Genomic DNA, 72,089 nt, shown 5'->3' on the forward strand with positions numbered 1-72,089 from the left:
TATCGACGACGACACCCAGATCCCTTTCTTGGTCCGTAACTCCTAACGTGGAACCTTGCATGACGTAGCTATAATTCGGGTTCTTTTTTCCCACATGCATCACCTTGCACTTGCTCACATTAAACATCATCTGCCATTTAGCCGCCCAGTCTCCCAGTCTCGTAAGGTCCTCTTGTAATTTTTCACAATCCTGTCGAGATTTAACGACTTTGAATAACTTTGTGTCATCAGCAAATTTAATTACCTCGCTAGTTACTCCCATCTCTAAATCATTTATAAATATATTAAAAAGCAGCGGTCCTAGCACGGACCCCTGAGGAACCCCACTAACTACCCTTCTCCATTGTGAATACTGCCCATTTAACCCCACTCTCTGTTTCCTATCCTTCAACCAGTTTTTAATCCACAATAGGACATTTCCTCCTATCCCATGACCCTCCAATTTCCTCTGTAGCCTTTCATGAGGTACCTTGTCAAACGCCTTTTGAAAATCCAGATACACAATATCAACCGACTCCCCTTTGTCCACGTGTTTGTTCACTCCTTCAAAGAATTGAAGTAAATTGGTCAGGCAAGATTTCCTCACACAAAAGCCATGCTGACTTGGTCCCCAGTTAATCCATGTCCTCGGATGTGCTCTGTAATTTTGTTTTTAATAATAGCCTCTACCATTTTCCCCGGCACCGACGTCAGACTCACCGGTCTATAATTTCCCGGATCTCCCCTGGAGCCTTTTTTAAAAATGGGTGTTACATTGGCCACCTTCCAATCTTCCGGTACCACGCTCGATTTTAAGGATAAGTTGTATATCACTAGCAGTAGCTCCGCAAGCTCGTTTTTTCAGTTCTATCAGTACTCTAGGATGAATACCATCCGGTCCAGGAGATTTGCTACTCTTCAGTTTGCCGAACTGCCCCATTACGTCCTCCAGTGAAGTCAGTAAGTTTCTCCGACTCGTCCGCTTGAAATACCATTTCCGACACCGGTATCCCACCCAAATCTTCCTCGGTGAAGACCGAAGCAAAGAATTCATTCAGTCTCTCCGCTACGTCTTTGTCTTCCTTGATCGCCCCTTTTACCCCTCGTTCATCCAGCGGCCCAACCGATTCTTTTGCTGGCTTCCTGCTTTTAATATACCGAAAAAAATTTTTACTATGTTTTTTTGCCTCTAATGCTATCTTTTTTTCATACTTCCTCTTGGCCTTCTTAATCTGCGCCTTGCATTTGCTTTGACACTCCTTATGCTGTTTCTTGTTATTTTCAGACGGTTCCTTCTTCCATTTTCTGAAGGCGTTTCTTTTAGCCCTAATAGCTTCCTTCACCTCACTTTTCAACCAGGCCGGGTGTCTTTTGGACTTCCGTCTTTCTTTTCTAATTCGCGGAATATGTATGGCCTGGGCCTCCAGGATGGTATTTTTGAACAGCGTCCACGCCTGTTGTACAGTTTTTACTCTCTCAGTTGCCCCCCTAAGTTTTTTTTTTACCGTTCTTCTCATTTTATCATAGTCTCCTTTTTTAAAATTAAACGCTAACGTATTTGAACCTAGCAAGATCCCAAAAGAGTAAAATAGATTATATGATGCCTATCCCAAGAATTAGCAGTGGATTTTCCTAAGTCCATTTTAATAACGGTTTATGGAATTTTCTTTCAGGAACTTGCCCAAACCTTTTATAAACCCTGCTAAGCTAACTGCTTTTACCACATTCTCTGCCAACGAAATCTAGAGTTTAACTACATATTGAGTGAAGAAATATTTTCTCTGATTTTATTTTAAAATTTACTACTTAGTAGCTTCATTGTGTGCCCCCTTGTCCTTGTATTTTTGGAAGGAGTAAACAAATGATTCACATATACCCATTCCACTCCACTCAGGATTTTATAGACCTCTATCATATCTCCCCTCAGCTGTCTTTTCTCCAAGCTGAAGAGCCCCATCCTCTTTTGCCTTTCCTGATAGGGAAGTCATCCTGTCCCATTTATTATTTTGGTTGCCTTTCTCTGTACCTTTTCTAATTCTGCTATATCTTTTTGAGATGTGGTGACCAAAATTGTATACAACATTTTAGGTGCGGTCATGGAGCGATACAAAGGCATCATAACATTCTCATTTTTGCTTTACATTCCTTTCCTAATAATTCATCTTCAAAAAGAATTGAACCTCATGGAAGAATGGACAACAACTTTTAAAATCAAACTGAACAGAGACAAAACCAAATTCCTAGAACTATCCAGCCCACACAACCCCACATCCTACCAAAAATTCACAATCAACCAACAAACATACCCCATCGAAACACAACTTAAAATACTACGAATCAATCTTGACAAACATCTAACACTGGACAATCAAAATAACAGCAGTAACATCAAAATGATTCAGAACACTATGGAAACTGAGAAGAATAAAAGACTATTTCTCTAGACTATCTTTCCGAATAATAGTCCAATCAATGATACTATCACAACTAGACTACTGCAATGCAGCATACGTAGGGTGCAAGAAAAACAAACTAAAATAGCTGTAAACAGTCCAAAACATGACAACAAGACTGATTTTCAAGAAATCGAAATACAAAAGATCAACACCATTGCCTGAAACACTACATTGGCTACCAGTCAAGGCAAGAATATTTTTCAAAGTGAGCACCCTAATTGTCAAGATAGTATTTGGAATGGCACCCGAATATATGCTTAACATGATTGAACTATCCTCAAGAAATTCCATCCCAGTAAACAGAAACCACCTACTCTTATATCTACCCAAATGCAAAAACACCGTCTGCAAAACTATCTACACAGCAGGATTTAGCTACCAGGGTTCCAAATGGTGGAACTCAATACCAAATACCATAAGAAGCATCACAAATCTTCTCCAATTCAGAAAAGAAATGAAAACCTATCTCTTAAAAAATTCTACAGCTAATCACAAAGATATCGTCACCTTCCTTTCAAATCTACCTCTTCAAAAAATATATAAATAATCAACACCAAAACTCTACAACTGAATACAAAAGCTACCACTACCTTTTCTTCTTCAAATCTATCTCTTCAAAAACTCTATGAATGACCACATGAACTGTAGATGCCCTCTCCACATTGCACAACACTATTGTAACTCCACCAAAATGTAAATTGTAAGCCACTTTGAACTGAAATTTGTTTTTGGATAATAGTGGGATACAAGAATGAATGAATGAATAAATAAATAAATAAATAAATCTTAACATTCTGTTTGCTTTCTTAGCTGCTGCTTTACACTGAGCAGAGGGTTTCAATGTATCATCAATGATGACACCAAAACCATTTTCCTGAGTGGTGATTCCTAATGTGGAGCCTTCATTGTGTAATTATAGTTTGAGTTCCTCTTCCCTACTTGCATCACTTTGCACTTGCTCACATTACATGTCAACTGGATAAAAAGAACCAGGCACACCCGTTTAAGGGGGGCCGCCCACAACCGGGCTGAAGGCCAACGAAGACAGAAGGGTGGGGGAGGGTACAGGGAGGGCCAGCTAGAGAGCAGAGGTAGTAGTGGGAGGCAAACAAGGAGTAGCAAGGGGAGGGGGCAGGAAAGAAGGGGAGGAGCAAGGGAGGAGGAGAGAGGAATTCGAAATGCACAAGGAGTCCTTTTGAATTTGGAGGCAGGAGAAGAGCAACGCCCACCCGCTCACCCACTGGAGAGGCAAGGTTTGTCGCAGCAAGGCGTTAGGCTACAATGTTTACGCACAGCCAGCAATGGGTACATAGCAGCTTGACACATAACAGTTACAAGTTTGGGGTAACTACTGCTGCAGAAAGAGTTGTGTGGAAAGTTATCAAGTTGATGCAAATGGTAGGCTTGCATGTGAGCAGCCTTGTTATAAGGAAATAACGTGTATACAACTTGTCTCCCGGCTTCGACGGCCAGGAGGCCTAGAACGTCATTTTGTAAATGTGGTAGGTGCCTCCTTCAACGGGAGATGCCAAGTGACATCGGGTGCTTGGAAAACAGCCCAGGGGGCCACAGGGGCTTGGTACGGTTTGGCCTGTGGCCCAGAATATGCAACTACGTGTAGAAGCTGTGTACCCAGGTAGAAATGCAAATGCTGGCATAATGATTATTAGAAGATGTAATGTAATTTATTTAAGTTGTAACAATTTTGATGTTCCTGGCTGCGGCCAAAATAAATCCAATTCTATCGAAGATACGGCTTGCAGTGTGGTATTGAAGGGGACGGGGTTGATATGTCTGTGCCGAATGCCCGAGTTGTGATATGTTTAGGGAGCCTACATAAATAGCAGACCTACCTTTAAATAGCTAAGTTACTTGTTTAATCTTAGGACTACGTAAGCAGTGATTCGAACTAAATAGGACCTGGGTATTCTTTATGTAGTGGTCACCACTTTGACTACTGGCTCCAAGGTAACCAGATGACTCGACCTCATCAGAAACAAGTAATGCCAGTTATCATTTGGCCACATTGTAATTTCTCAAAGAGAAAACTGATAGGAAGACCATAGAAGGCAATGAAGAATATACAGGACTTGCCAAGACAGAAGTGGGAGCAATCTGCTCATGGTGTCATAACTCAGAAAATCACATTGGGGGTAATTCTCTGCAAGTCACCTAAAGTTAGGCACCAGGATGAGGGGCTCTAAGCATGAATTCTATATCAGCAATCGTGCACATAATTCCCATTATAAAATACCAGCATAAGCCCATAGTTACACACCTAAATTTAGCCATGAGCAGTGTAACTGGTGTAAACGCTTGCACGCTTGCACCTTAGTTAGGAATGTAACATGTAGTATTCTATAACTGATGTACATAAGTGCTAGACAGATCCCAGATCCACCCATGCCCCTCCCAGAACCACACCCCATTTACAGTTGCCCACTATGGATTTTGTGTGCTCAATTTTTGGAATACCAACTAAAAGGGCAGTTATGCATACAGCTGCTAATTAGCACCAATTATAGCCAACTATTGGTTGTTAATGCCAATTAGCAGCCAATTTAGCAATTAAGTAACATGTGTAACTGGCAACATTCTATAACCTGCATGCACAAATATGTGTGCTAAGCATCAAATTGTGCATGCAAGTTTACAGAATTAGGGGGATTAACCTGCTTATAATCGAACGAGAAAAACGCCCAAGTTCCGACCTAAATCGGGAGATGGACGTTTATCTCACAAAAACGAATAAAGCGGTATAATCGAAAGCCGATTTTTGGATGTTTTCAACTGCAATCCGTCGCGGATGCGGACAAAGTTGATGGGGGCGTGTCAGAGGTGTGGCGAAGGCGGAACTGGGGCGTGGTTATCTGCCGAACAGAGATGGGCGCATTTCACCGATAATGGGAAAAAAGTATGCGTTTTTAGCTAGAATTTAGGACACTTTTCCTGGACCCTGTTTTTTCACGAATAAGGCCCCAAAAAGTGCCCTAAATGACCAGATGACCACTGGAGGGAATCAGGGATGACCTCCCCTGACTCCCCTAGTGGTCACTAACCCCCTCCCACCACAAAAAATGAAGTTTCTCAACTTTTTATTTTCACCCTCAAATGTCATACCCAGCTCCCTGACAGCAGTATGCAGGTCACTGGAGGAGTTGTTAGGGGGTGCAGTGGACTTCAGGCAGGTGGACCCAGGCCCATCCCCCCTACCTGTTACAATTGTGCTGCTTAATGCTTATTAGTCGTCCAACTCCCCCAAACCCACTGTACCCACATGTAGGTGCCCCCCTTCACCCCTTAGGGCTTTAGTAATGGTGTAGACTTGTGGGCAGTGGGTTTTGAGGGGGATTTGGGGGGCTCAACACACAAGGGAAGGGTGCTATGCACCTGGGAGCTCTTTTACCTTTTTGTTTGGTTTTGTAAAAGTGCCCCCTAGGGTGCCCGGTTGGTGTCCTGGCATGTGAGGGGGACCAGTGCACTACGAATCCTGGCCCCTCCCACGAACAAATGCCTTGGATTTATTCATTTTTGAGCTGGGCGCTTTCATTTTCCATTATCGCTGAAAAACAAAAACGCCCAGCTCACACATCGTTGAATAAAACATGGGCGTCTATTTTTTCCCAAAATACGGTTCGGTCCGCCCCTTCACGGACCCGTTCTTGGAGATAAACGCCCATGGAGATAGGCGTTTTCGTTCAATTATGCCCCTCCATGTCACCCAAATTTGAGATCTCAGGGTCCGATGCTTAAAACTTATGCCAGTGCTAAAAGGGGGTTAGCGTTAAGTTTGCACATATGTTATTGTGTGCTGAATTCTGCAATGATCATTAGCACAGACCACATTAACATGCATTTAAATGCATGTTAATGTGGTCATTACCTACCCAGTAGCCATTCTCAAAAACAAAAACGTTTCCCATGCATGTTTAGCATGGGAATTTTCCCCTAGGTCCAGGGCAGCAATAGAGGGGTTGATTGAGAGGAGAGGTGTCTAACGGCTCTCTCATTCCAACCTGACTACCCTGCTTTGCTGGCCCAAAAAAAGTGGCCTCCAAAAAATACCTGATGGTCTAATGGTCCCCCTCTTGACCCAACCCAACCCATTTTGAGCAACAGCCCCCTTCCCCCATATATAAAATATGCCCTGGTGGACCAGTAGCCCCCTGGACCCCTCCTTCCCTCCAGTCATGTCCTAGTGGTTCAGTGCCCCTTCCCGTGGCTAAGTCAGGCCAGACCAGGCCTGGTCCAGCCCTCCCCCCAGTCACTTGGCCTGGTGGTCTGGTGGTCTAGTAGAAAACCACATATCCCCCAGACCCCATGCCTTGTAAGAAGCAGGAGCAATGCTTACTCACTGCTGCTTCTCTTGGTGCCATTTTCAAAATGTTGCTCTGCATGGTGCATGCTGGGACTAACTACCATATGAGAGCTACTGGGAGCCACCAGGCCTGGCCTGCCTTAGTCTAGCCATAGAAGGGGCCTCTGGACCACCAGGCTTTGACTGGAGGGAGGGGACTAGAGAGTCCACTGGAGCACTGGACCATTTTTTTAAAGGTTTTGGGGAAAGAGGGGAAGGGGTGGTCGGGTTGGGGTGGGTGCCACTAGACACCATGGATATGTTTGTGGAGGTGGTGAGAAGAGGTGTCGGGTTGGGTTGGGGGTATGGGGCTTGCCACAGCATGCCTTTTTTTTATATCAACTTTCCTGTCAGTGCCTGAGCCAATCACCATTCATGCACTGACAGGAAAGTTGACATATTTTGCACTGAGGAAGAGATGTACCATGATTTTAATACAGAATGAATTTGCATGCTCATTACTTTGAGCATGCTGTGACAATTTTTCTGCACTAGTTTCACGGTGGAGTTTCACTCTACCATGAATCTTTGAGCATTGGTCCCTCATTGCATCTCAGTTTCACCACATCTCCACAATTGGTTACACTTAATGGATCTTTCTCTTTTCATGACATTTATTTCATTTGAAAATAAAGAGGTCAATGTTCAATGGGACAGGAGCTGTCCAGCAGTTAACTCCTGCTGGACAGCTCCTGTCCAAGTATTTAGTAGCACTTAACCAGATAGTGTAGTCCAGAGACAGTCCATAGGCAGAGCAAAGGCAGAGCCAAAAGTTACCCAGGCACTGCCAGTCTTCAGCACTGGTGCCGATATCCATTTATTTATTTTATTTACTAGGATTTGTTTACTGCCTTTTTGAAGGAGTTCACTCAAGGCAGTGTACAGTAGGAATAGATCAAACATGAGCAATAGGCAATTACAGCAGTAAAAATATTCGAAAACAATACAAAGTATGGCATGGTATACTAGCAATGTCAACAGAATACTTAATAGAACATTATAATTGGTAGTGAAGGATAAGGCAAAGTTGTAACATATAGATGGGTAAGAAAGTAGGAAGAATTAGAAAGTAAAGTGACTGATTTGAAGAAAGTTGCACATGGAGGAGTGGATAAACATGTCCCACTGCAGTATGTGCAGCCCGAGTCACTCCTTGTGTGTGTGAGTGAGACTAACAAGTTAGTTACTTCTTCCATTAAAGGCTTGTTTGAAAAGCCAAGCTTTCACCTGCTTCCTGAAGTAGAGATAGTCTTGTGTTAAGCGGAGCCTTTCAGGCAAAGCATTCCAGAGTGTGGGGGCTACTCCGGAAGGCTCGCTTGCGGGTATCACATCGTGTAATGTCTTTTGGCGAGGGTGTAGTTAGTGAAAGTCCTTGGATGGACCTCAGTGTCCTTGGCGGTGTGTGGAGGATCATCCTATTCTTTAGTTACTCAGGGCCATTTCCTTTCAAGGCCTTGAAGATCAGACATAGAGTTTTAAATTTAGCCCTGTATTGTACTGGTAGCCAATGAAGTTTTTGCAAAAATGGTGTGATGTGGTCTCGTCGCTTGCAACCTTCTATGAGTCTTTTTAGACAAGTGAAGCTCGAGAAAAAACTGCCCTAACTGGCCCAGATAACTTTTCAGGTTCTGGTGGCTCCTAAATGACTTCTGGCAGATATTTAACACCAGGATCTGGCTATGGGCCAGCACTGAATATCTGGACCTAGAAACGCTTGCAGAAGTCAGCGTTTAAAAAACACTGACTGCTATGGGCTGAGTAGTAGGTGGTTAGTGTCTACATTTCCAAAATGTTGTTGGAGGCAGTGCATGCAAATCTCTTTCATAAATATTCATTGTGGTTATTCTGAAAACTTGACTGGCTAGGGTGCCTCCAGGACCAGGTTTGGGAACCACTGTGCTATAGCCCAGTGAGGTGCACTACCATATCTGTTGAGTTTGATCTGTTTATGCACAAAATTTAATTTTAGGTCCTGCATGAAAATAACCAAATTCCTGCAAAATCATTTACCAAGCAAGAAATGTACTTTCCACGGATCCTTTGTTACAAATATTCCCAGAAATTTTACTATATGATTAGGGTCCCTGTTTTATACATTTCAGTGTTTCATTTTTAGCTGTTTTCAAGTTTTATGTAGATACAATAAAATGTGGGGTTGCGGGATATTTCCCTCATCAGCCCATTCACTATTCTCTCTTAACCCTCTCTTCTCCTTTGCTTACTCTGTTCTCTAAATCCCAGCTCTGATGCTGTCAGAACATCTGTGTCACAGAGCCAGGGGGTCAAGGCCCATTTTCTGGTAAGAACTTGTGCAGCCATGGAATGATTAACATGGAAAAGGTAAAAATAAATAAATAATCAGTAGGTCCAGTGCAGGCAAGTGGATAGAGAGAGTGAGAGAGCTCCAGGAACACTCTTATTTTCTCTATAGTTATCTAATAAACAATGCAAAAGTGCCCAGTGGCATAAAACATATGCTAATTTTTAGTAAATGACATCATTTGAAAAATCTTTGCTTGTTTGTTGACCTACACAGTACAACATGGAAAGGAGAGGACATGGCTAATTTTCTGCAGGTCACCTAAAACTAGACATCATGATGATGTGCACTGACCAGCCAATATTTAAAACTATTTAACTGGCCAGGAATGGCTCCTGGCCAGTTAATTAGCCTTAAGCCAGCTAAGGTGAATATAACCACCAATATTCATTGGCTGACTGGCTACGTTTAGTGCCAGATAGACCCACATAAATAGTATAGTAAACTCAATAAATGATAATACAATTTTATAGAATCAGTGGGCTAAGGGGTAGTGCAACTGATGCTTCTTGTGACCTTGGTCCATTGACCTAGGCACCCATTTAGGGGAGAATTCCAGAATTAGCACCCAAAGTTAGGCACCGGGAAGATTCATGCTAAACTAGTATTCTGCAAAGGGCGTGGTGTGCGGAATTCCCCTTATAGAATACTAGTTTAGTATGGATCGCACATCTAAATTTGGGTGCTGCTCTTATGCCTGCTGAAACCTGGTGTAAATGCTGGTGTGCAACCAATGGCAGTTGGGCACTTAAATGACCCTATTCTGTAATATCACACCTAAATTCTATGAATGCCCCTGACCCGCCCAAGCCCCTCCCATGGCCCTGCCCCCTTTTGGGCTGCGTGCTATAATTTAGATGCATATTTTATAGAATAGGGGCAGAGCAGGTCCACATGCAAACTCAAATGAGTGGCAAATAATACCAATTACTGATTGTTAACAATTCATTAACTAGTTAGTTTGCGTGCAGCTCTGGGATCCATACCCAAATTTGGGCACTCAAATTTTGTGGACCTATATAGAATCTAGGGGGAGAGTGACAGAGAGATGGGGCAATACTGGATAAAGGCAGGGGGCGTGACAGAGGCTATGGGCTGTGGAGAGTGAAAGAAATTGGGCAAGACTGTATAGGTGGAGACAGAGTAGTCAACTTTTCAAAATGATTGGGGATGCTAAGCCAGTGGCGTAGGAAGGGGGGGCTGTGGGGTGGTCCGCCCCGGGTGCACGCCGCTGGGGGGGTGTCACCTCCGCTTGTTCACTGCTCTCTCTGCCCCGGAACAGGTTACTTCCTGTTCCGGGGCAGAGAGAGCAGGGGAACCAACGGAGCCGACACAGCTCCCAGCGACTGCACTCGGGGCGGAGCGGTCCTCCCGCCCGCCCCCTTGGTAAGACTGCGCTCCGAGGTGGAGGGGTTGCGCGCTCCGGGGGGGGTGCGCCGTGCTGCACCCGTGCATTGGAACAGCAGCGAACCGCCCCGGGTGTCAGCTGCCCTCGCTACGCTTCTGTGCTAAGCCCAATAGGAATTATCTCTCCCTGGACACACAGGGTTTCCTCAATGTTGGGGGTGCTCAAGCTCCCACAGCACCCACAGAGCTGGAACAGATCAATGTTGGAGTTGGTTATAGAGGAAGAGGTGAAGAAGGCAGAAGAAGAGAAAAAAATGATGCATGGAAAGGAAACCCTTAAAAAGAGAGTTAAAAAGAAGACAGGAAAGCAGTAACCAGAGATTGGGACCAACAAAATTAGAAAGGCAGAAAAAAAAAGAATTGTATTTTTAATTTAGGATAAAGCAATACGGTGATTGTGTTAGTCCACTTTAAAAGTTAATAAATATAAAGAAAAGAAAAAAAATGAAAAATAAGGTGACACCTTTATATTGGACTATATACATTTTTTACTAACTTTTGGAGACCAAAACCTACTTCTTCAGGTCAGAGCAGTGTATTGCAGTAATAGAATGCTTGTCCTAACTTAAGGAAGGAGATTTTCACCTCCAAAAACTAGTCAAAAATGTAATAAATTAGTCCAATAAAAATGTATCAATTATTTTCTGTTTTTGTTTCATTTGTTAATTTTTAATGTGTAGCAATTGGAATGTTTCTGTTTCTTTGGTTTTGCACTGTATGCAAAGTATGGCTTCTTGGGCGTTCAGTTTAATTTTTGTCTACATATTTCTATTTTTAGTTTGTGGTTACTTATTCTGTACTTCTTGTGTGAAAACGACCGTGTATTCTGTTAGCATCGTGTGTTTGTGTAGGACTGATCTGTACTAATCCAGCTTGTTTTGTTTTCCAATAGGTGTATTAATCTTCTTCTACCCACTGCAATGCTCGGGGTGTTGTTTTTTTTTTTCTAGGAAGGACCTTGTGTGACCCCCTGGAAGTTTGCTTGTAAACATACTACATTCAGTGGTCCAACTTGTTAAGAATGCTTTTTACTTTGTAGTAAAAAGAAAAAGTAGTTTTAGAGCTGTACTTTGTTACTTTTACTTGAGTTGTTGTTGTTTGTTTTTTTTTTTGGATAAGACTTTGTATTTTTACGTGACTACTTTTGAAGCCAGTACTTTTACTTTTTACTTAAGTACTTTTAAAAAGTAACAAACCCATCTCTGCAAGTTGCACAAGTCGAATTCTTTGCTTTAAAACTGGTCTTTCACTAACGTATTCATTCTTGGAAGCCTTAAAAGAGCCTCATTTCTCTGCCTTGAGTCACAAAAACATTTTAATCCACTTGGGTCCCAGGAATTGAAGGGATGAGAAGAGAAGGGACACTGTGTCTAACTCAAAGCCAAATCCTGTATTGTAACACTGCAGAACTATGTGAAAGAGTTGAAATAATATTTTTTTTCTTTCTACAACTCATTCTGCTACTGCTTCAGCTTCTGAGAATCACCATGCAAACTTCCTAGTCTTCATTTTGCTCTCTAGAGTAGTCAAAAAACATTATTCTGACAAGTATGATTGTTTCTACTTCATTTTATATTGAGCAAGTTCTAATTAATCCAGACCTTCAGGGAATCTTTAGTAGGATATCTTTTTTTAACAATCTGAAAAGGCTCATGTGTAATAAATGGGCAAGCATGACCTGCTCACATTTTCCTGTTCTTCTAGGTCAACCTTTTACATTCAGCAACCACTTCAGACAAAATCTTTGTGAATAAATCATGGCACCCATCAGGATAGTAAATTGAATGGAATCTTTGTGGTTTGGAGACCCCTGGTGGCAGAACTCAGAGTATATGTCAACACTCACTGAACAGTTCACTGGAAGAACAATCAAACTATGGTGAGAGAGGAGTAAAAACAGAGGAGATGTGAGAATGGGAGATTATACTATAAAAGGCAGCCAGCATGAAACATGGGGAATTCTATCAAACCCCCTGCTCCTAGAAGGTTAATGCTAAACTCCATGTTTGGAATCCACACCACTGGAGGATTTATATGAAACCTGACAGTAGAATGGGACAAAAACCAAGTCAGTAGAACTTGGCACCAATAGCCAGTGGTCCACATTGTACCAGCAAATAGGAAGTTTAGAGGTGGAGATGGAAGATAGATTGCACGTCCCCCCCCCCCCCCCCCCCCCCAGCCAAAAAATATGTTCCACTACCATAGGTGCACCAGTAGTGAAGAGAGATCTTAAAACAACTTTTAAAATCTGTTTGATCAGATCTCCCCACCCCCTAACATAGTTCCATTACTCAGCATAGAAACTGAGAATAGTTACAACTCAGTGCTTCCCATGGAAAAGCAAGCTGTCAAGTTATTGGATCATGTCAAAAAAGTCCAACCAATTTTAGAACCACCATTCCTAAGTTGTCCAAACTTATTGAAGTCAAGAAATAAAGGGCATCAGCTAGCAATGCAGCAAAAAGGCTACTTCGAGCAAAAGCCCCTCAGAGGACCCTTTCTTTCTTATGAATCCTCGTCATCTGTGTTGTCAACAGAGCAGTCAAATTTTTGAACTGTGATCCCCTAACCACTATGAATAGATATGGCAAACCAGATTTCACTGCAGCCATGGCTTCGAGCATTAATTAAGCAAAACTCAGCTCTTCCTCATTGTGTAAAGCATCCAAACCTAATGATGACAAGTTCTTCCTGCAGTCACTAATGCAGAAACTGCTTCAAGTTTAAGATCTATTAAAAGATAAGTATCTGATGAAGGAAATCATTGAAATTAAGTGAAATTTTGGCACCCCAGATTCCTTTGCACACTGTTCGTACTGGGTGTAGATACTGTAGCTAGCTACAGCCCTGGCCTTAGGTTGGGTGATGAATTTGATCAATGGAGATATTGCTTAGCATTTTGTTGCCATAACTTTACTTCCAAATACAGGGCAAATTTAGTATTTTTATATACTCTAGCAGTATTCCAGCAGTTAAATGTAACACTAGATTCAGCAGAACCTTTCTATAAACAAACTCTGACATAGCATAATCCCTGGTTTCTGTGGAGGAGTAGCCTAATGGTTAGTGTTGTGGGCTTTGATCCTGGTGACCTGGGTTCAATTCCCACTTCAGCTCTTTGTGACCTTGGGCAAGTCACTTAACCTTCCATTGCCCCAGGTACAAAAACTTAGATTGTGAGCCTTCTGGGGACAAATATCTGCATATAATGTATACAGTGCTGCGTATATCTAGTAGTGCTATAGAAATTATTAGTAGTAGTAGGTTGCCATTGGGTGGTTGGTATCAATGGCAGCAGGTGGTATATGGACTTTGGATCTTGTTGTACATAATCAAAAGTTTAAGAAATTCAGACATTTGCAGTGAGATTTTGCTCTCCCTAGTCATTAATAGTATCTATGGATACAGTTAATCCACTGTCTAAAGGTGGCTAATGTGAATCCTAACATGCTAGATCATTGGCCATTGAATCCTACTAGTCACTGGGCTCTTCACCCCACAAGCAACACCTACATTCTATAATAAATGAGTTGGCACCTAGAAAGTCTGGGAATCAGATATAAATGTTGTTTCCTCTATGGAGTGAAGTCCAAAAAATAAATGTAATTTATGGGATTTGTCATTTCATTCAGGGTTTGCTTTTTTCACTTTTCTTTTCCTTTTTTTTATTTCAGAGATATTGTCATCAATCGTGCGCACTATTACTCAAATAGGGGGTAAGTCTATAACATTTGTGCCTACATATAAGTGCATATGCTATAAAGGAAAGTCGAAGTCTACTTTGCTTTAGTGCAACTGGGTCTATTTGTACTTCTGCTCCTGTGGCTCTGCATGCCAAATAGTTCCGTTGACCCCTAGCAGTAGTTTCATGGTGCTTAATGACTTCTTAGACTGCTTGACTCTTATTGGTAGTACTGTGAGACTACAGCTAGGGTTCAAAGTTGCCACTTTGAACCTAAAGCTGCAGAAGCAGGAATGGCAGGGGATCGCTCCTGCTGTCACTACACCACCAGAGATCCTCGATTACAGCCAGGAGTCAAGGGGTTCATGTCCAGCGGGAGCCCCTATGAGGGGGTCTTCATTTATGGGGAGTTGATGTACAGGGGTCATGTCCAAGCAAGGGTTTGATGTCCAGGGTAACGTCAGTGGTGACTGTGAATTGGTTCTATTTTCCATTGCTGCTCCCATTGTACAAATGGCACATACTTTTACTGCAGGCGTGTGCATGGGCAGAGTTTGGGAAGATCATGGGTGGAACATAGGTGAAGCTTGTAGAAAGTGAGGCCGATATTCAGACCTCGGGAGTTAGCCCGGCTAACTCCTATAGCCACCGTTAAATCCAGATATTCAATGCCAGGCCATTTCCAGTGATCAGCATTGAATATCCAGTTTATTTTGGGGCGGTTAGAAAATACCTGGCTATGTTGATATTCAGACTTAGCTGGTTATTTTCTAACTGGCCAAAGACTACATATTCACGTAGTCAAATATAGCCGCTAAAGTGGGGCTGAAAAATTTGCAGATAGCTGGTTATGTCAGCCGATATAACCAGTTATCTGCTAGCCACTACCCAGTGATATTCAGTAGGAGATAGCAAGCTATCCCCTCTCCCCTCTTCTTATCTGCAGGCTGCCTGAAAGTGAAGGGCTGGAGCAGAGCACCCTGTTGCTCTGGACTCTGATAAGAAGTGGTGGAACTGCATTTCTGGCCATTCCCCAATGCATGAAGCCCTGACTAGGAGAGTTATTTGTTTTCATGGTAAAAGGCAATGTAGATTTCATTTACTAGAAAGCCACATCACGATGGCTGAAATGTTGGTTCCACTTACGCAGATGCGGCAAGTCCCGAACAACCACAACAATCATGATGCCAGCCATGAAAGCCTAAGTGAATATGGATAAATCTTATTTTAGTGCAAACATGATTGCATTTAAGGTGATAATAATTATCTTGTTAGAGATGCAACATCTCCAATAAAAATCCACAGATTTTAGATCTTTGAACTAGCCATGTGAATGTGGCTCCTTGTGAGGTTTTAGCTGCTTTATCTCTACTCTCTGGTTCTCTCGTTTCATGGATCCTCAGCTGATGAAAAGCAAAGGAAAAGTAACCATTAGGTCTTTGATTAATGAGTAAGCACAGAGACACTGCCACTGAGGGTGAAAGCAAGTAATTAATAATCACTTGCCACTGACAACAGCTTGAAAACATTGGGGAAATGCTGTTTTTCTGATACAGTGGTTCAATTACAGACCAGGGTCATGCAGCTAACGTGTTGCATAAAGAGATCTATGCATTAACACATAGAAGTTAATTCTAGAATGAGGTGCTTAGTTTTAGGTGCTAAAAATGCATAATAATGTTGATGTTTTAGGGGTTGATATTCAGGGTCATTTAAATGGGCAGGAGAGACTTCTGCCTGCTTAAACCACACTGATTGGTTACAACAGTATTCTTTAAAGGAAAGCAGGCACCTCATTTATAGACTAGGATCCAAATAGGTGCCCCTTTAGGAACTGCCCTCTATGTACCCAAAATTTGGCTGAGGAGGATGGCAAGAAATCCTTAATGCAGGACTGAAAATGGAATTCACACTGCATCTGAACCAGAAGGAAGACAAGGGCATGCTTTGAAATGTATCATCCTGTCCTTATCACCATTCAGTACTGAGGTGTGTAGAACCATTCACAGATTCAAAGGTACCTAACAGGTGCTGTCATCAGTGTCATGCGAACAGTTTTGCTATGGCCCCTGAAACTGGGCTGAGACCCAACAACTCATTTCACATAGGCTGTTTCAGCTGGATTGAACTGGCAGTGATTTAGAGGGGTGCTGCTTTGACTGACATGTTAAACATACTGAAGATTGGAGGGTGGCCCAATGCAATGTCAACGTTTTAAAAGGGTTCCATGAGTGATCCTGGAAATTACAGACTGGTAAGCCTGACTTCAGTGCTGGGGGAAATGGTGGAAACTATTATGAAGAATAAAATTACGGAACACATTGACAAACATGGTTTAATGGGGCAGAGTCAGCATGGGTTCAGCCAAGGGAAGTCGTGCCTTACTAATTTGCTTCACGTCTTTGAAGGCGTGAATAAATATGTGGATAAAGGTGAGCCAGTTGATGTAGTGTATCTAGATTCTCAGAAATCTTTTGACTAAGTTCCTCACGAGAGGACTCCTGAGAAATTAAAAAGTCATGGGATAGGAGGCAATGTCCTTCTGTTGATTAGGAATTGGTTATTGGACAAAAAAAAACAGAAGGTAGGATTAAATGGCCATTTCTCTCAATGGAGGAGGGTGAATAGTGGAGTGCCGCAGGGATCTGTACTGGGACCGGTGCTATTTAACATATTTATAAATGACCTGGACAACAGAACAATGAGTGAGGTGATTAAATTTGCAGATAGTACAAAATTATTCAAAGTTGTCAAAACACATGTGGATTGTAAATTGCAGGAAGACTTTAGGAAATTGGAAGACTGTGCATCCAAATGGCAGATTACATTTAATGTGTACAAATGATGCACATTGGGAAGAATAATCTGAATCATTGTTACCTGATGCTAGGGTCCACCTTAGGAGTCAGCACTCAAGAAAAAGATCTAAGTGTCATTGTAGACAATACGCTGAAATCTTCTGCCCAGTGTGCGGCGGTGGCCAAAAAAGCAAACTGGATGCTAGGGATTATTAGGAAAGGGTTTCAAAATAAGACAAGAAGAGTGACCAAAATGATAAAGGGATGGAACTCCTCCCATATGAGGAAAGGCTAAAGCGGTTACGGCTCTTCAGCTTGGAAAACAAACGGCTGAGGGGGTATATGATTGACGTCTATAAAATCCTGAGTGGTGTAGAATGGGTAAAAGTGAATCAATTTTTCACTCTTTCAAAAAGTACAGAGACCAGGGGACACTCAATGAAATTACATGGAAATACTACAGACTTTTCTTTTTAGGAAATTATCCAAACCTTTTCAAAATCCTGCTAAACTAACTGCATTCTCTGGAAACGAATTCCAGAGTTTAATTACACCTTGAGTGAAGAAATATTTTCTCTGGTTTGTTTTAAATTTACTACTTAGTAGCTTCATTGTGTGCCTCCTAGTCCTAGTATTTTTGGAAAGGGTAAACAAGCAATTCAAATATACCAGTTCATTTATTACTTATTTCAAAACACGCTGTATACACTGAAGGTGCCACAAAATTCTTTATTGTAGATCTCATTCAGACTTGACACGGGCTGTGTTTCGGCCTGCATCAGGAGTCTGCACTGTTTATATCGTATTAGAGGTGTGGTCTCCAAATTGTGCACAATATTCTAAATGAGGTCACAAGGGCATCATCGCCTCCTTTTCCCTACTACCATTCCTCTCCCTATGCACCCACCATCATTCTAGCTTTCGGCATCACCTTTTCTACCTGTTTGGCCCACCTTAAGATCATCACATATGATCACACCCAAGTCCCGCTCCTCTTTCATGCACAAAAGTTCTTCACCCCCTAAACTGTACCATTCCCTCAGCCTAAATGTATGACCTTGCTTTTTTTTTTTTTTTTTTGCATTAAATTTTAGCTGCCAAATTCCAGACCATTCCTCTAGCTTTGCTAAGTCCTTCCCCATGTTATCCATATCACCAGGGGTATCTACCCTACTGTAGAATTTGGTATCATCCACAAAAAGGCAAAGTCTTGCTAGACAGCCCTTCACTAATATCACTTACTGTTACGCTCTGCTACACTTCTCCGGGATGGGTCGGTTTCTGTTTCCTAACCTGGCAGCCGTCATCCGGCTTGGAGCAAGAGCAGCAGCCATCTTGGCTAGCTCAGGAGGGGGCAGCCATCTTGTCTAAACGAGAACAGGAAGGAACTCCATATCTGGTCGTGAGAGGATCTCCTATGGGGGCAGCCATGTTGGATGCACCTGAGTTTGGTTTGCTCTGATTGCTCACTATTTAAAGCACTGCCTCAATTATTCTGAGGAGTTGCTGTCGGACGTGCTGTTCACTGGCTATCTTCTGTTCCTGATTTCCTGTGTACCAGACCTTGGCTACTTCTGGATTTCGCTTGTTTGCTGCCTGCCTTGACCCTGGACTGATTTTTGACTATTCTTGCCTATCAGAGTTCTGGTGCTGGACTGTGTCTGTATTCCTGCCATCCTGGTCAGCGGCTGTGCAACCCCGCCGGTTCCAGTAGTCCTGGTGGCCACCTGCAGCTGAGGGCTCAACTCTCGGTGAACGGTGGTCGCTTCCCAGGTGAAGCTAGGGGTTGTCTGGCTGCCCTGACGAGTACGGCATCTCTCCATCTTCGCCGTGCTCAGTCGGGGCACAAGGGCTCAACATCTCCAGTCATAACACTTACAACATGTTAAAAAGAACCGGCCCAAGAACCGAACCTTGCAGTACACCACTAGTAACACCTTTTCCTCAGAATGAGCTCCATTTACCACTACCTTCTGTCCCCTTCCACTCATCAAGTTCCCAATCCAGTCAGTCACTTCAGGGCCATACCGAGGGCACCGAGTTTGTTAGTCATCTATGCGGAACCGTGTGAAAGGCTTTGCTAAAATCTAAATACACACATCTAGCGCTGTCCCTCGATCCAAATTTATTTATTTATACGTTTGTATCCCACATTTTCCCCCTATTTGCAGGCTCAATGTGGCTTACATAATTCCGCAAGTGGTGATTACCAGTTCCGGATAGGAGAAATACATAGTTGGGGCAGAGGGACAGATTAGGTTAGTCTACAAGAGGAAAGTTTGTCCTATGATAAGAGCTAAAGGTAATAGGTTAAACTTCAATCATGACAAAAAACTAGCTTGAACAATTAAGATCATTAAACTGGAAATCAAGATAATTAGCAAAACAGTTGAGATATAGAGAATACATGTTGTATAATTGCGTTTTGTTAATTTGAATTTATGAGGAGTTGTTATTGTATGCTTTCTTAAATAACATAAGTTTAGGCATGGATATTTATAGAATAGTGACTAGGGCATATGTATGTGCAAATCCAATTGTTGCCCATTATTGATTGTTGATGCCTCATTAAGGGACCCCTTTTCTAAGCCGCACTAACGGCAGAGGCCATTTTTGCCACATGATAAGGAAATTTTTCCTGCAGCAAGTAAAAAGACTGTAAAAAGAAATGGCCATGTGGTAAGATTTCTCTTTGGGCCAGCGGTAGCTCCAGATTGGCATGCGGTAAGCCCATGGTGGGCTTACCGCGCTTCGTAAAAGGGACCCTAAGTAATGAATTTGCACTTCATCTGCCCTTGCCACCCAAATTTGGGCATTGCCACGTGGCAGCCGCTAGCCTGGTTTAGTAAACATGGGGGTTAACAAGGTATAGATACACTATGCAGTAAGGAAATGAGCAATGTTAAAGGTACAGAGTACAAATAACCTTCCCCCCCCCCCTCACCCCCATGGTGGGCTCTGATTCTCAGAGGATCAGAGTGATACGCAAGATTGTGAATTATATAATCATCAATTGTGCACTCAATTTCCATTATCCTATATAATAAAACGCACCTCCAACGTTCTGAAGCCAAGAAAGTGAAGCCTTCAAGCCTTGAAGCATTCCTGCAACGTGACAGAACTACGGTTTCAGAACATTGGAAGTGCGTTTTAATATATAGGATGTGCTCGGTGCTTTTCTGTAGTACATGGGGGGAATTTAATATATGCTGATTAAAGTGGAGGAGTGGCTGGAGGGGGGGCAGGGGAGATAGGACAATCGCTGGGTGGCTGGAGGGGGGCAGAGGAGAGAGGAGAATTGCTGGTGATGAGGCGGGCAGGGAAACAGAGGAGACTCGCTGGGTGGCTGTAAGGGGGCAGGGGACAGAAGAGACTCGCTGGGTGGCTTGAGGGGGGCAGGGGATAGAAGAGAATAGGTGGGTGGCTGGAAAGGAGGCAAGGGGAAAAAGTAGAATCGCTAGGCGGCTGGAGGGGGAGCAGGGGAGAGAGGAGAATCGCTGGGTGGCTGGGGGGGGACAGAGGAGACACCTCACACCCAGCAGTCTCACTCTCTCGCTCTCTGTCACACACACACACTCGCACATTCACTCTCTCTCTCTCACACACAATCTCACACATACTCTCTCAAACATACACACTCCGAGGAAAACCTTGCTAGCGCCCGTTTCATTTGTGTCAGAAACGGGCCTGTTTTACTAGTATATATATATTGCTGTCTCAGCGTTCTTGCTCAGCACCATTGCGGTTGACTTTTCTCTCAGTTCTAATTGCCCTTTTTAAGCTATACTTGGTGCATTACCGGTCATTAGCCTTTCTAAAGGCTTGATTTGGCTGCCTTGCTTATGGTGCTCCATTCATTGGCTTACATAACAAACAGACTCCTGAAGCAGGCGTTTTTCGCCGAAAACATGGCTCCGTGCCCAGTCTTTTAGCTTTTCATTTAATAAAGCATTTTTGATTATCGCCTCCATGGTCTTGGAAGTGTCGTGTTGATCTCGCTACTTTTTTGCTGTCCACTATAGAATACTAGCATAAGCCTACATCTACGGGCCTAAACTCTAGGACGTGAGCACCTACGCCAGCTCAATGGCTGGTGCAAATGCTCTCGCACCCTAAATGTAAACAGTTAGACATTTAAATGCTAGAATTCTAGTAACATCTGCATGCATGTTAGGCACACCCCTGACCCCACCTATACCCCCCCAAGGTCCACGCCCCCTTTGAAGTTGTGTGCTATGGATTTGTATGCTAGAGGCCATTAGCATCATGCGCCAGAGATTAGCATAAATAGCATGCTAATGTAGTCAAATGCATGCTAATGAGGTCATTTCCTATTCTCTCCTAATGCTCAGAGAACACCATACAAAACAAAGCCACTTTACCGCTGTAAGAAATAACGCCTGCTCAGATCAGCGATAGGGTGTTTGAAGGGAGGATTTAGCATCATTTCTTTCTTTAAAATCTGCCAGTTTTTATATAATTGGAAGCAGAAGGAAGCCTGTGCAAACCCCTAAGTGTTTGTAGTGAGAAACAAATGTGCGAGAGGTCCAAGCAAACCCGAAAGTGAAAGCACACATCGGCACATGTTTACTGCATTTAAATATAAGCCTTTTAATTTAAAAAAAATGAGAAATGTATATCTAAAGCCACTGTAAACAGACGCCAATGTGTGCTTCATGTTCATGTTTTGCCCGGCGCATGCACACAGGAGCTAGGCTTACCACAAAATTCTTCTGCACATATGCCAAGCATTTCCCCCCTTCCTTACTTTTGCTTTAACAGTGTGCATATAATTTGCACACCATTTCCTTTGAGCATTGGTGAGCTAATTTTCTGCACTGTTCTGGCAGTATATTTTCTGCACTGTTGGCTTACCACAGCAGTTCTGAGCATCGGGGCCAGGAGAAATACTTCCAGCCCAGTGCTCCAGAAGCAGCTCATATCAACTTGAAGTCGTGCCTTCCCAGATGAGCAGTTAGACATGCAAGCCATAAGTGATGGAAAAAGTAAGCGGTGGTATTTTCTTTTCTCCACTTAAACAGATCTGCAAAAGGGACCAGGTGAAGGAATGTGCTCTGGAGACCTTTGGCAGCAATTGATGACAGGGATTAGATTACACAAAATGTGACAATGGCACCCTCTGCAGGTAATTCTCAGAACTGTTCCCAAAGACATCAGCTGCTTTATCTGTAGGAAGAAACCCTGCAACCATTTAGGGAAGGTAAATGGAAGAAAGTTAAAGCATCTAAACATTAATGTGTACTGCCATTTGAATATTTTTTGCAGTAATTGCCTATTGCCTGTGTCTGCTTATTTTTTTTTGCTGTACACCCACTTGTGTGAACAGTGGCGTTGCTACGTGGGGCCACGGGGGCCTGAGCCCCCATAGAGTTGGCCCTGGACCCCCTGCCGACGACCCTCTCGACCCCCCCTCCCACCACCAACCCGCCATTGTCATCGCCTACCTTTGCTGGCGGGGGACCCCAAACCCCGCCAGCCGAGGTCCTCTTCTTCTGGCGCAAGGCTTCGTTCTGTTTCTGTGAGTCTGACATCCTGCATGACAACGTGCAGGACGTCAGACTCACAGAAACAGAATGAAGCCTTGCAGATCTATGTATTCCTTGTTTTATATACTTACTGGGATTCAGAGGCCCTTTTACAAAGCAGCAGTAAGCCCCCAGCACGCCATCATATCCAGCGCTACAAAAATATTTTTATTTTGTAGTGCCAGTGTGTACCTGGCAGTAATCAGGCAGTGCTGCGGGCTGCCTGGTTACCGCTGGGTTAGCAATGGAGCCCTTACCGCCACCTCAATGAGTGGTGATAAGGGCTTCCCCTGAAATGGCCACATAGCAAGTGCTTCACTTGCCGCACAGCCATTTCCTGAAAAAAAGAAAGACCTACCTTTTACCCACTATGGTAAAAGGGGGCCTCGGCACACATCAAAAACACACATCAATGCCAGTGCAGGCTCCCTTTTGCCACAGCTTGGTAAAAGGGGCCCTTAGTAATCAGTTTTATGAAGACATTCATCCAAATATATGGAAAAAGAAGTAACCGTGAGGCCCTTTTACTAGCTGTATTAAACGCTAGCATGCACTTAATGCAAGAATAACGGCTTTATACAGGAGGCACTAAAGCGTTCTGCATTAGTTTTGCCATCTGCTCGTGGTAAGCCCACAAAATTTACTTTTAAAATTTTTTTGGAAGGGGCGGAGAATGGGCTTACTAGTCCATAATGGGAGAGTCCTTAGTGCCTCTGAAACAGGAGACGCTATCAGGGGCATAATCGAAAGAGAAGGGCGCCCATCTTTCGACACAAATCGGGAGATGGGCGTCCTCTCAGGGTCGCCCAAATCGGCATAATCGAAAGCCAATTTTGGGCGTCCTCAACTGCTTTCCGTCGCGGGGACGACCAAAATTCACGGGGGCATGTCGGCAACGTAACAAAGGCGGGACAGGGGTGTGGTTAAGAGATGGGCATCCTCGGCCGATAATGGAAAAAAGAAGGGCGTCCCTGACGAGCATTTGGCCGACTTTACTTGGTCCCTTTTTTTACGACCAAGCCTCGAAAAGGTGCAAGAAGTGACCAGATGACCACCGGAGGGAATCAGGGAAGACCTCCCCTTACTTCCCCAGTGGTCACCAACCCCCTTCCACTCAAAAAAAAATTAAAAACATTTTTTGCCAGCCTCAAATCTCATACCCAGCTCCATCACAGCAGTATGCAGGTCCCTGGAGCAGTTTTTAGTGGGTGCAGTGCACTTCAGGCAGACGGACCCAGCCCCCCCCCCACCTGTTACACTTGTGGTGGCAAATGTAAGCCCTCCAAAACCCACCCGAAACCCACTGTACCCACATGTAGGTGCCCCCCTTCATCCCTAAGGGCTATGGTAGTGATGTACAGTTGTGGGGAGTGGGTTTTGGGGGGCTCAGCACCCAAGGTAAGGGAGCTATGCACCTGGGAGCAATTTGTGAAGTCCACTGCAGTGCCCCCTAGAGTGACCGGTTGGTGTCCTGGCATGTGAGAGGGACCAGTGCACTACCAATGCTGCCTCCTCCCACAACCAAATGCCTTGGATTTGGTCGTTTTTGAGATGGGCGTCCTCGGTTTCCATTATCGGCAAAAACCGAGGTCACCCATCTCTAAGGTCGACCATCTCAACATTTAGGTCGACCATCTCTAAGGTCGACCTAAATGTTGAGATTTGAGCGTCCCCAACCGTATTATCGAAATGAAAGATGGACGCCCACCTTGTTTCGATAATACGGGATGCCCCGCCCATTCGCGGGGACATCCTCAGCGATGGGTGTCCTTAGAGATGGTCATCCCCGTTCGATTTTGCCCCTCTAAGTGTTCCCATGTTAATTTTTTTAAATGACTGTGCTTGACCAGAAATTCAACAAATGGAAAAATGTCTATTTTATGGCTGCACAAGAAATTTATTTATTTATTTATTTGTTTGTTTGTTTGCTTGTTTATTTATTTATTATATGCATGCATTTGTACCCCGCATTTTCCAATCGGGTGGTCGGTTCAATGTGGCTTACAAGTTGCTACAGATAGACATGTTGCAATAGCCATTATAAGTTAGATCTGGCCTGGTTGCAATAGCTGTAAGAGGTTAGATCTGTCCTTGATTCATGTTCTGCTAGCACTCTGGTATGAGGGTGTGGTGGTTGGTGGTCGGTTTGATTATGTGGGGTCATCGGAGAAGAATTTTCTAATGAAGTGGGCTTTCAGATGTTTTCGGAATGTTAAGTAATTGTATATACATTTGAGGGTTTTCAGTAGTGCGTTCCATGTCTTGGCACAGATGTATGTGAAGTTGGTTGAGTATGAGGATTTGTATATCAAGCCTTGACATTTCAGAAATTGAAGGTTGAGGTAGGTTCTTGCGCCTTTGATTGTGTTGTGTGTAGGTAGTTTTATTAGGTTTGTCATATATTCCGGTGCAAGTCCAAATATGATTCTGTAGATGAGACAGCATATCTTGAAGGATACCCTGCTTTGACTGGTAGCCATTGCAGGTTTTGGAGTAGTGGTCTGGCACTGTCGAATCGTTTTTTTACATAGATAAGAAATGGGCTTAGAGCATGGTGGAGACCTGCGTTAGGATGAGCTAAACCCATTTACTAGTGCACTTGGGAAGGGTCAGAGGCATTTGGGGAGGGGGAAGGGCATGGACTCAATTTATCTGTATTGTGATGATGTTCAACCTCTATTTTTCACCTGTAGAAATAGCAGGACTGAAGTTATTCTTATACGTTTCTGTGTTTTTTTTCGGAGGGGACAAGGTTTATGGATCTCTTTAAAAATCTGCTCAAGGACATGTGGATAAATTATTCATATATCTTTCCATGCACAAGCTGGTGCTGAAACATCACCTGTTTCCCTGTCTCTCACCAACCTCACCATGTGTTCCAGTGGGCAAACCATGGGATCGAGGTACTGTATAGCTGCAGCTTGGTTTTACACTCATTGCATGTGCCTACAGCTACTGTTTCTTAAAACAAATTGAAACGACATGAATTCATGGCCATAAGAGCAGCTTAGATATTGATCTGTTTGTAGGTCACAGGGCAGATTGTCATGGTGTAGGACTGGAGGGGTCTTGTTTTGCCTCATAGCACCATAGTAAAATTGATTCTTACTGTAGAAGTTTTTTGCTAAGGTCTGTATACACATTTTTTTTTACTTCTTTTGTTCCCCTGCAGCGCCACTGTGGAGTCCGAACTTGCATCTATGAGACTGGTATCCTGCGTCCCCTGAAGAAGCCTTTCGGTGAAACGGGTCCGTCGGGTGTGGATGCCATTCGTGACTACCAGATGCAATCAAGCACAGTCAGTTAAGTTAAATTTGGATTTGAGTATACTAACTACCGTTGGACAGTGAGAGCGCTAGTTAATTTACCATAACCTTTTGATTTGTTTCTTTGGACATTTGTGTATTGCATAAAGAAAAAAATATTTGCATAAAGTAAAAAATATAAAAAGATAATTTATTTTTTTCACAACCTTTTTGGTTGGTTGGGATGGTTTTGACCGATGATTATACAGTAACGCACTGTGACCAGGACGTAGTATTGAGTCTTGGAGTGGCAGATCATTATCTTCTGAGGTCTTTTCCCCCTGTTTTGATTTTTTACTTTTCAATGGTATGGTGTTTTTGTAACTATTTATCCATCTGCCAATTCAGGCCAAAATTAAAACAGAACAGAAAGAACTAAACCTCCAAATATATCTAGAAAATTATGTTCACCTTGCACCTATACATAGCAGTTGTCTGGGACTTCAAATCCCTCTGGTTTTTGCTGAAGGCGTGGAGGGGCATAATCGAACGAAAACGCCTATCTCCATGGGCGTTTATCTCCGAGAACGGGTCCGTGAAGGGGCGGAGCCAACCGTATTTTCGAAAAAAATAGACGCCCATATGTTATTCGCTACTTTGTGAGCTGGGCGTTTTTGTTATTCAGTGATAATGGAAAATGAAAGCGCCCAGCTCAAAAACGAATACATCCAAGGCATTTGTTCGTGGGAGGGGCCATGATTCGTAGTGCACTAGTCCCCCTCACATGCCAGAACACCAACCGGGCACCCTAGGGGGCACTTTTACAAAACAAAAAAAAAAGGTAAAAGAGCTCCCAGGTGCATAGCACCCTTCCCTTGTGTGTTGAGCCTCCCAAATCCCCCTCAAAACCCACTGCCCACAAGTCTACACCATTACTATAGCCCTAAGGGGTGAAGGGGGGGCACCTACATGTGGGTACAGTGGGTTTGGGGGGGTTGGATGACTAACGCATTAAGCAGCACAATTGTAACAGGTAGGGGGGGGATGGGCCTGGGTCCACCTGCCTGAAGTCCACTGCACCCCCTAATAAGTGCTCCAGTAACCTGCATACTGCTGCCAGGGAGGTGGGTATGACATTTGAGGGTGAAAATAAAAAGTTGTGAAACGTCATATTTTGTGCTGGGAGGGGGTTTGTGACCACTGGGGAAGTCAGGGGAGGTCATCCCCGATTCCCTCCAGTGGTCATCTGGTCATTTAGGGCACTTTTTGGGGCCTTATTCGTGGAAAAACAGGGTCCAGGAAAAGTGCCCTAAATTCTCGCTAAAATCGCATATTTTCTTCCATTATCGGCGAAAGGGCGCCCATCTCTGTTCGCCCGATAACCACGCCCCAGTTCCACCTTCGACACGCCTTCGACACACCCCCGTCAACTTTGTCCGCATCCGCGACGGAGTGCAGTTGAAAGCGTCCCAAATTCGGCTTTTGATTATACCGCGTTATTCGTTTTTGTGAGATAAACGCCCATCTCCCGATTTAGGTCGGAACTTGGGCGTTTTTCTCGTTCGATTATAAGCTGGTTAGTCACCCAGGTGTAGGTGTATGAGAGAGGGAGAAAGGGAGTGATGGTTAATTCACAGAAACTGTAATATAGCAGTGACATAAGTAATCTGAGCATTAAAATAGCATTTTACTGCTCTAGTAGGTACACTAAAACCCTTTTAGACATTTTAATCCATTTTCTAAACCCTAGCACAAATGGAAAGAATTCATCATATTTCATCAGAGATCTAGGGAGCATCTCACCTTGAATGTCAAGTTTTCAGAAATAGGCTTGATACAAGAACTGGCTGCTTATCTCAACATAACTATACGTAAATTACTGTCTAGTTATAATATCTGATTATTTTGTATTCTGTGAACTATATAGATCACTGCTGAAATGGGAGAGAAGACAGAGACATTTTCAAACGCTTAGTCAGAATCTATGCAAGTGAAAATAGAGGTAGACTGAATTTGGCTAAGTGGATTTTCAGCTGCCTTAAATTAAATACATGTGTCCACAGCCGTACATATTTAGGGGCCTTTTTACTAAGCCGCGTAGGCGACTACAAGTGCCCAACGCGTGCCAAGGTGTGTGGCCTAGGTGGCAATTTCATTTTTTATACCCGTCCACTACACACACCGGAAAATATATTTTATTTTCTGGCACGTGGTGCTAACCGGGCGGTATTCTTCATTGTACGTGCACTGACGATTACCGCCTAGTTAACTTGTGAGACTTTACCGCTAAATGAGTGGGTGGCAGTAAGGTCTCAGGCCCAAAATGGACATGTGCCAATTTTCATTTTGCCACACGTCCATTTTCAGCCAAAAAAAAAAGACCTTTTTTTGCAGGTGTGCTGAAAAATGGACCTGCACACGTCCAATACATGTGTCTACACCAGTGCAGGCCACTTTTCGGGCCACAGATAGTATTATTTGAAAAAGGACTTCCAGTAGGGGGGACATCATTTGGTCAGATGACAAAACTACACACGAGTGTATATGAGTTTTTTTAATGTGTATGTGTTGCTAACTCATATGATCATTTGAGATAATGTGAGGTACATGTCTACTTCTCATCCACCTCACCAAATCTGATCTTCAAACACAAATTAAGAGGGGAATTTTTGTTGATGGTTTGGGTGGGCTGAAAAGTACCATTTCACTTTGTCTACTGGGCAAATTAAAACATTATCCATATTAGTGTCATTTTGTAGCAGAATAACTCGGGCCTGGCTGATCAAAACTCTGCCACTGTACAGAACAGCGCTGGAAAAACAACGCACGAACAGCGCAATGTTCATTACTAATTACATGCAAATTTAGGTGCGGTCATAGCATTGAGCATTAGGGACTTCTGTGGGAGGATTGTGTCTGGCACATTCGCTGTAGAGCTGTTTGTTAAGTACAGCTCTTGAGCATATGCTCAGAGCACCAGAGGGCGGAGGAGGAAAAAACTCCTTTAAGCTGAAGTCCTATTCTGCTGTGGTCCCAGGAGTGGGAGGTGGGAGGGGGTGCAGGGGCTTGAGTGGAAAAGTGTATGAAAGAAGCGAAGAGAAGTCAGGTGTGGTAGTCCCAATCAACACCTCCACCTGGATCTCCATGTTGCTGTGGACCATTTGATAGGGTAAACGAAAGAGAAATGACAGCCGAGAACAAAAAACAATAGTGCAAAACAGGTCTCTCTATTCCTCCCCATGGCTCAGCACAACCCTAACGCCAGCTCCGAGATGGCCTAGGGTTTGCCACAGGAAGAGCGCCCTTGTTTGGTGCGCTGCCCGCTGATCATTGGGTAGGAATGTGGGATGACCTCTTTAGCTTGCATTTGCATGGAATAAAACAAAAAAATGAACAAACACTCAACACATGGAAATAAGCACAAAGAAAGTACAAATATGCAATAAGACAAACCAAAAGACTATACTATATAACGAAAATAGGGACTGATTACAACGACACAAAGAAATTATATCAACTCGTGAACAAACTCCTGGATACCAACCTGATCACTGCACCTAACTCAGACATCCCATCTGCAGACAATCTTGCTAAATATTTCAACGAAAAAATTATAAACCTATGCAACACACTACCTAAAGACAACACTGACATCGAAAACTTTCTGAATGAGCTGGTCCCAAACAATGGAGAATAGCCTGCCGACCGCATATGGCTAAACTTCGATCCACTCACCGTCGACACAGTAGCACCTTTTTCTAGGAATATATCTGTTGATATATTTCTGGATCGGCTGTTTCTGGAATATTTTGAAATCTGATAGGTGAAAAAGACATAATTACGGAGCTGACCTGAGCTGTGTGCTCATTAAAGGAATGCACAAGCATTTCTTAACATTTCATTTTGTTTTTCATATTTTGGCTTTGTTTTATTTCTTTCAACCATTCAAAAAGAAACAAGAAAACAATCTGAAGAAAAAGAAACAATACAGAAAGGCAGCATTTCAAGGATCTAATAAACATGCAAGGGGATGGCATTGGGCCAGGCTGTACAGGGTGCCAATTGCGAAGGGGACAAAAATTGTTCCCATCCCACCATCTCTTCTCCTTAGTGGAGCATGAGGGTGAGGGTCACCAGTGGGTGAGTTGCACAGGGTGCAACCATTGCTCAGTACAGTTTTGGGGCCCGGTGCCATCTTGTACAGAAGAAATTAATAATTGCACCAGCCTCCATCTGCTGCTTCCTTTTGTAACTGTAGCATAAGCTGGGCAGAAGTAACTGAGTATCATTCCAGTGCCTTGAAGATTTTTCATTACATTAAGAAGGGCCAGGGGAAGCAAAGGAAAAGCTTGGATTTGGAGCAGGTTTGTGGTGTGATGGCAACCCTGTATTTCTTTAAAAAATGGAATCAATGGCTACAACCAGTCTAAAGCAAACTTTGCCAGCATGGCAACCTTTGTGCATTGGGCCCTTAGTACATCCAGTGAGAATTCCTGTATTTTATCACATGCAGGGCAAAAAACATTTTCTTTCTTATTTCAATTAAGTTCATGGGACCCGTAGCCATGATGTGCAGCTTATCTCCCCATTACAAAGTTAGTATCTGAAACTTGGAGCATGGAGCCCTCCCACAACAGTGTGTTCATAGTACTTACTGGAGCCCAGGTATCACCCTGCATGAGATCTGCTGTAGCACATTTGGACACTCCAAGAAGACCCTTAAAAATGCCAACATATTCAGCATGGTTAACATTTACTTATTCATAGAGCTAGTCAGTACAATGCAGTAATCCACAGTAATGATAAAACAGTTTGAACTACTTTGATCATGAGTTGCCACATGTGGATTAATAAATGAGCCCTATTAATATTAAGTGTGATAGGATTTTATATTGATTGCATATTGACCCCTTAATTCTATAACCTTGCACACCTATTTTCACATGTAAGACCAAACTCTATATATGGCACTGAAAAAATTGGCAACGGGAAAAAAACACGCTTAGAGTTATTCTATAAACCACCGTAGAACCCAGACCCGTGACTAAATTTAGTGGTGACCATTTACACCAACTAAAAACTTGTGTAAATGTCTGTGCCTAAATTAGGTGCGGATCGGGCGTATTCTATTCTAGAAATGCCCACAACCCACCCATGCCCCTCCCATGGCCACACCCCCTTTTGAGATCCACACAGTAGAATTTACACACACCACTTAGAAAGTTGGGCGTGCAAATTCAAATTAGTGCCAGTTAGTGCTAATAATTGCTTGCTATTGGCCAACTATTGGTGCCGATTGGCTTGTTAAACAATTAAATTGGGTATGAAATTTGGCCACACTGCCAACTTTGCACACGCAACTTTAGTCAACATATATAGAGCCTGGGGGTTAATGCGCAAAACTACATATGCAGGTTATAGAATATTCCAAGCCCATACCTCAACTGTTAAATGAGGTGCTAATTGGCATTACCAATCAATAATCAGCTTTAATTGGTGCTAATTGGAACTAATTGGCACTAATTTGCAGTGATGTGCATAACTGCATTTAGTTGGTATTCTATAACCTTAGTGCATAATTCCTTTAGCATGCAACTGCTAGGGGGTGTTATGATTGTGGTCGTGACCCCTCTCAAACTTACCTTATTTCTGGTGGTCAGCTTCTTAGCTGGCTTCTGTCTGTTCTTCCTGAGTTAGCTTTGTCTCTGTCTCTGGGTGCTGGCTGCTTCCAGTATGGCTCTAATTACCTCACTACATTGCACCTGTGTGTGTTAAGCCTCTCTGTGCTTCAGTATGCTTTCTGCCTGTGTCCTGTAGTTGTGACATCATCAGTCAGGGCCTTGATAACGAAGTGGTGGTCTTCCATTCAGGGCCTTTGGAAACGCAAAAGGTCCAGGTTAGGGTTGGTGCAGTTAGCACTTCTGCTTTGTCTTGCTTGCCTTGAATCCTATCCTGATTCCAGTCCTGTTGGCTCCCTTTCCCTCCTGTCTGAGAACCCTGTATTCCTGGTGCACTTCTGCCTTGCTCTTGTTGGGTGCCTGGTGGCACTTCTGAATCCTGTCTGCTTTTGGCTCCCTTTCCCTCCTGTCTGTGAACCCTGTATTCCTGGTGCAGTTAGCACTTCTGCCTTGCTCTTGTCTGGGTGCCTGGTGGCACTTCTGAATCCTGTCTGCTTTTGGCTTCCTTTCCCTCCTGTCTGAGTACCTTAAACCCCTGTCTGCCTTGCTTTTGTCTAGGTGCCTGTGGGCACTTCTGAACCCTGTCTGCCCTGCTTTTGTATAGGTGCCTGTGGGCACTTCTCAATCCTGATTCCTGGTGTTCCAGCCTGCTAGTTCCAGTACCGGTTTTCCTCCAAGTCCTGCCGGCTGCCTGCACCCAGGGGCTCAACACCTGGGGAACGGCGGCTAAGTGTAGGTGAAGCTTGGTTCTAGTCCCGTGTGTTCCTGTCCAGTGTGTTCCAGTTCAGTGCGTACCAGTCCGGTGCGTTCCAGTCCAGTGTGTTCCAGTTCAGTACGTACCAGTCTGGTGCGTTCTAGCCCAGTGTTGGTTGGTGGGTTTTGCCTGCTGCTGCCTCTCCTCGTCAGCAGCCCAAGGGATCACGATTACTCCAGAGTCCGTGCCTGAGTGTTTTGAACCTGAGAACCTAACAGGGGGTGTGCACATGGGAGGGGCATGGGCAGGTTAGGGGCACACCTAGCACTTATGTGTATAGGTTATAGCATAATGTCAGTTACATGTGTAATGTCCATTGAGGAAAATGGCTATTTAGTCCTATCCTCTGTTTTCTGTCCAATAACCAATTCCTAATCCACAGATGGACATTGCCTCCTATCCCATGACTTTTTAAGTTTCTCAAGAGTCTCTCTTGAGGAATTTTGTCAAAAGCTTTCTGGAAATCTAGATACACTACATCAACTAGCTCACCTTTATCCACAGCCACATATCCACATATTTCTGTTATATGATGTTCTGCGGTTCTGTTAAATGTTTATATTTTTGTTACTGTATCATGTTAATCGTATTACTAGGATTCAATTTGCTCTCTCCAGTTTACCTCGCTGATTGATTGCATTTATGCTTATGTTTGGTCATTTTATTCCAGAATCTTCAGAACTTTTAGTACATGAACAGTGCTGGGTAGACTTCTACAGTCTGTGCCCTGAGAATGGCAAGGACAAATCAAACTCATGTATAAAGTATTGCATACCATGTAAAATGAGTTTATCTTGTTGGGCAGACTGGATGGACTGTACAGGTCTTTATCTGTCATCATTTACTATGTATTTAGTTAGATTTTGCTCACACCTTTTTCAGTAGTAGCTCAAGGTGAGTTACATTCAGCTACTCTGGATATTTCTCTGTCCCAGGAGGGCTCACAATCTAAGTTTGTACCTGAGACAATGGAGGGTTAAGTGACTTGCCCAAGATCACAAGGAGCAGCAGTGGGATTTGAACTGGCCACCTCTGGATTGCAAGACCAGTGCTCTAACCACTAGGCCACTCCTCCACTATAGCAAACATTCCATGTAGAATCTCAAATAGTAGCAACAGAATTTCAACTAGTACCAACATTCCATGTAGAATCTCAGATAATATCAACATTCCATATACAATCTCAAATAGTAGCAACATTCCATGTAAAATCTCAGATAGTAGCAACAGAATCTCAAATAATTTATTTGGATTTTGCTCACACCTTTTTCAGTAGTAGCTCAAGGTGAGTTACATTCAGGTACTCTGGATATTTCTTGGTCCCAGGAGGGCTCACAATCTAAGTTTGTGCTGGAGGCAATGGAAGGTTAAGTGACTTGCCCAAGATCACAAGGAGCAGCAGTGGGATTTGAACTGGCCACCTCTGGCTTGCAAGACCGGTGCTCTAACCAATAGGCCACTCCTCCACTCTGGGGTAGAAAATAGAAAATATTTTCTACCGCATATTTTCAGGGGGCTCCAAATTCAAAATTACCACCCAGGGCACATGATAGCCGGGCAGTAATGCCAATTTAGCACATGCTGGATGCACGTAGACCCTTGCACACCTTCGTAAAAGAGCCCCAGAGTGTTTGACAATGTAACTCCTCCAAAGATTAGAGAACAATCCTGTCATTTATATAGACACTAGTAGAAAAGGCCCGTTTCTGTCAGAAATGAAACGGGCGCTAACAAGGTTTTCCTCGGAGTGTATGTTTGAGAGAGAGTGTGTGTGAGAGATGTAGAGTGTGATAGACAGAGAGTGTGTCAGAGACAGTGTATGTGATAAACAGAGAGTGAGTGAGAGTGAGTGTGCACCCCCTCCCTTTATGGTCTGAGGCCCCCCTTCTACCCCACCTTTCTGGTCTTAGGACCCCCCTCACCCCCACCTTTCTGGTCTTAGGACCCCCTGACCCCCCACCTTTCTGGTCTTAGGACCCCCCTCACCCCTTCCCCCCGCAGCCACCCATGTCCACCGACCCCCCTGCCCCCCCTGCAGCCACCCATGTCCATCGACCCCCCTGCCCCCCCTGCAGCCACCCATGCCCAGTGACCCTGCTCTCCCCTGCCCCCCCTCCAGCTACCCATGTCCAGCGACCCTGCTCTCTCACCTGCCCCTCCTTCAACCAACCAGGTTGTGTTTAACAAAATCTTCGGGGCAGGCAGGAAAGATCCACGTTCCTGCCTGCCCGCTGCTGACGCTCCCCCGATGCCAGATCTCTGTTGAAAATGGCCGCCGAGACTTCCAATGGCGGTCTGGAGACACTTCTGTTGAAGTCTTGGAGGCCGCCCTTGTAAGTATCGGTGGCCATTTTGAACTGCGATTCAGCGGGCAGGCAGGAACGTGGATCTTTCCTGCCTGCCCCGAAGATTTCATTAAACACAACCTGGGTGGATGAAGGAGGGCAGGTGAGAGAGCAGGGTCGCTGAACATGGGTGGCTGCAGGGGGGTAGGGGTGAGCAGGGTCGCAGCTGGACATGGGTGGCTGGAGGGGGCAGGGGGAGAGGAGGGTCTTAGGACATGGGTAGCTGCAGGAGGGACAGGGGGAGATGTGCTTCGGGTGGGGGGAGAGGGTGTTTGATGTGCTTGGGGGGTGTTTGATGTGCTGGGGGGGCTTGGGTGATGCGATGAGGCATCCCCCTCATTGCATCACCCAAGCCCCCCCCCCCCCCCCCGGCACATCAAACACCCCCTCCCCCCACCCGAAGCACATCTCCCCCTGCCCCCCCTGCAGCCACCCATGTCCTATGTAGTTTTTTGATGTGCCGCTCCCTGCCACTTGCTCCGAAGTGGCAGGGAGCGGCGCACTGACAGCTGATTCCCAGGCAGGGGAAGGAGTAGGGAAACACCCTCCGCGTGTTTCCCTACTCCTCCCCTTGCCTTGGAATCAGCTGTGAGTGACGTCATCCTGGCTACAGAGCCTTACTCAGCAACTCCAGGAGCCACGGACACAGGCAGTCCCACATTAGAACGTTGGTGGTGAGAATTATTATATAGGATAATGCTTATTTTTATGAGTTATAGACTACATATTTGCACTTGGCAGTGAGCTTTAATACTAGCAATCCAGGTATTCCTTTCATTGCATCCTAAAATGAAGAAATGTTCAATTGCCATGTCCTTTTGACATTATTGATCTTTGCTGGAGACATGACAGTGCAAAATGTAAAAAGAATTTTGGAATGAGAATTCCAGAAGTGCATTACCAGGCATATACAATTGATGTTGGGCTGTAGAATATATTTTAACAGATTTTTTTTTTTTGCCATAGAGCCCTTCAAGCAAATAATTATAGCTAAGCGTTTAACTAAAGTAAAGTTGAGGCTAGAAAAACAAAAGTTAATTTACTCCATCACTGGTATCCCTGATCAATTAAATTTTCTTTCTTGTTTTTTTTTTAGTCTATGGTATAAATAAATGGTAGGAATGTGTATTCATTTTTTGAAAAGAAATTAAAATCACAATGAAACAGTTTTATTTCATTTCACTTAAAAGCACACTGGAAAAAATGCAATGAAATTCAGAGGGATTTTTTGTCATATTTTGGTTTTTAGCATACGCTAAATATAAAAGAGAGAGAGAGAGACTCTGTCCAGCTTGAAAACTGCCAAACGCCTTCCCCCTTCCCAATACACAGCTGATGTACTGTTTTTAGTGCTGTAAATGCTTATTGCCTATGATCAATTTGTTTTTGCTGTACACCACCTTGGGTGAATCTCTTCAAAAAGGCAGTAAATAAAACAAAAAAAAAATTAAAAAAATTAAAATGTGAATTTAAACAAAAGGGAGTTCCCATGCATAGCTTGACAATGGGACACTGGTTGTACTTATTGTGCTGCAAAATTCATGACTTGGTCTTTTTGTCAAGGCTCATTCATTAAAGAACTGTGTTCCATTTTTAAAGGCCCGTGGTGCTGTTTTTTCTGTTTGCAAAATTCATGACTGTCATTTTGTGGTTCTTTTACAGTGAGCTTTTTTATTTGCCACAGCCAGGGCCCTGCTGCAGATAACACACAGTGTTAGTAAAAGACTCTTTGTTAAAGTTACATTGACCTTCACAGAACTGGAAACATCATGACAACATGAGAAGGACTGAAAGAAAAACAGCAAGTTTAAACAGATTAAAGCAGTTGCTATATCTAGAACTCCTAGGTGAAGATGCTCAAAACTCTGGTGCTACACTAAACAGCTCCAGAAAATACCACCACAACAGCACAGGGAATTCTGCGGGAGGATTGTGTCTGGGCATGCATTCAAGAGCTGTGCGTTAAGTACAACTCTTAAGCACATGCCCAGAATGCCGAGGGGAGAAGGACGAGTTGCCCTGTCGACCGTCCTTCACAGACTGGCTTCAGCACAGCAATCTGGAGTTACGCTGCATGGGGCACTTCGGGTCAGGTGATACAGCCAGCCTAGTCCTCCACTGCCTAAAATGATGTGGTTACTGAGCAGGAGGGCCAACTTGGGGTTGAAGGTCCTCACTGGGGTGTGCAGATGTGGTCAGTTTCGCTGCCACACCGCCACTATCATTCTCACAAAATGCTAAACCACACCTGCCAGCAGCAGGGTCTCCCTATTCCTCGCCATGGCTCAGCACAACCCTAACGCCAGCTCTGAGCTGGCATAGGGTTTGCCATGGAAGGAACACCCTGGTTTGGCATGCTGCCCGCTGAGCTTTGGGGAAGAATATGGAATGACCTGTTTAGCATGCATTTGCATGCTCATTGTGCTCACAGCTGGCAAGCTCGTTGTTTCATGCGCTTATCAGTTCTGAGCATTCGGCAAAAGCAAATGCAGGCACCAGTCCAGTGCTAATGGCCTCTAGGGCCTGCATTTGCTTCTGAGCATCAAGGCCCTAGTTATTCTAGGAACCTTTTGGGCGCAATCCATCAAGGTCTTTTCACAAAGACAGAAAGGGAGAAAAGTTCAACTGAATCAGCACTAAGAGGTTCTTTCACTAAGGTGCACTGAAAAGTGGCCTGTGCTGGTGTAGATGCCAATGGCGTAGCTACGTGGGGCCTGAGGGGGCCTGGGCCCCCGTAGATTTGGCCCTGGCCCCCCCGCCGACGATCCCCTTGAACCCCCCTCCTGCCACCAACCCTCCCCCGCCGTCGCCACCGCATCAGATACCTTGTTTGCTGGCGGGGGTCCCCGAACTCCGCCAGCTGAAGAGAGTCTTCTTCAGAGCTGGAGTAGCGCCTTCATTCAACGAAGTTTCTGGTGCGATCAGCTGTTTCGAGGCCTTACGTCCTGCACCTTGCATTTAGCCCCATGCAGGACGTAAGGCGTCGAAACAGCTGATCACACCAGGAACTTCGTTGAACGAAGGCGCTACTCCGGCGCTGAAGAAGACTCTCTTCGGCTGGCGGGGTTCGGGGACCCCCACCAGCAAACAAGGTATCTGATGCAGCGGCGGGGCGGGTGGCGACGGTGGGGGAGGGTTGGTGGTGGGAGGGGGGGTTCAAGGGGGTCGTCGGCAGGCTGGCAGGGGGTCCAATGTGGCGGTGGATTGGGGGGGTGGCTAAACAGTGCCCCCCACCTCGGGCTCTGGCCCCCCCTCCCGGCGAGGTCTGGCTATGCCCCTGGTAGATGCATGTATTGGATGTGCACAAGTCCATTTCTCAGTGTACCTGCAAAAAAGGCCTTTTGGGGGGGGGGGGGGCTAAAAATGGATGTGCGGCAAAATGAAAATTGGCCCGCATTCATATTGGGCCTGAGACCTTACTGCTACCCATTCATGTAGTGGTAAGGTCTCACATGTTAACGGGGCAGTAATCATCAGCACGTGTACAATGCCGATTACCACCCAGTTAGCACTGCACGCATGCCAGAAAATAAAATATATTTTCTTGCGCGTGTAGGGGGCACACGTAAAAAAATGAAATTACCGCACGGGCCACGTGGTAACTGGGTGGTAGTTCTGAATTGGAGCGCATCGGGCGTGTGTAGACGCCTAAGCAGCTTAGTAAAAGGGCCCCTAAGTTTGGAGTAATAAAAAGTGATTAAGGCAGGGGATATTTGATAACAGAAATTTTTAAAAAACAACTTTGAGGACAATATTCAGAGTCATTTAACCGGGTAAGACAGGCTCCTAACCAATGGCACTCAGCTGCCTATCTGAAGATATTCAGTGTCACTTACCCGGATAGTGCCACTGAATATCCTCTCTGACCATGAAAATGGAAGCAAGCTATTTTGTGGGTGATCTGGGGGCAGAGTCGGCACTTAAATGGATAAGTACCTATATTCAAAACCTAGGGGCCCTTATACTAAAGGGTTGCCACGCGGCAACCTGGAACTACTACTGGCCCAACGCGGGTACCGGCGGTAGGTCCACCCCCAGCATGCACCATTTCCAGCACTAGCATAAATATCGAAAAAATATTTCCACAGGGGGTTACCTGGTGGTAATTGGGCAGCATTGCATGCTGCCCAGTTACCGCCAGGTTAGCGTGGGAGCCCTTACCGCCACCTCAATGGGTGACGGTAAGTGCTCCACCCAAAATGGCTGCACAGAAATTGCAAACTTACCGCACAGCCATTTCATTTTTTGGCCATTTTACCCACTGTGGTAAAAGGGGCCCTGGCATACGGCAAACACGGCCATCGCCGTTAGCACAGGGTTCCTTTTACCGCAGCTTAGTAAAAGGGCCTCTTAACATAGTAGCAGTTCTACCTTTGGCCAGTTTAACTTAGGAGCCCTTTTACTAAGGTGTGCCAAAAAATGTCCTGCACTGGTATATGCGTGTGCATTGGATGCGCGTAGGTCCATTTTTCAGCGCCTGCAAATACAGCCTTTTTTTTTGCTAAAAAGGGATGTGCGGCAAAAATAAAAATCAGAACGCGTCCCTTTTTGGCCCTGAGAACTTACCGCCACCCATTGACTAAGCAGTAAGGTGCACGGTGGTCTCACGCGTTAACCTAGCGGTAATCATCAGCACGCATACACTGGCGATTACCGCCTGGTTAGTGCCACGTGGTAGAAAATAGAAATTATTTTCTGCCACGTGTTTTGGACACACATCAAAATTAGAATTACCACCCGGGGCATGCGGTAGCCGGGCGGTAGTTCTAATTTGATGCATGTTGTACACGCACTAATTTGATGCATGTTGTACGCGCATAGGCGCCTACATGTCTTAGTAAAAGAGCCTCTTAATCCCTCAAGGGCTGAATATCTCACCTATCCAGTTAAGTGCCGGCTGTCCATATATACCCAGATATTTAATGCCGGTGACCAGACATAGCTCAGCATTGAATAAATATCCAGTCATAAAGCTGACCACTGCCGGCTGAATATTTACCCCTTTATAGTGAGTGATACAATCAAAATTCATAGGAAGGCTCCCTAAGCTACCTTTTCCCAAACTGGAGAGGCAATAGAACTAGAGGACACAAAATGAAGTTACAAGTAGCATCAAGAAATATTTATTTGGATTTTGCTCACACCTTTTCAGTAGTAGCTTAAGGTGAGTTACATTCAGGTACACTACTACTACTACTTAACATTTCTAAAGCGCTACTAGGGTTACGCAGCGCTGTACAATTTAACATAAAAGGACAGGCCCTGCTCAAAGAGCTTACAATCTAAAGGACAACTGAGTAGACAATACGATAGGGGCAGTCAAATTGGGGCGTCCGGATATCCTGAAGGTAAGAGTTAGGTGCCGAAGGCAGCATTGAAGAGGTGGGCTTTAAGCAGAGACTTGAAGATGGGCAGGGAGGGGGCTTGACGTAAGGGCTCAGGAAGGTTGTTCCAGGCATAGGGTGAGGCGATGTTTGTGCAGCGCTGCATACGCCTTGTAGCGCTATAGAAATGCTAAATAGTAGTAATAGTAGTAGTAGCGAGGCAGAATGGGCGGAGCCTGGAGTTGGCAGTGGCGGAGAAGGGTACTGAGAGGAGGGATTTGTCCTGTGAACGGAGGTTTCGGGTGGGAACATAAGGGGAGATGAGGGTAGAGAGGTAGTGAGGGGCAGCAGATTGAGTACATTTGTAGGTAAGAAGGAGAAGCTTGAACTGAATGCGGTATCGGATACACTGGGTATTTTTTTCAATTCAATTCATTCAGTTCTTGTAAACCGCTAATATCCCCTTTCCATGGTTCAGTGAGGTTTACATTCTAGGTGTAACAGAAGCAGAAACAGTTAAAGTGTATGCATGAGACCAAATAACATTATAGAAAAATCTAATGGATGATATGAGGGAACAGAAGTCGTAATGGATTGTTATGAAACAGTCTTTGGGAAGAGAAAGGTTTTTAGCCTCTTCCGGAAGCTAAGGTAGCTATTATCTGTTCTGATGGCAATAGGTAAAGAGTTCCATGGTGTAACTCCAAGAACATGGTATAGAGAGCCAAAGATCTTCTGATATTGGATTGCCTTATGGAACGGAGTCACCAGCATCATCTGTTAGACTGGCCCAAACATAGTGAAGCAGCTCTAGTTAGTAATTCAGATGTAAAATCCTGTAAGATTTGAAAAACTAAACAAGCAGCTTCCCTGTCGTGCTCACAATGTAAGGGTTGCTAGTGTTTTTAGTACATGCTAACCACGTAGATACCCATAGGAATATTATGGGCATACACACAGTTAGCACACCTCTAGGCTTAGTAAACAGGGCCCTAAATTTGTACCTGAGGCAACGGAGAGTTAAATGACTTACCCAAGATCACAAGGAGGAGCTCAGGATATGAACCAGGCACCCCTGGATGTCAAGACCAGTGCATTATACACCAGGTCACCACTCCTCCACTCCCATCACAGAGAAGGCGGTGGACACCTGCAATGCTCTTCCTCGGGAAGTGGTAGGGTTGAAAACAGTGACAGAATTCAAAAAGGCATGGGATAAATACAGAGGTTCCCTATCTGGCATGAAGATGGAATAAAGGTAGAGATGATTTCCACAGAGTAAAATTAAAATAACTTTCATACTTTAAAGAAAAAAAAAGGCATAGCGGGAGGTAGACTGCACTGGGTGTCAATCAATTACAACTCTAAAGACAAAGGGGAGATAACCTGCACAGAGTCACGGGTACAACTCTGGCTGACTTTCTGGCAGACTGGATGGGCCATGTTTTTATTAGGCTACAGTTCTCTGTATTTATGAACCTTCATTGTATGATTTATTAATTTTAAGTATTGATATATGGACATATGTTTCTCCCCTTTATAAACAATGAATGTTTTTATGTGTTTTAACTGTGTCATTTGTAGTTAACCACTATGCTGGATCACATTGGGGCCCTTTTACTAAGGCACGCCGAAAAGTGGCCTGCACCGGTGTAGGCGCATGTTTTGGACATGCGCAGGTCATTTTTTTCAGAGCGCCTGGGAAAAAAGGCATATTTGTTATGGACAAAAATGGACGTGCAGCAAAATTAAAACCAGCATGTGTCCATTTTCAGCCTGAGACCTTACCGCCACCCATTGACTTAGTGGTAAGGTCTCACGCGCTAACCAGGTGGTAAGCGGCTAGCGCTGATAAACTGCCGATTACTGCTAGGTAAACGCCACGCGGCAGAAAATATTCTCTATCACGTTTTGGATGCGCATAAAAAAATGGAATTACTGCCCGGGGCATGCAGTAGCCAGGCGGTAGTTCCAATTTGGCACAAGTTGGACGCACGTAGGTGCCTACATGCCTTAGTAAAAGGACCCTGTTTTTGTTATTACTGTTATTTTTGGACTCCTGATGCAACCAGTTGAGGCCAAAACATGATTCGAGACACGTCATTGGGGAGTGCTTTTACTAAGCCATGGTAAAATGTGGCCTGCGGTACTGTGAGCACGTGTTTTTGGTGCATGTTCTTTCAATATGCAAATAAAAATATATAAATGTGTTTCATAATACATGTGTTTATGATATTGATCATATGATCTTATGTATTTAGACCAACATTCTTGTCGTCTTTTTAATGTCTGATAAGATACATATTTTTCTAAAGATTTTTAAACGATTTTCATGGCTCTATATGTTATGTATATGTTGTATTTATGGACTAAAATCTATGTTTTGTTTTAATTTAGGGTTTCGAGACCCCTAGGTTCTGCCCGGCACTGGAGTTCAGCTGTCCAGTAGTGGAGAGAACCTCAAAAGAAGGATGGTTTGGCCTCAACTCTAACTCCATCTCTAAATGGTACTAGTACTGAGGTAATCAAGAAGTTGTGAAGTTCTAAAAGGAATTGCCACTGAGAGAGACGTTAGTCCGCCTCTCAGCACTGGCAAGGAAAAGATACCAGCCTTATGACAAACTGGATTTAGGCTACAGGTTATATAATGCAGCGAGAGAGAGCCTGATAGAAGCATCTATACTTACAGCCTTTGATCATTAAGTGAAGTCCACAGAACATCATTTGGGATGAGGAGTTTATTTGCCAAGATACAAATCAAATCAGTGATTGACAACAGGCACGTACAATCAATTAATTATAGGAATATAATAATGCAGCTGCAAACAGGTGTTAATTAGTTCCTAATCTTTTATAATTTCTTTTACCAATTAAAGGTTTTACAAGGGAAAGCAATTAGGTAATTTGTCAATTCTGCTGGTCACATTGGTTTCCCTTGGAGAGAGAGAGTGGCAACCCTTCTCTCTAGCTTAAACCAGGAAATACCCTGATTTTTATAGGTGCCCTCAGGATATGGATAATATGACAGTAGATATACCTGATTTGATCTATGCTAATGTTATGGTTACCACTGATTGGCTCATGCTAATGAGTAGCTTTTATCTTACTAACATGGTTTTGTCTTTAGCTCGCTTGACCACAAATCTTAAGCAAGACCATGGCTGACCACAATGTCACTCTGTCTTTTGGACCCCCACCCTTGTGTTTCCTGTTGTTTTCTGCAGTGCTCCAACAGTGGGAGTTCAAGCAAGAGCCACACAGGCCTATACGTTTTTCCCTCATTTCAGAGCCTGAACCAAAGTCTAGGCAGGGGACCAAGGCTAATAGCTGTAGCATTTTTATACATCTCCCCCCTTTGAAGGCCTTTAGGAAAGGACTTCAACAATATATAGTTTGACAACTTATAGTAGGCCAAGTCAATCATCTAGGCCTCATGTTCACACCTCAGAACAATATGACTAGTACCCTGATTGAAGGCTGTCTTAGGTTGGGACACTTAGTCCTCCTTACCCGTCATGGCCAAACGATCTTTCTGAGCACCAGGGAGGTGGACAGTATAAGTATAAGAGACATTATTAAGGGGAGTCTTTATGTTCAAGATTGCCAATGATGTAGCTAAGAATAGGCTGAGGGCAACAGTTAGGGCTCCTATCACAGAGTAACATTTTCTATAGGTACATAAATCTTCAAAGGAAGAAATTGGGATTTGTAATACCTAAGTACTTAACAAGTTTGGAAGCATGCTAGCTCTCTCGGGCAAATTTGAAAGTGCAAAATTTCCATTATTGCTATCGTTCCAGAGTAGCTCAATCACTCCTATGGTACCATAGCAAGCATGTTGAATTATAAAAAAACCCAAAAAGAATCTTTTGTATTTACCACATGGGGAACAATGAGAGAAAGGTGTATGCTAACATATAGGATACCTATATTTAGTAGGATAGGTTGCATATATGCATACATGGTATAATTAATCCAGCCAATAGATCATTGTGGATTTAAGGTCAGCTGCAACCTAATTGAGCATTTTAAAATCATCTGGCACCCCCCCCCCCCCCCCCCCCCCAGGAACTCTAATTGAGTCTCTTCCTGGAGAGGGCTAGAGGTGATGGGAATAACTACTTGGACTAAGGCAAACTGGCCTTGTCAATATGAAGGCAGGGTTGGATAGGACTAGCCTAAAGGTGCATTGGGTAGGTAAGTGTTAATCATGCCAAAATGAAAGTACACAGAAAATTAAATCTAAAAACAATAAGAGTTGAATTACAAATGTCCTTCTGCAATGGAAACTGTGTCATTAGCAACATAAATAGCCTAAGGAAGCACTAAAGAAAATAAAATAGAACCTTTCCAATAGACAGGGTAATACTAGACGAAAAAAATATCAAATATGAGTCCATAATGTCCAATAAATAGCAACTATGAATCGCAAATAATTATCTCCTGATTGGCTTGGCTGTATTGTGCAGGAGTTCCTGGTTCTGAAATGTCTCCTTTGTGATTCTGAGTCTGGACGTTTACTGAAGGCTGTAATATTTTTTCAGGTGGAAATAAAGATATAGTTCTCAGGCTTGGCTGTAGTAGATGTCACAGCGTCAACTCTCTCTGGTGTACTTTCTATGGGCTAAGTCTCTCATGTTGCAAAATCATCAGCACCCAGACCTTATATCCCCCTTCTGGCTTGTGAAGTCTGATAAACAAGACAGAAATGGGTCTAAACCTGTGGGATAAGAAAGCTTAGAAAAGTCATAGTCAAAGCAGAGACTAATGTACAGAACTCATAACTAGTATGCGAAAGGTCAGGTGATGAAAGGATCTTCAGAATCATGGCCGCTGTCTGTTGTAATGAGAGTTCTACTGTGAAGTGCCATGCAGGTTCTGGAAAAGATGAGCCTGCAAAATATTTAAGAGCATAACCAAGAGGGCCTAAATTAATGACATCATTTGGACAAAAAAAAAATTCTCATTGGAGAAGTTGGCACTGCCTTCTCTTGCCAGAGGTCGGTTGTAGCAGAAGTACCAAACTGGAATGGAGGCAGTAGATCAGGAATGGGATTAGCAGTCTTCAGTCAACCTACAGGACTTAATAAATAGAGCTGATATACAAGTAATGCTTGGTAGTCAAATCTCAGCACAGGATCATTAGAAAGAACTGCTGGGGCCCTGAGATTAACCAGTGGTGCTCCTTAAACGGGAGGCACCCTAATCACCGGGGGGGGTTGGGCTTTTAACGGCACAACCGGCAGCGCAAGGAGCAAGAAACGAAATGCAAGCATGTGTACCCAGGGGTTTCCTATGAGTTATGAAATTGGCAACAGAAGTAAATGCGATTTATGAGATGTAATGCAAACTGCTTGGCTGCGGCCATAATAAATTCCAAATTTGTCAAAGAAGCAGCTGGTCCTGTGTCTTCTGTTGGTGGTAAAAGGAGGGTGGATGAATGAGCAGTGCTGAATGCCCCAGTTGTGGGATTAGCAGTCTTCAGTCAACCTACAGGACTTAATAAATAGAGCTGATATACAAGTAATGCTTGGTAGTCAAATCTCAGCACAGGATCATTAGAAAGAAAAGTTATAGAATGCATTGTTAGTTCCTTGGGGCACCAGTAGGTGGAGATAAGTTTTAATATATAAAATCACAACTAACAAGTAGAAAACAACCTTTTTTTCTGTAGATAAGATTTCCTTCCAGCACTGCTAGCACAGGAAGTTAGCAGAGTCTGAGGCAATGTCCTGGTCAGAGACTGCTTCCAGAAAATACAGTTTAGCAATAATACTGTAGAGAGTTTGAGAAGGACATGTTGTTTTTTTAAAAAGGAAAAGATGTGAAAACCAGATATCTTTATGAGACCTCATTATCTGACCTTTACAAGGATTGAAATAGGTCTGACAAGAGACACAATATTCTATGATCCTCCATAATAATTCAGAGCCAAATTTGAGAATGAAGATTTTATTAAAATTTAATCTGATCCGTGTTATGCTTTCAAGATTAGGGCCCGTAATCATGCGAGCATATCAGGATTCAGAGGGATAGCTAAAAATAAGCTTATATATCCCCAGAAATCAAACTATAATTTGGAGTATATTTTAAATTACAGAGGAGGAGCAGCTTTATAAGCAGAAACATTTCTTAAAACGTTACAGTAAAATTCAAAAATCAAGGATATGATCACAAATCTTATGAAGGCGATCAATGCACAAAAGTGACCATTAGGATATGTCCATATAGACCAGCATGGTAAATGGAACAGCCTGTAAGCTTACATTGTAAATTGAATTCTAAACAAAGAGTAGCAAGGATAACACAGAATCATAGAAAAACCCATCTAGTTATTAAAAATCTGAAGCACATAATTAATTCCTGTATCATGTAAAGTCTACTGAGTTTAAGGCTTTTGTAAAAATGAACTTCAGAGAAAATAAGAACTACAAGGGTTAATCCCTGTCATTCGTTCCTGAGGAAATCACGAGATAACAGTGCTTCCTGTGCTTAATGTGAGTTTACTGCTCACCGCAAGCATTGGACAGTATGGTGACTGAAAATAAGACTATACATCAAATAAAAAATGTAAGTTCAAGTTTTCGTATTAAAACTTCATGCTGGTGTAATTAGTCTTCATAGAATTAATTACTTCAGGAGAGAAAAGAGGAAAGAAGGTTATTACTTTATCTGTTCCCAGAGGTACGGTTCTCAATAAAAAAAAGAAGTTGGCAATTGTGTGTAGCTAGTACTGCAGCTTCTGTAATGCAAAAAGTCTCATTTTAACCCTTTAGTTCTGGTGTAACACTTAGTTATGTTATGCAAGGGTTAATCTCTATTTGCCAGACCGGAGGGTCCTGGTCGCTTTAACTTAACACATTCAAATTCTAAACCCTATTGCAGAAGTAATAAGGCAGGCACTGTAGTATTATGGAATCCGGAAATGAAATTTAACTGCGCCATTTGGGGCTTGAGAACAAAAATTGCTGGAATTCTATACAATAATATATCTTAAAAACCCCTATAATCAGGAGATTACAGGCACAGGCAAATCAAATATAGTTTAAAACAGAAGGAAGAAAAAAGAAAAATTGAACTCAATTCCTGTTAGCAGAGACTAGTTCAAATTTCTATCTTAGATAGCATCTGTTTCCTGTAGATTAATAAAAGGTCTCAGTAAGCCACTTAGAAACAAGCAAAGGCGGAGGGATCATTTCTATAATGTTACTAGTAAAAAAGCCCCGTTTCTGATGCAAATGAAACGGGGGCTAGCAAGGTTTTCTTCAGAGTGTGCATGTGGGAGTGTCCCTGCCCTCTGCCCTCTCTCCCTCCCCCTCCCCCCTCCGAGTCCAGTCCTTCAGTGTTAAGTTTCCTGCTGTGCTGTGTTTGTGTTACAGAGAGAGTGAGGGCATCTCTCTCCTCCCCCCTCTGAGTCCTTCACTGTTACAGAGAGAGGGATTTCGTGCTATGCTGTTTTCCTTCACTCATGGGGAAACCGGATATCTCTGGCGCTTCACACTTCCGGCTAGAGGCTTCATAGAACATTGGGGTTGCCTTTTATATATATAATATATATAGATGGGGTTGCCTTTTATATATATAGATAAGGCACACACAGTGCTGTACACCATACATAAAAAACAATTCCTGTCCAAAGAGCTTACAATCTTAGCCAAAAGTAGCTCACGTCTATTATCTACAGTGGCAAAGTCAGGGGGAGAGAGAGAGAGTTGCAACTTGCAAGGCATGGATGGGCATTTCAAACTCTAGGCAGCTCAAAAGCAACAATCTTGTTTAACCTGCAGACAGGGATTAAGTAACGTGTGCAGCAATTTCCAAAACCAAACCAAGAACATAGAGCTTTAAAACTATAAATCATTAAGAGGCAGGGAAGGAAGTTTGAAAGTAGTAGATAAGACGTGAAAAGGAAAATTAAAACAGTTAATTCATTCTTACTGAGCACATCCCCAATAGAGAACCAGGAAGTGAACATCAGCACTAGTTATTTTAAACAACGTCACAAATAAACAGCGTTTTAGATGGCATATAATATTGAACCTTTCAGTTCAATCTACTACACAGACATTTAAGTACTTTAGCAATGCATTGCCTGAATGAAATGAGACAGTTAGTCCAGAAAAACTGTACACTCCAGACACATTGTAAGGGAATGCCTTCATAGTAAATATCTGGAATAATTATGCAATTTTCAAAGAACACATACACGGACGCACACCTATAAAATTAAAACTGTAAGTGGATCTCCTTAACTAAGAAGTCTGTCATATGATAGCTGAATAAGAATGTCCGGTATATCTGTCTCATCCAGATTTAGAATCCGGATGTGAGTGCTCGGATTCCTAGTGAAAGCAATTTACCGGAAGTCAAAAACAATCAGGTATTTAACTTCACGTCACAAATCAAACAAACATTGCTTAAATGAAATAATATACAATCCTGGAAAAAAAATAAACACTCCTTTGAGATTTACTACCACTGCAGTTGATAGGCAATCTCACGGGTTAATCTCAGAGCACCAATTTAAAACTAAAGAAATGATTCCTTAATAACTGGCTGGTTTAGTTTATGCCATTTACCACAGGACACACAGGAACATATAGACATAAAATTAAAACAGTAACTTAAAACCAATCATTGAAATTGTGCACGGTTAAGAAATTGTTTAGGGTTTCAGAATAAAAGACCCCAAAATAAATCTTTCAGCAGCCAATCATAAGTCACAACACACAGACAGAATAGAAAAGGAAAACCACACTCATACACCCATACACATACACAGCAATTGTCCCACATACAGAGGTGTCTCAGTGTATTGAGGACAAAATCTTAATCCTAAATTTGGTAAAATAAAACATTTAAATTAGAGCTAATCTAACAGGCCATGAAAGTATACAACGGCAAGCTTAATAGTAACACATGTAGTAAATAAAAATATACTCACGATTCGTGCAACGTAATCTCCAGGGCAGAAAGTCAATTGAGAAAGAGGACAGTTGGCGGGATCACTACGCCCTTCCGAACTCTCGGTGGCGTAGGGGGGGGGTCAACCGCAAAATAGAAAGGTCTGTTTCAGAAAGCCCCTACCAGAGATCTGAATAGATGTCAGATCACCAGTATTTGGTATTGGGGGTGGAGAAGACATGATATGATGGGTAGTGAACGACATTACCCAATATGTATAATAACGGCACCTAGAGTAAAAGTGGTCTACAATTAAGCTCCAGACCCGTAACATGCTATAGAACAATGATCTAGAGTAGTAATATATATATATATTGACCAGACCTAGAACCTGGTTCAAGGTCAGTGGTTCAAAAGGCAGCTCCAGGGATAGTAGGGAGACCTAGGAATGAAAATGTGCTAACAGTTTACAAAAACATGCAATGATTATCCTGATAGTAGAACGTGCAGAGACATAACACAATCATACTCACGCATCTGCTAATGTGCTCCAACATAGGGACCCAAAATAAAATTTACTAATTGGCGGAAAGCTCCACGCTTTAACCGCAAGTGACATTAAAAGAGAGAGAGAGACAAAAACTGCAAACAGAGATGTGTACCTGAGAAGTGAGTGAGTAAATACCTAGTGTCAGCTAATATATGTACCCTATTCTATAAATACTGTCCCCCAGGGTATTAACTGCCATATCTGCACCACGGTTCTGGCGTCCTGTTTGAGAATTTATTACATTATATGCTTCTCTTATATTTTCCTTTTTAGGTGCTGTTTCCCACCTATTCGGTACCCACCCTCATGGGTTTTAATATGTATTTGCTTTTATTTCATCGATTTTAGTGGTATAGTTCTGACGCATGTTATAAGGCCTTTCTTGCCCTTTGTTGAAATTTGTATTTCTGGGAAGTATTTGGTTTCCCCATATTACCTCTCTTATGGCATTTAAATGTTTCATGTCTTGGTTGATGTTTATGTTTTGTTTAGGGAAACAAAAAGAGCTCACTTTTACTTTTAATCACAAATTAGATAGACCCAGTTTTTACCATATAATATGTTAACTTTATTTTTATTTCGCAGCTGGATCCTTAAAGTCTTCAGAATTGGCCGCCGCCCTTAAGGTGTCCTACAGTTCGTCCCTCATATACGTAAATATACAGACATGATGCCAGGCTCTGCTGTTACAGGCTGGAGATTATTGCCAGGTCCTTGTTTACATTTTGTAATTTAAAATTGGGAAATTTTTACTCCAATTCCCTATACTCTATACCTTTTCTATATCTTTATCTTGAAATAAGTTAGAACGATTGACAATTACTGGTACTGGCTGGGATTGCGGTAAAACACCCCATATTGGGACTAATATCTGCCTTAGGCAGGTTAACCATGGTTGGGGTGACAGTAACTAAAAATATAGATTTTGGAATATACACTTGTTTTAAGGTGTCCTCTAGTGAGGTGTTTTGTCTTGCGTAGCTGGCGTATCTGGCCCCCTTGGATGTACTTGTAGCTGGTGTCGATCAGTTGCTGGGGTTTAACTACTGATCTAGAGATTAGTCAGGAGGGTGCCTATCCTAATTCCGGCAGGGTATATCCGGGGTTTCTGAGTCTAAACACTTAGGAACGTTAACTGGGGGTGTGTATAATGTGTATAGGTCAATGATGCGTTTATTGGGCTCTTGACTAGAGTGTATAATATGTATAATCCCTACTCTTCAGACTTTTTTCTTTAATACTTTTACTAATTTTAACGCTTATATTGGGTTGTGAGCAAATGTTAGTTCTCTGTCTCTCCAAATTATGGGGATTCCTTTACCATCCATTTTGTGAGTAGTTAAATCTTGTACAAGTACTTTGATGGTGAAGTGAGTTCCTATTTCTTTGGACATACTACATAAGGTCTAGACATTAGAAGATATTTGAGTTATGGTAGCTACATAAGAGTTATTGGAGTTATTACAGAAGATACATAAGAGTTATTGGAGTTATTACAGAAGATACATAAGATGTTTGATATAGTGTAGATACAGTTAGATAGAGTTCAGGGACTGATGTTCTGCGGGGCTTCCACTCGCTTAGGGGCAAATTCTTGTGTTGTCCCTATGGTTGGTGACAGTGCCTAGTTAGGGATCATCTAGGGATTTAGATACAGTTAGGAGACTAACACAAACATAGTACTAGGGACATATAAATACTTGGATACAGCTTAGGTACTAACCCAGATCTAGTTAGAAGTAGTGTAGGGAATTTAGCAAGCATGGTTAGAGTAGTTAGGGAATGATGGAACGGACATTTGAGTCCTTTAGCATACATTTTGCACGATGCGTGTCCCCCGCTTTATCTATCTACCCAGCGCAGGGTAACACAGTAGAGGGGGTGTGCCATTAAGGGAACCCCGAGATGTTGGTGTGTTCTTTCGGATTTCCTCCGTGTACCTGTAGTTCGTTGTCACGTTAGTTGTGATAACCTACAGAGTTGGTGATTTTTAGTTGTATTCATAGTCGGATTTCTTTTGGCAATTCTATATTCGGATTTCTTGTGGAGATAATAGTGACAGATAATAGTGATATAGGTGTTTTATAAGACTAGGTTTGTTAGTACAATTTGACACAACCCAAATATCGGTGTTCTACCATACCAGAGTTCTGGTACCCACTTCATTATGCTGCCTCTTGAGAGAGTGATAAATCACTTCCCAGGAGACCGCAAGAATCTTATAAAGTTTTGCCAAATATGGCATTCCTGGAATAAGTTCCAGCCTGGACTCTCGTGGCCCCGTAATGGCACCTTTAATGCCAAAATTCTCAAAAGGTTATTAAACTTTATTTACACATACACACCCGATTCTACCCGTCGTCTACACTCGCAGATCCTCAGTAGATGGTTATCGACTATCACTGATCGCGTGATCCCAGACACTGCTGTTGATCTGACATCATTACTGATACCTGGTGTGGTCAATCCTAAGCCGCAGCCTGGTAGACGACCCCCTGCAAGAGCCACCTCTAGTTGTCCAGAGCTTATTCCATCCCCCCACTGCCCCAATACACGTCATCCCAAAGTTCATTGTTGGCGATGCAACCAAGGTGGTCATTACGCCTATGAATGCAGGGATAGTTACCGGCCTGATCATGTTGCACAGAACACAAGCCACCGTACCACAACTTTTGCACATGCCACCTTCAATCATGATTCACCCGTTCCACATAATCCCAATGCTTCTAGTACTGACAATCAGTCCCGGGACTATTGCTCTCAGCTTACTCCCAGCCACCGAGCTGAAGTACAGTGCTACCGTTGTTTCCAATTGGGACATTACGCCGTGGAATGTCCACGCCGGCACCTTCCTCATAGTCAATACCATCAACCTCCTCCAGACTCCCCATCGCTGCGTGTCTCCCGGATGCAGAGACGACAGCCACAGAGAGACCGCAGGCGACCCAGTGACCTCCCCTCGCTAGATAACCCGAACTGCCCAGACCGTAGCACTGATTACCCTGAAGAACGAGGTAGGCGACCTCAACCCCAAAGAGGCCCGCCAAGGGGCCCACCAGATGATAATAGGCGACCTAGGGACTACCGTTCTCGGCCTAGCCCCGATAGCCATCCTAATGTTCTCTGTTATCGGTGTGACCAATTTGGTCATTACGCGGCTCATTGTCCTCAACCACCACGAAACAGACCTAGGAATCAATATCACCCACCCCATAATGACTGGGCATAATTCGAACCCGAACTGATTTTTGAGACCCCACGATTTTGTTGTTCACAGTTACTCATGCTATTGAGTTCCTCACTTAGTACCCGAAAACCATCTTTATGCATGTGTGTTGGTGTAATGTTTCTGTTTCTATTGCAGGTGACATAGGTCTGTTAATAACCCTATTTTTAGTTCTATCCTTATAAAGGTTTATTTGCAAGTTTATATTGATGGTACCATACAAATGACCTAACTAAGTCAGCAGGTTATTTATTTGCCTTTATGCATAGCCTCCCTGGGGATTTCTTATCAGCTGCAGGGATGGGCGATCCTTGGAGGGTGTTCCTTTTATGTTTTTATTTCTATACCTTAACTGACTTATGTATGCCATTTAAGTCCATATGGGATCCCTTTTAAATGAAGCTGTATATTGCTTATTTTTGATGTGTTCATATGCAATAATGAACTTCTGTGTTGACATTGTTTGCATCTGCGGAACTGCTTTTTAGTTTTTTATGAATATAAAGCTTTTTGATGTCTGTTTATGGTGTGTAAGATCTGAAAGCTTTTACCAATTCCTCATTTACAGGAATCAGAAGTACTCAATAACTATTAGCATGCGTACTGCTCTCCTGAACTGGCCATTCAGGGGAGGATTTTGCACTGCTCACGGATCCACCTTTGGTGTATCATTTTGTTTTATTCTTACACGGAGAGTTGGTGAAACTTTCAGATATGTAAGGTGAAACTTAAGAGCTCTACTTCCTGATTCCTTTCTATTTAACACAGGAAGTCACAACTGTTACACTTTCAATCTCTCTTCCTCTCAAGGAGAGTGAAAGTTAGAAACACTGGTGTCTGAATCTGCTAAACTGTTTGTATGATTTACAGCTGTCCTAAAATTTATGCTGCGCGTCTTTGGCTTTCTCCTTGATTCAACTAACTCTTGTCACGTTGTGGTTGTGTCTTGGAGCAATGTGTTATTTTCCACTTCTTTGACTGGTTGCAAAGGGTTACTTAAACTCTATGTGAAGGTCAAGCAAGGGTGTCTGCGCTTTCAAATGTTTTTTTTCCCTTCCTTTTTTCTTTTTCAGGGTGCCTTTTTATTGCATTGCAATCCAAATATGCCCTGCTGCAATGCAGATGTATAATATTTTTATACATTTATTGATTCAAATCCATTTTGACCTTTTTAATTTAAACACTTCAGAGTGGTTTTCTAAATTCTTATTTTTGCTCTCAGATGATCTGTTCCTTACTCCGCCTCCTTCCTTTGCCCCTTCGCCTGGCCCCTTCACTGACACACACCCATTTATATCCTCGATCCGCCTCCCCTATTACCCTCCCCTTCCTCCATCCATATCTTACCCTGGTCCACCCGCCCTCCATGATAGTTTTCCCTCCCCCTACTACTCCTTCCACCCCACCTCCTATGACTGTATAGTCGCAACCCTTCTACACCCCTTGCCCCCACATCAGAGACCCCATCCCTGGAATAACTCCTGACCCTTCCCTACTTTACAAACCCTATCCCATTTATGATTCCACTCCTGCTTAGTCGAACCCCTACCCCTGACATCATCCTACCCGTACGGCCCATTTCTAAATCTTGGCTGTACTCACTTGTTCTCATTAACACAAGCTGAACTTGTTTTAAAGAATTCTTTCAACAAATTAACCACATAAATTGCGCTAATGGTCTGTTTAGGTTTTGCCTTTCCCCAGATGGATGCCGAAATCACCTTGACGTCTCTCACAGAGGGGGCGACTGCCAGCAAAAGAGAGCTACCCGATAATGTATCTGACCTGAAGGCTATGTTGCAGCAAAGAATCGTCAGATTAAAGGACAGATGCACAGACCCCAATGTGACCCGGTATGAGATACGGGACATCATTGAGCGCAAGTTTGAACAGATGCATCAATTGGGCCATGAGGAAAAGAGACAAGCACTCCACTTACTGAAGTTGCAAGAAGTTGTGGCCTCTACCCTTCTATTTGAATCATCTAACTCGTAAGTCCTGCTGGCCTCCTGCAGCTAAGGGCCCAACCCTTGGTGAATGGTAGTTATTGCAGGTGAAGGTTCCATGCCTCCATCCCACTTTGTTTGTTTTTTCCCAAGTACTGGCGACAGAGATCAACACCATGCCCGCTATTTTGACTATTTTTGGTGCACCATGTATTCCCGAACCTGAATCTACCACATGAACTGCCAACATCATCTTCGAATTTTTATTTTTTTTATTATTGCTCTTGGTACCCTTTTCTTTTGTTCCATATACTTAACCTCTATTGTTATTTGATCATCTCTTAGTAGTAATCACCAATCTGTCTTGCACATTATGCAAGCCAGAAGTGGGGATATATTCTGCAAATCCCAATTCCTAGTATTAAAACAATAAAATTTTTGCCCATAAAGAGGGTTGAAGTTGAAGCTCTGACCTTTACCAATCAGGAGATATAATTTCATATATACTATTGCTATTTATGTAAATGGCCTTTCATTATTGAACCCTTATGGTTTCCCTTTTGCTTTTACACTTAATTAGCACTGTTTTCTCCATGTTAGCATTGTCTTTCACGTTTCTTGACATCTATATATTATTTTTGCTTATTCAATTCACACTGATTACGCCCACCAAGATATAGCAATGTATTAGCAGATGTAACATGTTATAGATATTCAGGTATCATTCAGGCATACAGTCATTTTGCTTATTCCTCTGCTAATCTCTGAACCCTGATGGACTAATTCTGATTATGCATGCCTAGGATAAAGACATGGAAAAATCCAAGTTTGTACACTGCAAGTATTACATCATCAAGATCTATCCAGGCCCAAATGATGTTAGATCCCCCAAGGTCATGACAATAATCTTTACAACTTGCAAATTACTAGACCACAAGTCTTGGGTCCATGTGAAAGATATACGGGTTTACCCAGCTGCAGAACCAGATGTTACCAGCCACTTCCTTCAGCAGGCCAGCGGCGACTGTCACTTCTACTGATTCCTGGCCCAAGATTTACAGTTGCTGTTTATGGACATTATAGATTCATATTTCACTTTATTTTCAGTTTACCAGTAATCCTGTATATATGCATATTGGAAAGGTTTTATTTTTATTTTCTTATTTCTGCCTTTTTAGCTAATGACACATTTTCTATAATGAATGCACGCTCGTAATTGGACCCATATTGTTCTTATTGTTTCTGTAAGATTTTCCCCGTTATTTCTGCAGATTAATAGGTTTAATAGTATTACCCTTGTGATTGTATTTTGTTGCTGAACCGCAGGTATGGGTTAGTCCCAAGAGGGGTTAGAATGAGCCAGAGATAGTGTCCATGTTGTGACTCGGATTCCAAAATTTTTACCGTACCAGATTTCGTTCATACCCTTAAATTTGATAACTTTGCAGGATACCCTCTGGAATAGATGGTACCAAGCTAGACAACCCTTATGTCACCCTATGGGATAGGGTGAAGAGGGGAATGTTAATATGTGTTACAACTAGAGACCCCTCCACTGGAATAGTGGTGGGCCAAGCTCTATAGCCTAGGCTGCTAAGAAGCACTGACCAGGCCAGAAAATCTGGTGATGGCTTTGCAGTTGAGTACTTGCTGAAGCAGGGCCCAGCTGACAAGCCTTATCAGGATCTGGGGTAACATCCAGATATAGTTTTAAGGGTTAGATGAAGGATTAAATGACTTGAATAACTAAAACTTAGGTCAAGCAATTGAATTTAAAATGGAGTCCTTTTCATAAAATGGATATCCGTCCCTGCATTAGTCAGAGAGTTGTTTATCAAAAAGGATGTTACAGGTATTGAGAAATTGTAAGAAGGGGGAGATTTGGGCTTCCGATCTAGCTTGTGGTTAGCTTGTGGTCAGTGACTGAAGGGGGGTGGGATTTGCATGGTGGAATATACTGTCTTAATGAGTGAAAAAAAGGTATATAAGAGCTTCCAATCTGGGAGGAGTTTGGATTTTTCCCCCAACTCTACCCAGAGGGCAGAACTACGGTCGGTCGGTTGTTCTGACACTTTGACTGATGAGAGTACCAGACTGATTGAAATCGTAATTGGGTAAGATTGAAATAAATGTTATCACCTATCTCCCTTGTTTGTGTCTATTTCTTGGCTACGTACCTTCTTTCTCCTAATACACCTACACAGATACATTATCCTCTATAATACCCACATAAGCAAGAAAACTCCCACTCATTAACACAGTATGTGGGAGAATAGATGCACTAACATGCTCTTAGAAATTAGGAGCCAGAAAACAAAGATCATATTTAAGAGACTTATTCTGCGCCTTCTGAAACCCTCTCTCCACCTCCGTGGGCAAGGGTCCTGCGGGGGTCTAGAGAGGGGTAATTAAAACAGTTTCCTAATGTTTTAAGTTTAATGTATGTGTATTTATAAATACTATTTTTAATTCATCGTTTTTATGTTTAATGTAGACCCCTGACGCAGGTGCTGTGCGCCAAAACACAGACCGTGTCGGGTCCATTCAAGGATTCTTTTCAACAAAATATATGATGAAAGGCGTTCCCCCTTTTTTTGAAGGCCCCTGGTACTTTTTGTTTTTTGGGGGGATTTTGTTTGTACTTTGCTCCCTCTCTTTGCTACTCTTTGGTGCATGCTGGGCCACTTTTTAGTGATGCTGGGAAAAAAAAGCTTTATTAAATGGGGACAGTAAATGGCTGTGTGCTAAAATTAAAAGTAGCGCACAGCTATTTACTGCTTCAGCCCTTACCGCCACCCATTGACCTAGTGGTAAGGGCTCACGAGCTATACGCGTTGTACTCATGCAGCGCGCACCAATATGGCCACACTGATTACCATTAGGAACACCCCCCCCCCCCCCCCCCCCCGCAGTGGAAAATAGAAAAACATTTTCTACCGTGGGAAACAGCATATGCCAACTTCAAAATTACCAGCAAGTGGGCCTGCTAACTGGGCGTTAGTGTTGATTTGGCACAAGCTACATGCATGGTAGCCCAACACCACTTTGTAAAAGGGCCCCTGGATGCTTTAATAAACTATTTGAATCAAAGAAAAAAGCACCAAGGGCCTTAAAAAGAGGGACACAGTTCTTTAATTATAAACTTTTGATAAAAACAGTCATTGAAGAAAGATCCGACATGGGCCTTGTTTCGGTGCTCCGCACCTGCGTCAGGGGTCCGTCCCGAAGCCTCCACCTCTTCACAGACACCCGCCACTGCAGGTTTATAATTAAAGAACTGTGTCCCTCTTTTTAAGGCCCTTGGTGCTTTTTTCTTTGATTGGACTTTTGCTTGTACTTCGTTCCCTCTCTTTGCTATACATTACTAAACTATTTGCACATCTTGAACATCGTCTAGTTTTTGTGTGTCATCTGCGCTGTTTGGCGTGTCTTTGAGACTGCAAGGGTTCCTGTTCTTTGTACTGTTGGTCTTTATCTGCTGTCATTTACTACGTTACAGTGTGTGTGCTATGTTGTGTTACCAAGTGAGGTCTGGTTTTACCATGCTTTATGTTTATGAACTTTGTTTTTATTTATCTAAGAACGGGTTTAAAGAAGAACTAACTCAGGTTGAGAACCTTTGCAACAAGAGCCCCCAAAATTGTCCTTGTCAGAGTGAATGGAGAAAACTTTGTTAGGAGTTTCCAAAGATAAACCAGACTTAACCTTCACAGCTGAGAACATATGACAGAAGGATGTATGATAAATTCTATTATCAGGGACACTCAAAGAAAAACTGGTCCAGTGTTCCTATTCATTTCACTTGTTATAACCTCATATAATAACAGCATGCCACAAATTACAGGTTTACGTGAGAATGAGCTGCTCTCTGCTGTATTTCATTAAGACTGCCTCTGTATCAAACCAATTATATTTTTTTTCTTCTTGTTTTTTATTCCATATAAGCAACATTTCCAATTCCGCCCCCCCCCCCCTGCAAAAACTTGTAAAATGCACACATATACACATAAAAATATACAATGACATTTTTTTACCTATGGGTGAGTGTTCTGTATTAATTAGAATCGTAATGTGGAGCGCAGTGGGTAGGAAAGCAAAACCAAATTGAATCATGGCTCCCGTAGTAGTTGTCACATCTCACACACTTCTATTAACAGAAGTTTTTCACAAGCTGCTTCTTTTCTACAGCTTCATAGTGTCTTTCAGCTTTGCATGATTGATCAGTTGCTTCACACCTTGTACACACCATGAGCAGGACAAGCAGCAGCAACACCAGGCCTGTGGGACCTGTCATTTCTGGGAAATTAAAGGAGAGCAGGAGTCTTCTGTCCCTGCAGAGCTGCTCCTGCATAGAGAGAGCAGCTGTGGGGACTGCAATCCTACACCAGCATTGACTGCCTGCTGGCTGAGTGTTTATATGTGCCAAGAGGGAGTCCCTGTGGATTCAACACTCTAGGTAGCTTCTATAGACCAATCATACTGGATTCGTCAATCATAAACAGCACCACCCACCATTCATCAAACACCCCCCCCCCCTTACTCCCCACTGCCTCTCAGTGAATCAAGCAGGAAAGGGATCTAGGTGTCATTGTAGGCAACACCTTGAAATCTGTTCAGTGTGTAATGACAGCCAAAAGGCAAAGAGGAATTATTATTATTATGAAACTAGTGGAACCAAGCCCGTTTCGTCAACAATGAAACGGGCCCTAGGAAGGCTCTCGTGTAAGCGTTTTTTCTCTCTCCCCCTGCCCTCCCCTCCATGTCCAGCGTTTCTTCCTTCCCCTCCCCTCTCGTTTAAGCATCTTTTTCTCTCGCTCCCTGCCCTCCCCTCCATGTCCATCGATTCTCCTCTGCCCTGCCCTCCCCTCCATGTCCCGCTATTCTCTCCTCCCCTCCATGTCCAGCGATTTGTACCTGAACGTTCTCTGGCTGGCTGGCTGGCTGGCTGGCTGGCTTCCGTTTGTAACATCCTGACGTCAGCTCGCCTCCAGCGTTCCCTTCCCTCTCACTGTTCCGCCCTCCTCTGACATCATTACATGTTTACACGAGGGCGGGACAGTGAGAGGGAAGGGAACGCTGGAGGTTTGCTGAAGTCAGGAGATGTTACGAACCCAGCCAGCCAGCTAGCCAGAGAACGTTGGAGGTACAAATTATTATATAGGATGAACAGAGAATAAAACACAAAATATCATAATGCCTCTGTATAGCTCCATGGTGCAACCACACATTGAATACAGGTGTAGCTCTGGTCACCACATCTCAAAAAAGATACAGCAGAATTAGAAAAGGTACAGAGAAAGGTGACCACAATGATTAAGGGGATGAAACAAGAATGGGACTCCAGTTTGGAAAAGACAAATTGATTATTTACTGTTTCAAAAAGTACAAGCACTAGGTGACACGCCATGAAGTGATTAACTAGTATGTTTAAAACAAATAGGTGAAAATATTTTTTCATTCAACACATAGTTAAGCTTTGAAAGTTGATGCCACAGGATGTGGTAAAAGCAATTAATGTAGCTGGGTTTTATAAAACGGTTTGGACAAATTCCTGGGGAAAAAAGTCCATAAATCATTATTAGAGTAGACTTAAGAAAAGCCACTGCTTATCCCTGGGGGCAGATAGCTTGGGAATATTGCTACATTTTGGGGTACTTTACTTATGACCTGAATTAGTCACCTTTGGAAAGCTGGATACTCAGCTAGATAGACTGTTGCTCAGGACATGAAAGAAAAACAGAGTTAAATATATGAATTTTGATGAACATGTTCACCCATGAAAATGGGCAAAACCACCACACAGGTGAAATCTTTAGAGTAGCACTCCTGCCCCTATCTTTTCCTCATATTAGCAGGGAGTTCATTTACGAAAGCATGAAAGCTCCTTATAGTATCTCCAGCTGGTACAAACATCACAGGCTCTATACTCTAAGCTGTGTTGAAAATGGCCTGGTAATATGAGTTACTTTTTTTTTTTTTGCATTTGTACCCCACACTTTCCCACTCATGGCAGGCTCAATGCGGCTTACATGGGGCAATGGAGGGTTAAGTGACTTGCCCAGAGGCACAAGGAGCTGCCTGTGCCTGAAGTGGGGATTGAACTCAGTTCCTCAGGACCAAAGTCCACCACCCTAACCACTAGGCCACTCCTCCACTTGCTAGTTTTAATCCAGATGTGCTAGTATTGCTATGGTCTGATCTATTATGGTTATTCTTATGTTGTTATGCTTACACACTAGACACCATAGCCATTATGGCACCGCCATATAATATTCCTCCTAAGCTATTCAGGAGTCTGGTGTCTGCATTTTAACCATGGCTCTCGCACAATTTGGACCATCTTGGACTGGACAGGCAGAGTCTATGGGAGCCCCACAGGACCTGCCTGCTCCACTCATTCAACATGATGGCTGAAGCATGTCCTGTGACTACAATGCAGGTAATGAGTAATGGATTTGATATACTGCCTTTCTGTGGTATAACCAAAGCAGTAGCTTCGACGGAACACTGTATAAGTAAAAGGGCAATAAGTTTAATTTCAAACTTGATTAACCACCTCAGACAGCAATAAGTACGGTATCCCCGTCCTCTTTTTCCTTCTTGGACTCAGACAGGACCTCTAGACCCAATTCATTACCTCAAAGTCTAAGTAATCTTTGCTGGCAGGACAGAGCTCGTTTCACTTCCAATGGCAATAGTGCCACTGGCACCACTAACTCTATGACCTTAAAGCTAAATATTTTAGCATTCAAGTCAGAATGTCAGTGGTGATAATTTGATTCCAGCACTGCTGTGAGGTGCAGTGGCGTAGCTACGGGTGGGCCTGGGTGGGCATAGGCCCACCCATTCTTGCTTCAGGCCCACCCAGTCTAGTAGCCCCTAAAACACCTCATTGGCAGTGCCTCACTCCTCTCAATCTCTCTCTCTCTCTCTGATCCCTCATCTACCTTTGAGCCATCATCGGCAGCAATTCCTGTGGGCAATCTGCGCCAGCCCTGCAGGCTTTTCTCTACTGCATCATGCCTTCAATTATATCACTTCCTGTTTAGTGGCAGGGATGCAGTAGAAGGAAGCCTGCAGGACCGATGCAGGTTGCTTACAGGAATCTCTGCTGGTGACTTGGAGGTAGCCCAAGGAAGGTGGGGTTTCAGAGAGGCAGACAGATGCTGGGGGGGGGGGGGAGGAGAAAAAGGGGAAGTGCCAGGCAGGGAGGAGGAGAGAAATACAGATGCTGGGGGCGGGGGAGAGAGGAGCAGATGCCAGGCGGAGGAGAAAGATGATGATAGCAGGGAAGGAGGGAAAGGCTTAAAAAAACTGTATGTATGTACGTGGGTGGGGGTGGGAAGGGTCCACCCAGGTTAACTTGGGGCCCACCCAAAATGGCAGGTCTGGCTACGCTCCTGGTGAGGAGATGACAGTCTCCCTCCTTTCAGGGATGACTTCAGTGCAAGGAGTTGGGTCTCAGGGGTGGAAGCAGGGGTTTGGGCTCAGAAAGGCTCATCTGAGTCAAGGATGGGGAGTGAGTTTGGGTCCAGAAGACTCTGATTAGCACAGCCTCCTGAAATCTAATTTAATTTTACTTAAAAGATTTATCGTCTGACCTATTTACTCTTTGGAATGTTATGTTATGCCAGTTCTTGTATTTCGCCTACACCTAATCAGTTCAAGGACGGATTACAGTAATCAAGAGCTGGACCAGTCAATCCAATAGTTACAAATAATTAAAACAAACTAATAACACAAACTAAACATGAGATAAACCCAGCTTGCAAAATAAAAAAAGCTTTTAAATGTTTTCTAGATTGAAGATAATGAGTACAAGATCTCAGAAACAACAGAAGCTGGTTTCACAAGTTGGCTATCCGATATTGAATAGACAATGTAAGATGTTGTATTGATTTTATATTTTTATACATTATATAATAAAAATAATTATTATTATAATATGGCAATACTAAACCAAAATACCATGCAATATTACAATACAATCACAAAATATAAAACTAGAAATAGAACAGAAAATACAATTGTAAACAAGAAATGTCTCAAATGGAAAAATTACACCATCAAGTAGCGATCAATCTAACAGAACCAGGTCTTTAAATGATGTTGGTAGAATGAGTAATTTTGTCTGCCTTAAAGGGGTTACATTAAGTTGTTTTACTAAGGTGTGATAAGCAGTTACTGTGTGAATTAACACACAAAAGCAAGTTTCTTCGCTAGTGTGATTGTTAGCATGCTCTAATTCATGTGTTAACTGAATATCCTAGAATGGGGTGGGAAATGGGTAGCTATGGGTGGGTGGATGGGGAGGTGTAGACTGCACCTTGCAATTAGTCCAGAGTAGCTTGTTGCATGGCCACTGATGCCTTTAATGGAACAAGTAACTAACTTGTAAGTCTCTCTCTCTCTCTCTCTCTCTCTCACACACACACACACACACACACACCACACACACACACACACACACACACACACACACACAAGGAGTGACACTGGCTACACATACTGCAGCAGGACATGTTTATCCACTCCTACCCTAGCTGAGATAATATTTAACCTTCTCTCTGACCTCATGTGCACCTTTCTTTAAATTAGTCACCTTATTTTCTAACTCCTCTTACTCTCTTACCTATCTATATGTTCCATCTTTGCTTATACCCTAAACTGTCAAATAAAATGTTCTATTACATATTGTGTTAACATTGTAAATAGTATATTATGCCATACTTTGTATTGTTATTTGAATATTTTTACTGCTGCAATTGTCTATTGCTCATGTTTGATTTATTCTTATTCTACAGTACCTTCAGTGAATTCCTTCAAAAAGCTGGTAAAGAAATCCTAATAAATAAATAGATAAATTTGACCTCAATAGGGGAACCAATGCAGCCATAGCTCTGAAAATGTGAGCGAACCAATGCAGCCATAGCTCTGAAAATGTGAGCCATGAAATGACCCTCCAGAGTCAGCTCAGCCTGGGCACAAGTGAAAGAAATGCAGTCCACAAGCCAATTGGACAGTGTGCATTTACTAATGTCTGCTCCCAATCTGTTTGGATTTAAAGAGACAAAAAGCTGTGTGGACTGCCAGAAGGCCGTCCCATGACACAGCTGGAGGTTTGAGAGGGGGCTTTGTCAACAGTAAACCTTGCAAAAATAGAACTAAAGGCTGTACACAGACATGGACCTGCCCCCAAGATGGTAATAAACACTGCTTGCACTGAGGTGAATCCTTACAGAGTTGGTCTTCAAATCAGACTCAGCGAGGTGCAGGAGGTATTCAAGCAGTTTTTGTGCAGGGCAAGGAGGAGGATCTAGGGCCTTGCCTCCACACTAGATGGCAAACCTCCTCCATTTGAAAATATAACAGAATGTTGCATCTTTTAAATTGATGCTAAAATGTCATCTATTAAGCCAGACTAGTGAATTGCCATGAACCGCCTATACTTCATTGACTCTGTTGCTTTGCTGCATTTGTGAATGCCTGTTGTTTATTGTTTGGATTTTAGAATATGTCTGTTGTTTTGTTACCCGCCTTGGATAAAGGCGGGCTATAAATAATAAACCATAAACCATAACACCTCTTGGTGGAACTTTTTTGAAAGCCAGCAAGACTTTGAAGACACCCTCAAGCAGCTGCAAGGAGATGTATGCTCCAACCATCCAGGCAGTTAAGGGCCAGGGAGTACAAGGTGAGATGCAGAAGAGACTCCTCATTCTCAGAGATGAGGTTGGAAAACAGTCCAATCTCCACAGCACTTCAGAGGAAAACTCAGGAACAAATCTACCTCAGCCAGCACAAAGCGAAGGGAATCATGGTTCCCTAGCTTTGCCTATGAAAGGGATTGGAGAAAACGCATATGGAATCTCATTCCCCAATGCAGGAGAAAGGCAGTAGATGCAAACCTGTTATGTGACCGGAGCATGAAGCAAAACTGTGGTGAGATGGGTGGTCAAAAAGATCCATCGATGAAGAGACTCACTCTCAGAAGAACTGACGGGCAAGGCACATATTGAGAGACTATTTGTTGGGTTGTATCAACCTGCTCAGTTTGTTCACTAGGCTGTTCTCCTTCCCTGCCAGGTATGTGGCCTGGAGCACCATTTTGTGGCTGGTGGCCCTGGTCCACATTCCAACCAGTTCATGACACTAGGAATGAGATCCCTGATTGTATGATAGAGCAAACATAATTTGGCTGGACTGATGATCTCTAAAAACCATCAGCGCACCCAGAGCTCCAGGAGGTTGAATTGGTACTCTGTCTCTTGGGTGGACCAAGTCCTCTGAGTGTGAAGCCAGTCTACATGGGTCTCCCCCAGCCCAGAGTGGATGCATTCATGGTCAGCATCTTAAGGTGCAGTGAAATTTGGAATGGTAATCCAAGGATCAGACTGAGTCAGCTCTGGGGAAATCTGGATGACATCCACTAGGTTCTCCTCAACTTGCTATGACTGGGAAGCTAGGGTTCATTAGGCACCTCTCATAAGTAGGTGCATAAAATGCACTGTGAAGATCATTAAGGAGGCAACATTAACATCTGCTGAGCTGTGATCTGCTAGCTACTGCGGACTTAAATGACAGTGGTAATGAGGGCAACCCTAGCTTGAGGCAGGAAGGCCCGAGCTTGCACCATGTCCAGCAGGGCTCCAATGTACAGGTGGGACTTGGGGTAGCTGATGAGAAACTCCAGGAGCTCCAGCACTCAATAACTCTTTGCATGGACACCTGATCACCTTTCCTTGATATGCTCTTGACTAGCCACTCACCCAGATAGGGCAACATATGGATTCCCAGTCTGTGTAACAATGCCACGACTACTGCTAGACACTTCGTGAACACCCTGAAAGCCAATGCAATGCTACATGGCTAAATGTGGTACTGGTACTGATGACATCCCACCTGAAATCTGAGATACTTTCTGTGGCTCAGAAGAATCTGAATGTGAGTGCATGCATCCTTAAAATCCAGACAACATAGCCCAGTGGTTCCCAAACCTTGTCCTGGAGGCACCCCAGCCAGTCAGGATTTTATGATATCCACAATGAATATTAATGAGAGATATGCATGCAAATCTTTCTCATGAATATTCATTGTGGATATCCTGAAAACCTGACTGGCTGGGGTGCTTCCAGGATCAGGTTTGGGAACTACTGGCATAGCAATAGGTCACCTGATCATGAGAAGAAGGGTGCCCAGGCACATCATCCTGGAGGTCTCAATGACTTCTCTTTGTTTATAGCCCCAAGGCCTAGGATGGGAGGAAATTCCCCCCTCCCCCTGTTCATTCTCACAAGGAAGTACCTGCACCTGCAATAGAATCCTGTCCCTTCTTGCCCTGGTGGAATGTGTTCTACTGCATTAGCCTGGAGAAGGGTGGAGATCTGCTCTGCAAATACTTCTTTGTTTAGAAAGGTGAAGTATGAAGGTCTTGGTGGGCAAGCTGGTGGTCTCCTTTGCTAATTCAGAGCATAACCGAGCTGGACTATCTGAAGAACCCAACTGGTCGGAGGTTACAAAGCTCACCTTTCCTGGAAAAAGTTCAGCTTCCCCTCTACAGGTAGATCTTCTGGGACTGCTACTTCTATGGTGGCTATGTTCTCTAGGAGGCAGTCAAAAATTCACTCCCTGCTATGACCGAGGAGCAGACTGGGCCTCCTGGGTACACTGTCAGTGTAGGCAGGAGCGTTGGAACTGGGCCTGTTTGGCACCATCACCAAAGAAGGTTAACAATCTTCTCGATGCCGATGCCTTTCACAGACCCATAATACTGATGTTCTGGAGCTCCCAGTACCATGTGCTGAGGGTAAGCAATACTGATGCTTCTTTGTTGATGCACGGTGTTGGTCCTTGGAAACGTGCGGTACCAACAAGGACGTGGAATACACACACCTCCGTGGTATCAATCCCAGTGCTGGCTGGTCTCAGGGTGCCAGTTCAGTGGCTGATGTTGATGCCAATACCTGCAGTCCTTGTGTCTGAAATAGTCTCAACTGCTTTCAGACCCAATGTCACTGATGCCAACATTGAAGGACTGGACTGAGCACCAGAAAGATTTTCACACTGAGTTTCCTAGGCTCTTTTGTGCCAAAGAACACAATAAAGACCCATAATTCAGTCACAAGCAGTAGACACACTGGATACAGGGGTTAGTGCCCAAAATAACCCTGATACACCTAGCATAACACTTTAACCTCTTGGTGCCTTCTGGGATATGTAATAGAAAACACTCCAAATCAAAGGGCTCAATGGGTGAGGGAAGTAAAATTAAACTACGCCCGACAATTGTCAATGCAACCTAACTCAACCTGAACTCAAAAAGGTCTTAGGTCTAAAAGTATTTTTTTAAATGTCAAACGCACAAAACTTACTAGGGCACACACTAAAGTAGAAAAAATAAAAAAGATGTGAAGAAGGATCACAAAAACCCGCAAGGGAAGGCACCACAAAAATGTTTGATTCACTGAGGAGAGATCACAGACACGACCTTTCTGCTCTGCTGAAAATGAAAGACTGCTAGTCCTGTGCTTGTGTGGCAAGTGGGAAGGCACCCATATACGCACAGTGGAACACTGCTAAAGGCCTCTTAAAGAGATATTATGCTGGGTAGCATCCGCATCGAGTTCTGCCGGATGATGTCACCCATATGTGAGAAACAATGTTTTGCTTGTCCTTTGAGAAAGCCAGTTTTACAGCTGAGGTAAAAATGGCCTTAGTGCACATGAAAGACCTTCGTAAAGGCGCTCTAATACCACTTTTTACTGCAAGTTAGTAAAAAGGCTCCATAGGTATCCATGTTGCTTCTATAATAGGTTCATTTTAGAATTTATAAAAGCACTCTGTTCTAAAGTTAAATCCCGTAAGTCTGCCCTGTGCTGTTTTTGATTTTTTCATTTTTTGTTTTGTTTTTGTTAAGAAAAAAATTCCAAAGCAAAGCAGGCTGCTGCTTTTCAATAATCTCTTTTTTGTGAACAGAAATCATAGACCTTTACAAATTACTGGGATTTTTGCTCACTTATAACATAATAGAAACTAAAAGAAAATTCAGACCAAATAAAACAACTTTTAGTAGATAACCCCCAAAGAAAACATTTTCATTGCATTTTCATTTAATATTCCCTACTAGTTTTGCATGCTGTGGTGCCAGACAGGTCATCACAGAGGAAGCATTGAAAAGAACAACAAAATCAAAGGCAAGAAGCAAAATAAAATAGCTTTATTGGATATTTCTGGCACAAGAAGTAAACAAATGACACAAAAAAAAAATACTGATTACAAATGACCAGCACAATATGCATGTGTCACTTGAAAGCACTACATATGTCTCAAAGCACTAGAGAAATGAGAAACAGTCATTACAAGGCACATCAGAGCTCTTTCAGACATATTTGTTTTAGCGGGAATAACCATGGTAAAGACTCGTGACGAGGTACAGCACACTGAACAATACAAATTGATCTCATGCAAACATCCTTGTAAAATGCTTGAAAGTTTTCTACAAATAGGGGAAAATTCAGTGAATGGCACCCAGACACTGGAATGATCAGTGCTAAGCTAGGATACTGTAAAGGATGCTTCGAGCAGAGCGTCCTTCATAGAACACTAGCTTAGTGCACATTTCACGCCTAACTTTGTGCCCCAGCATTTACGCCTGCCACAAGCTGGTGTAAATGCTGGAGCCCAACTTGTGACAATTAGGCATACAAAAGACAGTATTCTATAACATCACAACTAACTTCTGGGAATGCCTCGTGATCCACCCATGCCTCTTCCATGGCCACACCCCTTTGGAGCTACATGCTATGAAATTTAGGCGCACATTTTATAAAATAGTGCATAGGGCAGCTGCGCACATAATTCCAAATTACTGGCAATTAATACCAATTATTAACTGCTGACACCTCTTTAGCTAATTAATTTGCACGTGGATCTGTGATCGGCACCCAAATTTGGGTCCCCAACCTTGGGTGACCTATATAAAATCCAGGGGTAATGACTTATAAATACAGATCTTGCCTCAAGAAATGAGAAATAACCTAACTGGATTAATTGATCCAGCACCACTGTCCCCATAAGACACAAATCTTACCATTATAAATTAGTCAAGATATTGAAAATGACTTTTGCTTTTCAGAGCATTCTAACCCTAAATGTAATGTAATATAACCTGAGTATTACAGATGGCAAAGGACCACACATTTTGTCATAAATACCAAGCTTCTTAACTAGGCAGATCTGTATCGGAAATTGGGAAATTCTTTCTATGGTCTAGTAATGTAAAAATATCTAAACTGCACATAAACTTTTGTAAACTAAATAATGTTGAAGTGTTCCTTCAGGGACACTCACCATTTTGTCTGCTGGCTGAATAGGCATATGTTATCAAATGATTAAAGTAAATAAATATTTTATACTGGTATTATAATAATGTCACTCCTAACAGACCACTCATTCTCCAACATGGACAAAAAATTAGTTCTTACCTGATTATTTTCTTTCCTTTAGTCCCAAAGGATTAGTCCATATTTGTGGGTTGTGCCCATTTACTAGCAGGTGGAGAAAAAGAGAAAAAAAACTTTGCCATATAAGGTTGCTGTGCACTAGGTTCTATTCAGTATTCGGATAGCCAAGCAGTACGAAGTTAATAGAAATAAATAGAACTCCTGCCTCTTTAACAAATTTTTATAAAATTTGAAGAACAAACAATATTAACCTTGTGCCTAAGAAACAAAAAAATCAACAAATAACCCAACAAAACAGAAGAGAAGGATGGGATCTGGACTAATCCTATGGGACTAAAGGAAAGAAAATGGAAAGAAAATTATTAGATAGATAAGAACTAGTTTTTCCTTCCTTAGCATCTCCAAAGGATTAGTCCATACTTGTGGGATGTATAAAAGCAATCCTCAAGTTTGTATGGTACACGATAACACTTCCACAAGAACAGAATCTCCAAAGAAAGCTTCTGCCCTAGCTCCACATCTAGAAGATAATGCTTAGAAAATATATGAAATGTGGACTATGTGGCGGTTCTACAAATTTCATTTACAGAAACACTATTGGCTTCCACAAAGGAAGCAGATAGCACCCTTGTAGAATGAGCTTTAAGATGGAAGGGAGTTCTTTTCCCTGCTAACAAATAGGCTGAAGAGATAGTATCCTTTAACTAACAAGCTATAGACACTTTAGAAGAACACAAACCCTTTTTTGGTCTATCAGCATGAAAGAAGGCTTGTCTTTGTTGGGAATGCTGAAAGTTAGATTTGCCTGGTCTGTAGCACTTGGCCTCATGAAACCTAAGACAAGACTGAGAGGATTTAAAATAATCTTTAGGCTTGTCCTCTGGCAATCTCTGAGATTTGGTCTTTAACCAACTTCTTTAGATCTTCTCCAAACAGAAGTTTACCTCTAAAAGGTAGCTTGCCAAATGTGACTTAGAAGCCATATCAGCTGTCTAATGCCAAAGCCAGAGTCATCTTCTCGCTAAGAATGTCAAGAACTGGCTGGTGTGGCTATAAACTAGAACTGGCTGGCATGGTGCTAACTAGTGTAGCTGAGAGCCAGAGCTAGATGGTGTAGCAGAACATGGCTGTTTGTACCATTGTACACTATTGATGACAAGCTGCAGTGGGACTTGACCCAGCTGGCTGCTTTATATGTTATTCCTCTACACATAGCCCTGTAATATCGCTAGCTGTCCAATACAATGGAAAGGTGTCAAAGTTCAACAAAAGCATTTAGAGACACTACAGCATACAGCTAGTGGTGTTGCTTAGATACAGTGGTGGCTGGAGCTGGTATGCAATAGTTTTGGCCAGTGTCAGTGTGCAATCCCAGAGAGCAAAGCAGAGCTGCTGTGGAAAACCAACACAGCTAACCTTTAGCACTAGTGTTCACGTGATGTTAGCTGTCCCAGCCATGCAATAAACTGTTTGTCAAGGCAAGCATTTGAAATAAAGCTGAGTTCCACAGCTTCTAATATTATACACAAACCACCCTTGAACTTGTGACCTTAAGGTTGGAAGCCAGCCACCTTCTAGAATAAGCTATTCTTCCTCTCAAAGAACTAGCACAACACCTGGACAAAAGCCCACTATGGCAGCATTGGGGATCCCACTCTTCCACGGTTACCAGGAGAGACATGGGAACAGTATACTAGCCTCGGAAAAAACTCAAGATATAAAACTTCTCACAGAAACATGGAGCCAATAGCACTAAGCTTGAATCTATACTAAACTCCTTTGTAAAGACGCTGAAAGAAGGAATACCTGTACTACCAATATAGAGTTCTAAAGAATAATGGAACACTAAATAGGCACTTTCAGAGGACCTAACACACATGATGCACTGCCCTGAAGCTGTTTACTGGCTCCCACATTGGGAACAACATTTACCCAACCCTGCAACCATAAATAAAATCTGAATAGCTCACCACAGTGAAGAAACAGGTGATTTCTGGTTCCCAGGCACAAAGCATTGCAATAAAATTCCTTGGCAGAGAATACTCCCCAAATAAAGTCTCTAAAAAGAGAAACCACATGCTCAGACTTTTTATTTTAAGAATCAGGAGAAACCACAGATGGGAGAGGTCCAGAGGGGGGGGGGAGGGGGAGAGAGAGACCTGGCACCACCCAGTTTACATCCAAAAGGCTACTAGAGAAAGCCTTTGCCCAGAAGCTCAACAAAAGCCCCAAGAAAAGGTCAGGAACCCACCACAGGAAAGGGGAGAGGTGGGGAGGGGAAGGGACCTGGTACACACAAAAGGCCAATATATAAAGCCTTTACCCCAGAAGCTCAACTAAAACCTCAGAAAGGAAACAGGAGCCCACCACACGAACCCGAGACAGCGCTATATTGCACTGTTGGAGATAGAGATATACTTGAATGGAACCTAGTGCACTGCAGCCTTATTTGGCAAAGTTCTAATTTGCTCTCTATCTCCACCTGCTGGTAGATGGACACAACCCAAGTATGGACTAATCCTTTGGAAAAATATTTTTCCCAGTTTGTTGTGTAATGCTTATTCCAGTTTCTGTAATAATGAAGTGACACATACAAAAGAATTAGTACTCTCTTGGAACCCACAATCACATCCTTAATATACAGGATTAGAATAGCCAAGTGCCCTGCATTGCACTCAATAAATTCTTCATTTGCATGGTTGCTATATTACAGCTTCCTGTTATCTTTGACTTGCTTGTGCTTTATGCCTGTGAATGAGATCAGGCGAGTGTATGCAACTTTCTTAAATAAATAAATTTATAATTAGATAAAGTGACAGATCACAGCTAGCAGCAGACCCCCACCTTGCACTGTAATAGGATGAAAATAAACCAAGTTCAAAAGAGTCCCAGGTCAATGACCTTGCCAAAAATTAATACCAAACAAAAACCAATGAAAGTGGAGAAACTAGATCCGCTACATGGAAAAAGTGTATAAATAGCAAAAAAGTATCGACATCAACACGATACCTCCAAAACACCGTGGAGGCGAGTAATCAAAATGCTTTATTAAATAAAAGTTAAAAAGACTCGACACGGAACTGTGTTTCAGCAAAAAAACCGCCTGC

This window comes from Microcaecilia unicolor, chromosome 8 (genome assembly GCF_901765095.1).
Source record: "Microcaecilia unicolor chromosome 8, aMicUni1.1, whole genome shotgun sequence".
NCBI lineage: Eukaryota > Metazoa > Chordata > Amphibia > Gymnophiona > Siphonopidae > Microcaecilia > Microcaecilia unicolor.